The sequence below is a fragment of the Bactrocera tryoni genome, unplaced genomic scaffold, assembly GCF_016617805.1.
Source record: "Bactrocera tryoni isolate S06 unplaced genomic scaffold, CSIRO_BtryS06_freeze2 scaffold_7, whole genome shotgun sequence".
NCBI classification, from domain to species: domain Eukaryota; kingdom Metazoa; phylum Arthropoda; class Insecta; order Diptera; family Tephritidae; genus Bactrocera; species Bactrocera tryoni.
In genome coordinates, this window is record NW_024396366.1 from 3,838,298 (window position 1) to 3,910,386 (window position 72,089).

At 39.2% G+C, this 72,089-nt stretch overlaps 1 protein-coding gene across 1 annotated transcript; it reads right to left on the bottom strand.

The window, feature by feature from the left end:
- Nucleotides 1–17,095: 17,095 nt before the first annotated feature.
- Nucleotides 17,096–43,450, bottom strand: LOC120781615 (sphingolipid delta(4)-desaturase DES1). Its single transcript, XM_040113851.1, has 2 exons — nt 42,914–43,450; nt 17,096–18,110 (listed from the first exon to the last, which is right to left on the bottom strand). Exons 1-2 carry the CDS (start codon nt 43,309–43,311, stop codon nt 17,543–17,545), a joined length of 966 nt encoding a protein of 321 aa, XP_039969785.1. The 5' UTR covers nt 43,312–43,450; the 3' UTR covers nt 17,096–17,542.
- Nucleotides 43,451–72,089: the final 28,639 nt, after the last annotated feature.

Consider the following 72,089-nt stretch of genomic DNA (forward strand, 5'->3'; position numbering starts at 1 on the left):
CACTACTAAAGTCAACGTCCAGACAAAGTATGATTAACGTATCGTAACGTATAATACATAAATCGCTACCTTTGTCGATTAATTCCGACGCAGATTTTCCGTTGAAACGTACATCCTTAAAAATCAATACACTCGTCACTTCGTTCCGATTTGGGAGTTTTACTTCTTGCTTACAGTCAGCTGCACGATGATCTTTTTGACCACAATTAAAACAGACATCGTTTGCGTGGACAGCTTTTAGCGAAATGTGACGAATCCCCGCAGACAAAACATTGCTGAATGGAACTGCTTTCTGGAAAACCTTGATTGACGACGATGGCTTGACGATGTAACGAATCTTCACATACACCTTGATCTGCTTCTTCAATTCCTGTATAGTTTTCGCCTGGTATAGGAGCCATCACTAACAGTCAGGCCGAATTGCTCCAACGGTCGATCCTGTAGTCTCGTTTTCCGTCCACTTATAGATAGCCCTAAGTCACCCAATCTTTCCTTCAGACCGTCAACAGTCAACTCAAAAATTTTGTTGCGATTCATGATTTACAATGTTAAATAAAATGATTAAAAATGGATAATATTCTACAACTCTTAATTTTAATAATAATATTTCCCTTTAGCTTGCGCTACAATATTCACTTTTTTGCATAAAATTCTGATAACTTTCATGTTAATCAATTCGATCGCAATATATGCTTTATATTTTCGTAAAAAGTTTTAATAACTTTTATGTTAAACGAATTTTATTATTTTTGCCATACATTTTCACAAAAATTTTCAATACAACTTATTTTATGTTAATGAAGAAATATACAACTGCATTTGAAAAGACTTAGCAGTTTCTTTGATGAAATGTAATGCCACCTCTTACGCTGTACTGTATTTTATCGCACATACTGTATATGTCCTCCGTTATTGCTGCTACTCTGCTGCTGCTGATGCTACCGCTGCTACTGCTACTGTTGGTGCTGCTACTGCTACTGTGGTGGTCTACTGTGATCCGTGGTTGCCGGTAGCAGGGATAAAGGGATGTCCAACTTATTCTAGTATGAGAGCGCTTCAAAATTAGCATTTTTTATAACATTTTCCATTATGGCTAGATTGGATAAAATAATAAGTTTTGAGTATTTAAATTAAAACACCCAACATTTAGTACGAATAAAAATTACTATATAGACGTTATTTAGTATATATAAAAACTATTTAAATCTTTTTATGGTATGTTACAACAACTGACTTTTGACCATTCAATACCCAATAAAAGGATTTAAGCTTTTTAGCTTTCAGTCAATAAATGTTTTTTAATAATTTTCCATTGAAAATAGTACTATGATGCTTGACATTACAAAACGTTGCACCTAATACATGTAAATTTCACAAATTTATTTAATTTTCATTGTTTTACATTTTTTATAAGCGGCAACAAATCCCTCAGTTTACATATTTTTTGATAAGATTTTAATCTGGCCATCGCTCGTTTCCAATTGCTAAACATCGAAACCTCCTGAACTCGATCAGCTGTCAAAGTTCAGGAGGTTTTGACGTTTAGCAACTGCAACTTCCAATGAGAGATGAGTTGGGCATCTCTTTATCTCTGCCGTTGGTCTGTCTGTCTGCCTGTCCTTAATTCGTCTTCGTTCCTACTGTTCCCTGTTTATTTTAATTTTTATTTAAGTCTCATTGTCCGTTTACACATTCCTACATTTATTGAAAACAATTATTGGCGGCTCACGTACAAAGCGGTAATGAAAAAACTTCATCTTGGAGGACAAATATCAGACTCAGGGAAGAATAGTATCGGTATTCTACCGAAACCAACCCAATTTTCACCACGAATGTTTCGAGCGAGGTTCGAGAAGCATATCAGCGGTTAAACCTTTCCAAAGGAAATTTTTCACTTCCCTACATTATGACAAATTGGTTTAATTTCCGACCACTCTGTATGTTAAACTCCACTGGTAAAATTCTTGAGCGGATTATACTTATGGTGACTGTCAAGAGCAAAAAAGTTAGTATAACTACGCAAACAGCCATTAATCGTGAAAGATGTTAAGAAGCCTGAATGGAAATATCCGTAAAAATCACCAAAATTTTCAACATTAAGCTATGACTAAATAGAACATGTAGATTTTTACCTAACCCAACCTTGGTAAATGGAGTGCTCTCACTAGTTCACTATCCAAAATATATGCAATGAAGCCGATTTAAAAAAAAAATATGTTTCGTACAGATACATCTCCAGAAATCCTATTAGACTAGAAAAGTGGAAACCGGCCCACAAAATAGGTGCAACAGCGTATCGACTAAACGACTAGAGCATACGAAAAGAATTTGGCGACAAGCAGTCAGCACGGTGCTGAAAGTATTCGGACTATTACGTAAAAGCGTTGCTTAACCATCCTCCAAATATCGGTAATCGACAGTAGGTTTAGTTGGGATTACAGTTCCGCGCTGTACAGTTTCACTCCGTTATAGTAGCCAACCCAAGTATACCACCAACTATAATCTAAATAAGGTGGCCGTCCACCTTTGCAGTTTAAAATAAAAAAAACACAATTCTTTACTTTACTTAACTTACTTGCACCGACGAAGAGGTGGCTGCACTTCATGTTCAGGCTCTACCCATTTCGTCCGCTTAAGCTGATCTACCAGTTGTCGAATCTCTAAATTAAAATCTCTTATGCGAACCGTAGCAGTAAAAATCACTTTGCGAAATTGACGTTCGCCAACGATTAGATCCGTAGGATAGAGTAGTGCGGTAAAGGTATTCACCGAGATAGTATGAAAAAATTATGCCAAAAAAGATTTTTACAATTGAAAATCCGCAGAGGAGTGCGGTACTTATTTTACACAAAGATCTTTCGCGAACCCAATTGTTCATTAAAACATTTCTTTAATATTTTTAAAATGCCCACAATATCCATTCACTGCATTTTACACGCCCTGTCAGAGAAACGATACGAGGTTCTCAACTTTTTAACTAGAAACTTTTAGAAAGTTATCACTTTGAAATTTTGTGTTATTTTCCAATGTGCTAAATTAGCTTTAGTTGATAAGAGACCCATTTCCTGTTATAATATACATTTAAAAAACATTCTTGTTAATTCTAATTGTAGTCGATATAATAAATTCGTTTACTATATTTCAAACACTAGCACAATGTTTGCTTCGAGAAAGTGATTATTAAAAACAGCAATTATTTGGGAAAACTTTTCTGCCTATAGAATAGTAACTAAAGTAATTCCGATTCAACGACACATAGTATACCATGTATAACTACAAACCTATCAACATTTTCCGAGTCAGTTAACATCATAACTTTTTGCTGCCAATAAAATGGTAAATATTATTTTTTAAAACAGGTCAATAATGTTTTATGAATATTTGAAAGTATGTACCAGATACAACAAAATGGTTTTTGTTTATTCTGTAATTTTATACAATTAGGTACTATAATAACGACTTTGAACTCGAAATCTTAAAAAAAAAAACTATATCACTGAATAATAAACTGCTTTCAAAAGTCGTGTAAATAAAGTGATGATTTCACATGCTAAGTCGCGATGGTTGTTAACTAAAGATACAAAACGAGCCTCAAATTGTAATTTTAAAAAAGTATAGACAAATAATCTTTTCTGACTGGACATGCTGTTATAATAAAGGATGGTACCAATTTTGATGGAATTAGATAAATTCATTAAAAATACATGTTTTAAAGGTTATCTATCACAATGAGAAAGAAAGTGTAACGACCTATTTTCAAGTGGCAACATATTTCGTCAGCTCGATTGAAGTTAAAGCAATTTTTAAACGAAACATCAAAACAATTTAATTCTGTTATTGATTAGTTGTGTCCGTTTTGGTCACTCTGATGTCGGTGATATACTCACTTGCACTTGCACCTTGGATGCCTACTAAAATCACAATTCGAAAATTTTTTGAATATTTCCCTTTCAAACGAATGCCTTTTATTTTTATTTCTTTATTTTTTTCAAAGCTTATTTGGATTCTACAAAATGTTATTTTTCTTTACAAAAATTATACCACTTTGGTTTTCACTTAAACAATCTCAAAGTTATTTATTTCACTAATATTACGCAGCGTTGCTTCGACGGACGTACCGATGGCGGAACCTTCGAGGTCACGGGAAAAACGAAAAAGCGCCCATTCCGATCTGACCAATCCTTTTGTATCGGTTGTGGGTGGTGAAAAAAGCGAAGTGTTGGTGTGTAGTGTGGTTGGTATGATGTGTAGCGGTGGTTGTGTGGATGACATGTTGTGTCGATGAGTGCTGCGAGGAGGATGTGTGCGACTTAGCAAAATACCGCAATCGCCTAGAAGTCTTTGCAACCGTTGCAGAGTGCTCACTAGGGTGGGTCGATTCCGGACTTTTTTCGATTCGGGATTTCTAATAGTGTGGAAAAGTTGCCTTAGTACTTCCTGATTCCAATGCAACTTTTTGTTTTGAGTTCGGATTGCATCTTCAACCCCAACTCCGGCCTTGAAATTTCGGAAATTCGCCTAAAATCGTGAAATTGTCTACCTAGCGCCTGAAATACGCATCTCATGGCAAAATGTATAAAACAAAAGTTATTTGTCACGTCATTTGCTACCGAAATGGTATAAGTGATCATGGCCATAGGACGAACTGTTCCCGAGATACGAGCGAAAATGCGGAGCGCCATAGCGCAAGTTGAAAATCGGCTTGCGGCCACACTTCTTGACGTTGATTTCGCCAAGTGCTATCACTCACATTCATTCACCTATGCCAAAGGACACGTTCGAATAGGTCTCCACACAAATATTTTTTCATCGAGTTCCTTCACTCTTGTCGGTGATTTCGCCGAGTTCTATCACTTACATTCATTTCCCTGCGCCATACGACACGTTCGGACTGGTCTCCACATAAATATTTTTTCATCGAGTTCCTTCACTCTTGTCGTTGATTTCGCCTAGTGCTATCACTTATATTCTCTCAACAGAACACAGAACTCAAAATGTCTGTATCTAAATTTAAATTTAGACAGAAATGTCCTGTGTTTGGCATATATCCGTACAATCTCTCTGAGTCCCAGTTACCTACTGACCAGGATGTTCTTTTGTGTTATCAGTTTGAAAGATTTCGTATAGAGCGACTCCGAGGCGACAACTATGAACCTAGGAGTAAAGAGGTTACAGAAATAGTTGCAAAAAAGGTTGAGAATACTTTAATATATTAAATTGTCACGAAGTTTGTAACACCCAGAAGGAAGTTTCGGAGACCCTATAAAATATATATGTACTTAAATGATCAGTATGTTGAGCTGAGTCGATTTAGCCATTTCCGTCTGTCTGTATATATACGAACTAGTCCCTCAGCTTTTAAAACATCGTTTTGAAATTTTGCAAACGTCATTTGTCGGAACTGCCGATATCGGACCACTATAACATATAGCTGCCATACAAACTGAACTAGAAAACTTTCACATTTGACAATGTATCTTCTCCAAATTTGATAAAGGTTATTTTCTAGGGCAACAATGTAATCTCCGTCGAAATTGGTCAGATCGGTTAACTATAGCATATAGCTACCATATAAACTGTACGATCGGAATCAAGTTCTTGTATAGAAAACGTTCATATTTGACAATGTATATTCACCAAATTTGGTATCGATTATTTTCTAAAGCAACAATGTAATCTCCGAAGAAATTATTCAGATCGGCTCCCTACAGCATAAAGCTGCCATACAAACCGAACGATCGGAATCAAGTTCTTGTTTGGAAAGCTTTCGCATTTGACGTGGTATCTTCACGAAATTTGACATGGTTTACTGCTTAAGGTATCAATATAATCTCCGAAAAACTGTTCAGGTCGGATTACTATTGCATATAGCTTCCATACAAACTGGGCACATAGTTACTAAAAGAAATGCACCTGTGAAGGGTATATTAGCTTCGGTGCAGCCGAAGTTAACATTTTTTCTTGTTCTGCCTGCAAATGCGTCTCACTTCCCTCTTCAACACTCGGTATTTATCTCATCCTGCATCGTCGATGTTAGGACCTTGGAGCGATGGCACGTTTAAAACACTGAAGACGTGTCTTCCGTCTATCACACCTTAATCGATCCTGTTGGTGGTTTTTCGATCCGGAGACAGCCAGGTAGCTTGGTGAATTTTTCTATGCTGGAATATTGGATAACCATATTTCGGGCCCCAGCGAAGTCGATCAGCCTCAACCCATTTGGGGATGTTTCCTCGTGGAGGCTGACTGTTGCGCCAGAGATACTTTATTTGCCCATCCTACCGTTTAAGTCGCCAAGCATGATTTTCACTTGGTGGCGGGGGCAGCTTTCATAGGTGCGTTCCAAACGCTCATAGAAGGCATCTTTGGTCACATCGTCTTTCTTTTCCGTCAGGACGTGGGCGCAAATCAGCGATATATTGAAGAACTTCGCTATGATGCGGATTGTGGCTAGACGTTCATCCACGGGGATGAATGACACTACTCGGTGATGGAGTCTCTCTCCCATTGCGAATCCCACACCGAATTCGCGCTGCTTTATATGACCACTGTATCAAATGCCACAAGGACCTACTCGCCGCAGCTGTTGTCGCGTCCATCGCATTTCTTGGACGGCGATGATGTCAGCCATTTATCAATTTCTTTAAAAATTAAATCATGTCCAACTAAATTTATTTCTCTTTTGTGAGTTATAATTGATCCACCATGTAACGTGTTTGTTTCTATACGTTTATCTAATGCAATTCTCTTAGCGTATGGATAATCTCTTTTTATATAACTACTAGTTGCGCCTGAGTCTAAAAGTTTATACTCCGTGTATATACCATCTGGTGATGTGCGCTGTAAGGTTGGTAGGCCATGTCGCCTTATAAAAAATGCTTATGGTCGGTGTACTCGCTTGGTGACTCATTGTATAATGACTGGATATCTCGCATCCCATCATTTATTTGGTTGACTCTCTGTGCCTTAGTGTGAACGTTGGCGTCTCTGGTTCTCTCGACTTGATTAGTGATGACTTGTGCTGCTTTTCGAAACGGGTTTTAATGATGTTGAAGCGGTTGCTGAGCAACCGAAGAGCAGCCATCTCCACGCGGTGGGTTCTGGGTGACCAATACAGGTTAGCTAAGAGCTGCAACAATTTTCACCTTGCGCTGTGGCGCGCCGCCTTTTCGCTCGTATCTCAGGAACGGTTCGTCCTACGACCATGATCACTTGTACCATTTCGGTAGCAAATGACGTGACAAATAACTTTTGTTTTATACATTTTGCCATGAGATGCGTATTTCCGGCGCTAGGTAGACAATTTCACGATTTTAGGCGAATTTCCGAAATTTCAAGGCCGGAGTTGGGGTTGAAGATGCAATCCGATCTCAAAACAAAAACTTGCATTGGAATCAGGAAGTACTAAGGCAACTTTTCCGCACTATTAGAAATGCCGAATCGAAAAAAGTCCGGAATCGACCCACCCTAGTGCTCACTACGGCGTTCAGTCCAGTTGGTTTGCGCTGTTGATTACGATGACCGTAGTTTGGCGGAGGTGATCGTGAGCGCGCTTCCCTGGTGCGCCCGGAATGGTGCACTCTTCGACGCTGGACGGGATCCTCGTGTTGTCTGTGCCTGTTATTTGTGTGGATTGCTAGCGGATTGACTCGGCGAGGGAATCGATGAAACAGGGTATGATGAGGGCGTTGACAATATTGGCATGACCTGTCGGTTGGGCATTCGAATGTGGTGTGGGAGTCTGCCAAGCAATTCATGCAATGGCCGTGTGCGCGGGCGATCTGTTGGCGTTGAGCTGGCTTCATGCTTTTGAAGATGGTGCACCTCTTAAGAACATGAGGACGATGGCATAAGCTGCATAGTGGAAGCAAATTTTCTTCAAATGGATCTTCATTTGTATCCCTAAGTGTTGCAGCAGATGATTGCCTTGGCGGACTCAATAATGTCCTTGGTGCGGCGATGGGTGGAGCTGATGCTCTAGGCGCAGCAATCGCGGACTTCACAGTCTTGGGAGTAATTTGGATGTCTTCTATGTCCATTTCTATTGTAATAGAAATATACTATACTAAAACATTGTATGGTTCATGGATGAATTATGTAATTGGGTATTTGTTTTTAGAGATAGATACGTATATCACTAATTCAGTTCAGTTCAATTGTTATCGCTCATTGGTTTTAGGTTTGCATGTATCGTTTGTACAACAGTAGTACTTAGGATTAAACGAATTAATTGACGGTTTTGATATTATTTTATGCGTTTGATATCGCGAAGTTTGGGTAATCAGTTATTCGGTGGTCGGAAAGAAACACAATTTTACCAACGGTCGAGTTAGTATGTCAGTTTGTGTTCGTACATCTACCACTCTAATATGATCATCTCGTCCCCGATGTACCTTTTCAATGCGGCCTACTCGCCATTCGGTTGGGGGAAGGCATTCGTCCTGTATGATGACGCATTCGCCTGTACTGGGTTCCTTCTGGATCGTTTTCCATGGATATCTCTTTATAGAGATCTTTAAGATAGTCCTCCTTCCATCTGTGGCTGAATTCGTGATGGAGAATCTTGATTCTTTCCCATCGATTTATTAAAGTGCGTGAGTCTCCTGATGTCTCAGATGTGGTTGTGGGTTTAGTCGCGGTATATAAAATTCTTGTCGGACCATTTGCTGCATCAAGCGATGCTCACCATGTAATGTAAGCTGGTGAAGATATATTAAAAATAAATGAGTAAAACGGGATTTCTCAAGTATAATAATGGGATGCCGTTCGTTGTAACTGAGGCTGGAATTTGCTAATCTTCCATTTGCCCTTATTAATCCCTTAATGTCCAAGAATAGATTTAAGATGAGAAGAGAGCTTCCCTTTTCGAGTGGTCGTCTTTCGAGCAGCTTTGTTTTCTCTCGACTGAAATAGCGAGTTTGGGTGTATGTGATGAGACTAACTTTGGCAAGTACGCAAGGATAATTTGGTATCCCTTTAATTTTTTGTTTAAGTCTTTGGGTGAATTTGAGCATGTAAGCGACTACTCTTAGTGCTCTAGAAAATGAAGAAAATCGGTGGAAAATATCATCCTATTCTGGAGTGATATGAAAATTTTCAATTTTCCGGCGGTATTATATTCCGAGCGGGAGACTTTGGCCAGAATTCTTGTGATTCTGTTAGCCATGTTGGACCATTCCATCAGAGTGTAGTGCTGGTGAGGTGCTGTGGCTTGCAACCTCTTGTCCCAAGATCCGCTGGGTTATCTGCACTTGCAGCATGTTGTCATTTTGCTGGGCCAACTAAGTCTAAAATTTCAAATATTCGGTTAGATACATAGGTCTTCCAGCTATAGGGTGGTTTTTCTCACGCTAAAACTATTTCGGTGTCTGACCAAAGATTCGTTTTATGATCGGTTAATTTGAGATGGGTTTGAACTATTGAAATTAATTTTGCTAACAGAAGAACACCATTCAGTTTAAGCCGTGGCAGACTGAGTGTCTTCAAAAGTGCAACTTTGACTTTGGCTACCAAGAAGTGTGCAGATATTTTGTTATCATACTGAGTGCATATGTAGACTGTTGCACAATATGCCTTTTCCGAGGCATCACAGAAACCGTGTAATTCTGCGTTAATGTTAGGGGTGAAATTTACCCATCGAGGGATCCGAAATGACATCTGATATAGTATGTAAGTTGTTAGCAAATTGAACCCATTTTGTTAAACGTACAGGTTTTACCCGTTCATCTCATTCAGTGCCATCTTGCCACAATTCTTGAATGAGGATTTTTTGCTTGAATCATTATTGGCGAAAGCCATCTTGCGGGGTCGAAAAGTTTTGCCACCGAGGAAAGTTTTTGGCGTTTGGTTATAGCGGACATTGCAGATATTGACTCAATTGTATATGAGAATTGATCTGTTATCGTATTCCATTGAATAGGGTTTTTGTTGTACTGGCCGTTTAAAATTTAAGGAAATCTGTATCTAATAAGTCTTCCTTTTTTATGTTTTTTATTATTTCGCGATGATTTGATGTAATTTTCTTTAGGGGGAGTCCCGCTGAATTCAGTGCTTTGATCACTTGAGATAGTGATTCGCACGCTAATGACAGACTGTGGCTACCTGATAGAATATCATCAACGTATGTTTGTGTTTGTAACACAGAAGTTGCTAAGAGCAAATTTGTTTCACACGTTTTTGCCACTTCTTGCAGTGTCCTGATCTACAAATAGGGTGTGCAATTGATGCCAAAGGTGACGGTTTTAAGTTTGTAGTCGCTGATTGGACTATTACTTGATTTGCGGAAGACTATATGCTGGAAATCTTGGTCATCTTTGTGTAATAGAATTTGTCTGTACATTTTCTCTACATTCCCATTAAAAACATATTTAAACATGCGCCAATTTAGTATTAGCAGTATGAGATCTGGTTATAAGGTTGGACCAGTGTATAGTACGTCGTTGAATGATTTGCCCAGCGTTTGAAAAACTGCCGTAAGTGTCATTTTATATGATTTTGCTTCTGCTTCTGTTTTTGTAAAAATCAGAAGTCGCAGTCGAAGCATAGGCCAAAATCATGAAAGCAACGAAAAGCAAAAATCATCAGGAGGCCCCGCTTCTCGTTTTCTTGCTTCTGATTTGCTGTTGCTTTCAATCGTAGCCGAAAGTCGATGCTGTGGCAGGTGTCGGCTTTCGGAAGTCGTCAGCAGTCGAAGCCTCAAAAAACGTGGCATTCGACTTATTGTTGCTTTTGATTTTTGATTTTGACGCTGCTTTTATAAAAACTTTAATGATTAAACGTGTATGTACATATATTAAAAAAAAACATTATAATTTTAAATTATTCATCTTCATCTTCAAGCAGCAGCGTTAAAATCAAAAGCAACAATAAGTCGAATGCCTCGTTTTTTGAGGCTTCGACTGCTGACGACTTCCGAAAGCCGACACTTGCCACAGCATCAACTTTCGGTTACGATTGAAAGCAACAGCAAATCAGAAGCAAGAAAACGAGAAGCGGAGTCTGCTGATGATTTTTGCTTTTCGTTGCTTTCATGATTTTGGCCTATGCTTCGACTGCGACTTCTGACTTTTACAAAAGCAAAAGCAAAAGCAATTGCTTGTTTTAGAATGCTGCACACAGTCGAAGCACCGAATAGCTTCTATTTTGCGACTTCTGCTAATTCGACTGCAGTTTTTTAAACACTGGATTTGCCTGAGCTCGTATACTTTGAGGCATTGAAAAAACTCGTACTTTTGATATGATTTTATCAGGTCGTATTACCCCGTGATGTGGCAGGTAAAAAGACCAATATCTACCTTTAGATACTTTTTCATATGGTACAGCTTCTTCCATATGATTGAGGTCTAGATATTCGCCCATCACATTATCATATGCTGATTTAAGCTCACTTTTCTTTATCAGGCTCTTTTTCTAGGCTTGGAAATTGCTGGACTGCTGATAATCAAGAGTGGCCTAGATCTATGGTTTCAGGAAAAGTTGGTTTGAATGGTAGTCGCACAACATACCGACCATGTTCGTTTCTTGTTGTTGTGGACTTGTAGTAGGCTTCGCATGCCTGGTCTTCTTCTGAAAATTCAGTAGTTTGTAGTAGTACTTCCCAGAACTCGGCTATAATCGCGTAAGCGGTGTCTACGCCAATTAAGAAGAAGAAGAAGAAAGCAGGGAGTTTGAGCGCGTAGCTTCTGCACACGTGCTTTGTAATTTATCATTCTCAGCCATTTTTGGAATTTCCAATAATTGAGGTGTTCTTCGTTTAACCTTTTTTGATTTATCAGATTGCATTTATAAAATTAAATTGGAAGCTTTGAGCTTAAAAATGTTTCGTTTGAAATACAATTGCAAAATTGGTCATAATACCAACATATATAAAATGTGTTTTGTAAATATTTCGTTTGAAATAGAATTGCAAAAGTGGTGTTATGAAAAAATATGTGAAAAATGTTTGTAAATATTTCCTTCGAAATACAATTGTAAATTATACTATCTGTATCTTTTAAGAACGCGAAAAGACAGCCGTAATAAGCAAGAATGTATGTATATTTATTTGCATACGTTTCTATCACTTATTTCGTGCAATTGTTGTATATATATATATATTTGTATATATGTTTATAAAAGTGTGTACAGTATAGCAAAAATTGCTAAATGCACATAAATGTATTTATGTATCGGTAACCGTTCGATGAGAGCGCGGAAAATAATTACATACATATATATATGTATATAATATGTTATATATTTATAGAATATGAGTATTTGTTCCCAGGTAAATATGTATTAATTGTTTTATATGGATCTCTTTATTGATTGAGTACGGAAAATGTAAAGAGCAGAAAGGTGAGTGTGGTATAAATTTCGGCGGGGAAACATGCAAATGTAAAAGAAAATATGTGTACATACATAAGTTTCGCTTATTATCGTTTGTGGTTCTCTCTTTTGCCTTTGCTTATGTTTTAAGCGATCCTGCTTGTTTCTGTTTTTTTTTTTTTGTTTGTTTAGCCCAAGGGGTATCGCTGGAGATTCGCAAGTAGGAATACTTGATTTATATATATTTTTTTTTTTGGTATTTTATTTTGTGGTGTGTTTGGATACACGAATTAAGCGAAAAGGCAGGTCGTTGAACCTCGACGTTATTTAATTTATATACATATGTACCATTTGATTGTTTAATTATATAGGCATGTACACATATTTGTGTATTGGAATAAAAGACCCGGAAATATATGCACATATGTATTGTAATTATTGTTATATATATTATATATACATATATTAATAATATATGTATATTCAGTTGCGAGCATTGAAATAGTGGTGCCTATTGGCAAAGTGAATTTTGTTTCTTTTAGGATATTGCCGTCAATCATTATTCTAGTTATATTCTCTGAAATGTAACGGTCCTGTTATACACAGCAACAAGTGTGAAATACTTACCGTTACTTTTTTAGAACTAATTATATTGGGTTATCTGTTTTTATGAGCGAGCAATAGAATAGTACAGTGAGCTGGTTGCAAACAGATTATTTTTACTAAAAAATATTTAATTTTACCAAACAAAAATTAAATTTTCTGTTCTTTTATGCATTATTCAATGTAAAAAGTAAAAAATATATGACTGTGCACCTTTTAGAGGGCCGCGGGAAGCACTGTAGTAAAAAAAACGAGAATGGATTCAATCCGTCATAAACAACGGTAAAATCTACAAGGTAGTGGAAAGACTTGTAGGGTGTTCAACCTAAATAATTCGCAATGCAATTATTTATATAAAAACGAAAAAAAGAGCGCAAGGCGGATTCTTTCAGAGAATCTTATAGGAAAAGTTGTAGGATGTGCTCAGTCTCGACCTCGGATGTCAGCTGTGGAGACTCGGAACGAACTGAACCAGCCCTGAGGTGTTCATACAGTGAGAAGACTTCTACGTGAACATAATTTATATGTCCGCAGTCCTTGAAAAGTACCGTTATTAATAAAAAGTCATGAAGCACTTTCTCTGAAATTCGCCAGTATGTAAGGTGCTCCCCTAATACAAAGTATGACGAAGCATGGCGGTTCGAGTATCATGGTTTGGGGCTGTTTTTTTTACAGAGGTGTAGGCCAAATTCACAAGATTAGTGACATAATTGACCTATACACATACGTGGATATATTGCAGAATATTACGATACCATTTTCTGAAGAGGACATGCCGCTGATATGGATATTTCAGCAGGATAATGACCCGAAGCACACCAGTAGGGTGGCAAGAGAGTGGTTTCGGATCAATGGAATTGAGGTTATGGATTAGCCAGCTCAATCCCCTGACCTCAATCCTATTGAAAACTTTTGGGCAGACGTCAAGAAAGCCGTGTGAGTTGTAGGCCGTAGTGCAGCAATCATGGCAGAGCATACCACTGAAAAGATGCCAGAGTCTCGTAGATGCTATGAAGAAGCGTTGTATTGCTGTTATCAAAAATTATGGCCATCCTACCAAGTACTAAGAACTCGTATAGACAAAACTTGCAAAAATCCTTCAGTATTTTTTTTTTAATAAACATAGCCTGGAAAATATGATCCACTTTGGCATTTCAATTGATGTTAAAATTGTTTGGTATTTTACATAACTCACAGATGTGTAAAACTCTAACACCCACTACTATTTCACTGCTCGCAGCTGTATATACATATGTATTTTTCTTTTTTTTTGTTCGCCTTTGCTTGTTGGTTGTACACGATCTTGTTTGTTGCTTATTAGCCCAAGGGGTATCGCCGGATAGTTGCAAGTATGTATACCTGACTTTGTAAAATTTTAATTTCATTTTATTTTTTTAGTAATATTGCGGTGTGTTTGGAAACACAAAATAAGCTTATAGGCAGGTCGAACCTTATTTCAGTTATTTCGGTACATATGTACATACATATATACCGAACTGCCTTACTGTATATATGTATATATTGTATATATATATGTATATATATATATATATATTGTTAAGAACAGGTTTTTTTATAAGTAACTGTATGCCGAAATATTACTAACTGCTACTTAAAGAAAAATACATACATATGAACGTGCATGTGTGCATAAAAACTTCAATTTTAAAAAATATATTGGACTGGACTCACATTAATTTCCGCCAAGGATCTTTCAGAGGGTGAGATACTTATGTTTTATGAGAATATTTCTCTTCCTTCTCGCTCTCTGAGTTTAGTTTTTTCCTTTTTCCGGCGTTATTGCTATGTCTAGCATTCCTCCTCTCTGCTTTCCTGCTGGATTTCTCCCCCGTTCTTAATGTTTAGTTGATTTTTTTTTTTATTTTTTATTTTCATTAAATCGCGCCCGCTTTTAGTGAGTTTTGTGTTAGTTGTGTTTCAATTTGTTTCGCCCCCGTTTATTATAATTTATTTGCATTAATGTCTATGTATATGAGTATCTTGTACTCTGTATTTTTTCTTTTTTTTTGATTTAATTTTTTTTCTAGGTGTCTTTCAAAGAAGCTCGAAGGACTATTTGTTTAGTTGTGTTCGTTTTGGTCACCCTGATGTCGGTGATATACTCACTTCAACTTGCACCTTGGATGTTTACTAAAATCACAATTCGAAAATTTTTTGAATATTTCCTTTTCAAACGAATGCCTTTTATTTTTATTTTTCTTAATACAAAAATTATACCACTTTGGCTTTCACTTAAACAATCTCAAAGTTATTTATTTCACTAATATTATGCAGCGTTGCTTCGACGGACGTACCGATGGTGAAACCTTCGAGGTCACGGGAAAAACGAAAAAAGCGCCCATTCCGATCTGACCAATCCTTTTGTATCGGTTGTGGGTGGTGAAGTGTTGGTGTGTAGTGTGGATAGTATGATGTGTAGCTGTGGTTGTGTGGATGATATGTTGTGTTGTATTGGGTTGTGTGACCTTTTGGTATGTTGTATGTGGGTTTTGTGCGATGACTGCTGCGAGGAGGATGTGTGCGACTTAGCAAAATATCGCAAGACCAGTTGTCGCACAAACAGTTATTGCTCTCGAAAGTGTGAATAATTATTAAAATGGTCATTAATTTTGATTTATGCTATGACGATGAAAAAGTTGGAGACCACATCTGGGGCTCTATTCTGTATCTCGATTCGTAAATGTATTCTATTCGAAATTCGGATCTACTTTATAATTATGCGAAAGTAGGACCACCCTGTGCCAGAATAAATACGTACAATTCTCATTTTTGCTTTCTACAACTCAAAAGCAAACGAATATTTTATTCGAAAACTGGCTTGAAAATAGGCAAATCGGCTTGAAAATCCGAAAATCGAGTTACAGAATATAAAAAATCCGAATTCGAGTAAACTTTTTTTCGAATCGAGTTACAGAATAGGCCCCCTGATGTACTGCACCTACGAAAAAGTCAATTCATTGGAAATACCTAACACCAAGTAAGCCAAAGTTTTATTGACAATTAAATTAACTTCAAATGTTTGTTGCATTTTCGTTTAAGTAAGGAATTATTCTATTGTTGACGATAGTATCAAAAAGTAGTTGAAATGATTGTAATTTTGGTCTGAAGTAACTCACGCTTTTTATGGTTATTAAGGATATCTTAAATATTATGAAAACTTTATTTGTGCAAAGTGGATAAAAAAAAAAAAGAAGAGGGGCAAAACCTTATCCAGTTTCGCGATTTTACTTCCCGAGCTGAAAAATGTTTCACCTCTCTACATATTTATACAAAATAACTGGTGAAAACAGTTTAAAATTGTTTAGAAAATAGTTTATTTACCCGTCTTCCATTTTCTATTAATATTTTTCTAAGTAAACGCAGTAATGTTCAACTACAACTGCTTGGTAACTTGTGAAGTTTGACAACACTTATCTCTAATGCCGAATTACAAAACTTCAACCATAGTTGAGTTGAAACCTTCTGACTGCAGTTATACATACTTATAAGTAAAGTACAAACAACGCGAAGAAAAGTTTTTGTAAACATTACGAGCCCGTCTAAGTGTGAAATTTTCGAAAACAAAAATCGATTTTTACGATACACATAAACATTCTCTCAAATTTTGAACACGAAATTCAAATTATTCTGATCACTGCAGCGTTTCGTGAAGAAAAATAACGGAGTATGGAACGCTACAACTCCAATCTTTAAACACGTGTTTCTCAGAATGGTGTTTTTCAAAACGGTTTCCACTCTCAAAGAAAAGTTTTGAAGATTTGAAGACATCGTACAGGACCTTTTTCTTTTACGTGTATTTTCAACAATTTATTTAACTATTCTACATCCAATAAATAAACGTAAAAAACATTTTGTATTCCTCATGAATATATTTATTAAAAAAAACATCGACCGAGTAGTTAATTTCAACATCAAAAAAAAAAGTCGCGAAAATCAGTGATTTTTGGAGGGTTACACTGAGACGATGCCTTAAATAATAAATTCTAATCCTATTTAGAAAAGGTAAATACATAACAAAATAAATTTAAAAAAAGTTATACGCAACTTACATCATCCAAAAACATCCATAACTTTATTTATTTGGTTCATAGCATACAAATATGTACATATACATCATACATCATATATACATGTATAATACTTCATATTCAATAAAGATAATTAATTTATACATGCGTAGATATAAAAATTTTATTTTTAAACGGTTTTTAGAAATGGCCTCTTAGTTTATGCTTATAGAATTAATAGAGTTTGTGTCTTATTACATTTAAGTAGAGTCATTCTACGTTTAAACAGGATGCAAATATTTGGTTTTAGTTTAGATAAGCCTATATTTTAAAAAGGACAAGTTATTTGATGCAACAAAAATTTTTTTACAGCAATATTTGTTCTAAATTGCAATATTTTAAAATACTTAATGAAAATAATACATCAAAGACTAATACCATTTTACGAACTAGTTCAGTTTGCCTTGTTCTAAAAACACAAATATTATACCAACGAATGCACATAAAATAAATGACGTTGTTTTCATTATTTCATATAGAGGATTATTTTCAATATGTTGTGAATATATGCAAAATTTTTCTTTAAATTTTTATTAAATTAAGTTTTATGTTTTGAGTCCTCGCTGATGACGTTTGACACGAGCGTATGGACCAACAGCAGGATCGGTAACAAAATCATAAAGTACTCGTGACCAGCTCGTATGTTGGGGCATTGTATCGTAAAATTCGGGAGCGATGCGTTTTACATCAGGCAGCCTCGAGCCTGGAACAGCAGGAAAATCGTGATGTTCGTTATGATATCCCACGTTAAATGTTATCCAATTCAGAGGTCCATAATATGAGTATGTTTCGAAACCTTTTGCGAACATATAGTGCTCCGAAATAAAATGTCCGGCCACAGGATGTAAACCCATTGCCAGTATAGAACCGATCACTAAATAAGCTAGTGCTTTCCATCCGAAGAAATAAACGACAAATGTGTTAAAAATAAGCTGAATAATAGTGTTGATAATTTCAAGTCCGGTGGGTGGTTTTGGATTTATGACTAATGGTCGAAATATGTAGAAAAATGGTTGTAAACAAACCCAAACAAACTTTCCAAAAGTTGTATCAAACAGCTTAGCCTCTAATAAAGTAGGAATATCGGTATCTATACCCTCGTCTCCTTGGTATCTGTAAATAATAAAGATAATTAATTTATAATAAATGAAAGTGCCCTAACACAAGTTTCAGAAATTTTGTTTTTTGACCAAATATCATTCATTTTAAAAGCAAGATATATTATTGTTGTATAGTATCAACCGTATGCTGTCATTCTCGTGTTCATTGTTTTACTGTAAAAATGGCTACTTTAATGTAATTTGTCAGAGATTATTTTTCACAGCGTTAAATTCAACGGAAACATTTATTTGATTGAATGACAAATTTTATGTTATCATTTGATATATTATATCACTTATCTACTAGATTTCGCTTACAAAAATGTCACTTGCTAATGTCGTCACCGAGATATTTTTATGCTAATGTACTCGAAAACTCCCTGTGCGACTCTGATTAAGGCCATCTGCTTGTCAGTACGGAGTTATGCACATTATCACAGTTGATTTAGACAATAAGACAAAAATGTTAACAAATATATAATGCAAACATAGCAATGCATCTGAATTCACCTAGCAATCGACTTGCCGAATCAATCTAATTCGTCTATTATTTACATGAAATAGAAAATATTTATATTATTAGTCTAATCACTTTAAATTGTTGGTCAGAATACGTATTATGTATTTTATTACATGGCACAAGGTTAATTAATAAAACAAAAATGTATTTATCGAATTTAAATTTTAAAAAATAAGACAATAAAGTAAAAAAAATAGTTTGTCAACGTTTTATATATAATTTGTCTATTAATTCTTAGCACGGACAACATCATGAAAATTCTGTTTAGAACTTAGACTTCTAGTCTTTAAGTCTTTTAAAAACTTATTTATTTTTTCTATTAAACCATGATTTACATAAGGTGCTAAAAATTGTAAGTTTAAAGTTGTATTGTCGCGAGGAAAATTTTTTCAAACAACTTTAAGCGTATCTCATGAATCCACCCCCGGCTCAGCTATAGTTATATGAAAATTTAAATGGAGTTTTCTCAAAAGTACTTTTTTCAATTGGCGAGGCAATAACTTTGGCAATTTTTTGTGATTCTTTTTAGAATTGGATTGCGTAGAAGTACGGTAGAAAATTTCAATTGATTCGAAATTATTGCCTAAAAAAATTATTTTTCTGTTCAAATACCTCCAATATTAAAGGAATCAATATTTCCGAATTTCCCCACGCACTTCTATGAGTTTGCTCCAGGACGACAATTGGGAATGCTAAATGCCTCGCCGGGACATGCTTAAATAAAACCGATCCAGGAGACATCGTACAATTTGGTAATTATACTCAACAACATTAACCGAAAAAAGGATTTTTCATCAAACTTTATAAAGGTTTCATTAGTTCTGTGAATTAATGATTATGACACGCAAAAAATAATAATGAATTTGATCATAATTTTATGACACTCCTCGTCGTCCCAGCTGTTCTTTCGCATTTTCCGAAAACCAAAGGTTTCAGATGCAGCTGTTCGCTTATACCGAGTTGTTGCCGAGTACTCTCAGAGAGCAGGAGTGCAAGTCTAATAGAAAATCGTTCGGCTGTCTGTTGTGATTGCAGCTTCTTCCTTCCTTGTGTGTGTTGACGTGCGTTTTTTGCTGCACAGAGGCGGGTGCGAGTCTTGTCTGCAACAAAATAGTGTTCAATGTAAAGACCTCGGAGCGTACGCACATCTAAAACACTGATACTGACTAGCTTCGTGTATTTTGTTATGCTGGAATGTAGTACTAGAGATAACCATATTTCGGGCCCCGGCGAAGTCGATCAACCTCAAACCATTTGGGGATGTTTCATCGTGGAGGCTGAATGTACCGACCGTAGTGCCAAAGATACCTTCTTTGCCCACCCTGGCGTTAAAATCGCCAAGTACGATTTTGATATCGTGGTGCGGGCAGCTCTCATAGGTACGCTCCAAGAGGCATCTTTGGTCACATCGTCCTTCTCTTCCGTCGTATGTTGAGGAACTTCGCTTTGAGGCGGATTGTTGCTAGACGTTCATCCACCGAGGGGAATGACAGTACTGCAATTCTCACGACAGCCGGTTCTACGCACCGGAATTGACTCGGATTTTATCCGACCAAGGGCTGGTTTTTCGGCTATCTAATCCCGTTTGGATCGGTGAGTATTAAATTGTCGTCATTGGAGCAATGCCTTGCAGCAGGGTTTCTCCGTATCCTCCTAACTCGTGCTGGCATCGAGTCCAACCCGGGCCCGGAGAAATTTTTCTGCTGCGTATGCGCAAAACGGCTCCATCCAAACTCCACCTCGGTCAGGTGCAATACATGCACTGGATAGAGCCATCTTAAGACCTGCTCTGGCCTTAAGACTCATAGGGAGTGGAGCAGGCGTTACGTGGCCCCATATTGCGTGCGCAATACTGCGACACAAGCCTCTACGGCCGTGCAATCTGCACATAGTTCGCGCGCCGCGCCGCCATTAACCCGAGTGGCCAACAGAGGACCTACACGATCCCCAGGAGCTTAATCAGGCAACATAGCTCCCCCTCTAACTTGTCCCCCCCCAACCTTCATCCCGCTCCAATCCTCGTGCGAGAACCAACCAGCAGCTTTTGGTCCCTCGCACAGTCTGTTCCGTGTGTCAGACCGTCATACGTCGGAACGTTACATCAGTCAAGTGCAATTCCTCTACTGGCTGGTGTCACTTCCCGGCGTGTTCCGGCCTGCGCACCACACGTGAGTGGAGTGAATCGCACGTTGCCCCATGCTGCAGTTGTGCCGGTTTGGCTAAGCTTTCATATTGCACAACACCGTGCAGTATCGTCTAATCGATGAAGACATCGACCGCAGCGATACTACCCTAGAATGTCAGGGTATAGCTATCCGGTCAGGCGATGTCGAGCTCGAAATATTTAATATATACATCCCCCCAGTTACATGTATCACCCGAATATAGGTGCGCTACTTCGTGGTGAAAACCGTTTGGTACTAGGCGACTTTAACGCGCACCACGATTTTTGGCATTCCTGCCTGTCAAATGACCGTAGGGAGTTGGAGCTGGCGGAACAGATTGACGATTCCACATTCTGACAATGAATGACGAAGCCCCCACCAGAGTTATGGGCACCTGTAATAGCTCGCCCATATACATATTACCGTTGCTTGCGGTGGTCTGATAAACAGCATAAACTGACGACCTATGCTAACTCTCGCATCAGACCATCTGCCCATAATTATCTCGATGGAGAAGCCTCCTAATTTTGTTTCTGTGGACAACCGTACCTTCATTAACTTTAACAAAGCTAATTGGGTTGGCTTCCCAGAATTTACTGACAGCTTCTTCAACGCTTTACCTATTCCAACGGACGTATGCGTTTGCGAGCGTCAATTCCGCAAGGTGATCGCAGCTTCATCCCGGCTGGAAGAATAGCGGAAATCCGCCCCAATTTCCCAGCCGAAGCAGCCGTTTTAGCTAACGATCGTGACACCTTACGCCATGCCGATCCCGGGGATCCCCGAATAAGGGATCTCAATTTGGAAATTCGGCGTATGGTAAACCATCATAAGCGGACGAAATGGATAGAGCACCTGAAGTCCTGCAACCTTTCCACCGGTGTGAGTAAGCTTTGGGCTACTGTCAAAGCTTTGTCAAACCCGAAGAGATATGACGACCGAGTTGAAGTTCAATTTAATGGTCATGCCTCTTCGGACCCGAAGAAGTGCGCGAGCTATTTTAGCCGGCAGTTCGCACTACACCCTTCAAATACCCAATGTGTGGAAAGTCGCAAGAGTGGTCCCACTACTGAGACCTGGGAAACCCGCCAACAAAGGGGAATCTTATCGACCGATAACTCTCCTCTTCCTAGTAGTGAAGACACTTGAGGCCTTGCTACTCCCGACCTTCACTCACCACCTGAGCCTAGCCAGCCACCAGTATGGATTCCGAAAAGTGCACAGCACCCCCACAGCACTTAGCGTCATAAACGCTCAGATAGTTCGTGGCCTCAACCGGAAACCACCCTGCGAAAGAACGATCCTCGTAGCGTTGGACCTGTCAAAAGCTTTTGGCACGGTCAACCACACAACGCTACTGCAGGACATTGAAAAAACTACGCTCCCTCCAGGGCTAAAGAGGTGGACCATGAACTATCTGAACGTCGTCAGTCATCCGTACTATTTCGAGGTGAAACATCTAAACTGAGAAGAATTAAACAGGGGGTTCCGCAGGGTGGTGTCCTTTCCCCGCTACTGTTTAATTTCTACATCTCGAAACTCCCGCAACCACCAGAGGGGGTTTCCATAACGTCGTACGCTGATGACTGCACGATATTGGCGTCGGGCAATGGAATTGACGGCATGTGTCCGAAGGTAAACAACTACCTCACCGACCTTTCTCGTTTCCTCACTGCACGTAACCTCACACTTTCCCCCACCAAATCCACAGCGACCATATTTACAGACTGGAGAAGGAGTATAGACTTTAGCTTAATATTGCAGTCGACGGCGTCAAAATTCCGACTGTCAATAACCCTAAGATTTTAGGTGCAACTTTCGACAGTCAATGCTCCTTCTCTCCCCATACGACCGCGATTATCGCCAAGGTACAGAGCCGCAACAAAATCCTCAAGTCGCTAGCCGGCAGCACATGGGGAAAGGACAAAGAAACGTTGTTGGCAACATACAAGGCCATATGCCGGCCGGTCCTTAACTACGCAACACCTATATGGAAGCCTGGATGCAGTGACACGCAGATGAGGAAACTTCAGACCTGTCAGAACACTGCACTCCAGACCACGACGGGATGCCTTTTGATGTCTCCCATAGAACACCTCCACAGTGAGACGCTTGTGCTCCCAGTCAAGGAGCATAATGAACTCCTCTCCAAGCAGTTCCTGCTGGGATGTTTTTGTAGAAATCACCCCTGCAGCCATCTACTTGGAGCGGAACCGCCTCTTAGGAGCATCAAAAAGTCTTTCCTTGACTACGTCGACGACGTCGTACAGTACGCCGACCGGACTTCGGACGCAACTGACTTTGGACAGGTACTGACCGCCGTTCACAGTGGAGCCATCAACACCTTCACCGACTCCCTTCCCGTGAATGGCGTTCTTGGAGTCAAATCACCACCTATAGCAGACGAAGAGCTCCAGCTGCCGCGAGAAACGCGAGTAACTCTAGCGCAACTTTGTTCTGTATAGTGTAGCAGGTTAAACTCCTACTTATCCAGAATATACCCTGACAACCCGGAGTACTGAAAGGAGCCCGTATTTCCAAAAAAAAAGTTTAAGTGAATAGTTAAAAATTATAACGCTTTTGATCCTAATGAGAGACCCCTGTTTTAATGACGGCCCCTGCAAATGTGTTCAGGATTACGATATTGGTAGTGATATGAGCAGTAAATATAAATGAGAGCAAAATCACATCCAACATAAAAATAATTATGCAATTCTTTCATCCTGAATTTGGTAGGAGTGGACACGGCTGAAAGCTGTCTCGAGCAATGACGTTTTTTTTTTGGTGTCGTTCAAAAATGTTTCCATATTTTCTATAGCAGCACACAACGTTGGGAAATTCGGAAATACAAAATAGCCCAATTCATTTCATTGTCTTTCTAATAAAAGGTGGTCTGCCAAAATCCGTCGTAGTCCATAAAACTTATTGAATGCCATGAATGCTCGAAAATTAGTCAGACTTTTCCCCAAACATTTGCATTACTTTCAGAATATTTTTCAGATTCAAATAGTGAACGTTCGTTTAGAACGTTAGCAAAGGATTTTCATGAATCATGCTCGTCACACAGGGCGGGATTTCAAGTCTAGCTGCCTCTGCCTAGAGGCAGAATCCGGCAAAAAAGTTGGATTTCTGGACGATTATCGATGTCTTCGTAGCCGCCAAAGCTCAAAAAGCTAGGTTCCGAATAATTGAAGAAGGATTTTAAACTGCATGTTCAAAAACTTAATAACGAAAATAAACTGATCTCAAAAAAAAATAGTTTTTTCATTAATTAGATAGATAAATAAGTGTTTAAATGAGATACTTCGTTCTTCTTCAGTGTCAAGAGTCAAGTATCCCTATATTCATATATTCCGGTATAACATGAAAAATATTTTTACTGTAAGACTATGTACTACCATGAGCCCAAAATAGTAAGACTTTGTTGATAATTTTAAAATTCTTAATTCCTCAAAATCTATGTTGTAATTGTCAAAGTAATCCTCCTTGGCTCCAATACATGTGCCAACGTTCCGGAATAGCCATCAATGCGAGTAACGATTCACGTTTAATGGCTTCAACTGACTTTCCCCGAAACACGCGTTTGTGATTGCCAATACCTAGAATTGTGCGAATAGCTTCGCGCAAACGACACATAACTTTCAAATAGTATTCTTGGTTTGCAGTCTGGCCGGTAGGAAGGAATTCGGAGAGCACCACACCTTGATAATCGAAGAAAACTGTCCACATAACCTTGATTTTTGACTTGGTTTTTTCGGCTTCGGCTACTGTTTTCGGGTCGCAAGCATACAAGGTATTTTCCAAAGTAAACAAAACTTAAAAAAAAAAAAAACAGAACAAATGGGTTTTCGGCAAAATCAATTAATTTTATTCAAAACAGTCTCCTTCTACTTCAATACAGCTTTTTGCACGGTCCAAAAGCATGTCGAATGAGTGTTTTAGCTCGTTGGCCGGTATGGCCGCCTTTTGAATGGCCTCTACGGCTGCATAACACTTTTCTTTCATGGGCAAATTTAATTTTCCGAAAAGGAAGAAGTCGCACGGTGCCATATCAAGTGAATTCGGGGAGTGGTTAATGGTTAAAATGTGATTTTTGGTCAAATAATCGGTCACAAGCGTCGATCGATGAGACGGCGCATTATCGTGCAACAAACGCCAACTTTCATCTTCGCGTTATTCGGGCCGAATACGTCGGACGTTCGGTCAAAATGTGATAAATCGATCTTTTGGAGATGTTCAATATGGTGGGTCGATTCCGGACTTTTTTCGATTCGGGATTTCTAATAGTGCGGAAAAGTTGCCTTAGTACTTCCTGATTCCAATGCAACTTTTTGTTTTGAGATCGGATTGCATCTTCAACCCCAACTCCGGCCTTGAAATTTCGGAAATTCGCCTAAAATCGTGAAATTGTCTACCTAGCGCCTGAAATACGCATCTCATGGCAAAATGTATAAAACAAAAGTTATTTGTCACGTCATTTGCTACCGAAATGGTATATGTGATCATGGCCGTAGGACGAACCGTTCCGCAAGGTGAAAATTGTTGCAGCTCTTAGCTAACCTGTATTGGTCACCCAGAACCCACCGCGTGGAGGTGGCTGCTCTTCGGGTTTCTCCCAATAACAGCTTCTGATATTTTATTTAACCTCAGAAGGTAATTGGCAGGATGGAAAACTTTCAAATTTGACAACAGGCAACTTCTCACAATCAGGGAGCAGTATACCAATGTCGCCAGAGAATGTATTTGGACTCTTTGAGACACCATCTATGTGTTCGAAAAGAGCACGAAATGGAAGTTCGTTGAAATGTAAAAGACAAACAAGCCACTGTAATGGCCTACCTATTCTTTCTTCTAGTTTCCGAACGATTCCACCTTTCCAACCTGTGTTCGTGTTGGTGCCATCAGCACCGACAACTTCTAGATGTTCCACATCAACTGAATTGTCTTGTAAATGTTGCCACATAGCTTGCGTCTCATCCTCAGCTGACCCTGAAGGAGAGGTGACGTGGCCAAAGTAATGAAAACCAGGTTCCGCTATAAGAGAAATATGTTCCTCTTTGACAGTGTCGCGGTAGTACTTTTCACCTTCGCTGACTTGTGTAAGTGTATTGTCTTTGCGGCCGTCAAAATACAGCCCATATACAGAGTCAATACTTTCGGTGTTTTCCAGCTTAACTCCAACACTTTTTTTGCCCGACTAATCTTGCATCTTGGAGGATGGAGTCATGTGTAGAAGTTCACGCAAGTGAGGAAAGTTCTCTGATCGCCATTCACTTGGGAGTGGCCAGAAACGATTCTTTTACACATGGCTCAAGCAGCTCACTACTTCCGGTCTTTGACCAAGTATCCTCTGGGTAGCCTAAGGACATCCGTTCAAAGGCGAGCTAATGTGAGAAGGCGAAACATCCCCTACATAGGGTTGTGCGCTGGGTTTGGGACCCGCCACGTAAAAAAACACCCCCAATGAAAGGAAGCAACAAGCCTCGGATGAGAGACCCCCCTTTTGATGCCGACCATGGCAAACGAAATAAGGACTACGATTTGAGGGCATGCACCTGGAATGTCCGGACCCTTAATTGGGAAGGTGCCGCTGCCCTGCTGGTTGATGTCCTCGTGAAAATAAAGGCTGACATCACCGCCGTCCAAGAAATGCGATGGACGGGACAAGGACAGAGACGAATAGGTCCTTGTGACATTTATTACAGTGGCCATATAAAGGAGCGCAAGTTTGGTGTTGGATTCGTGGTGGGAGAGACTCCGGCGCCGAGTACTATCATTCACTCCGGTGAATGAACGTCTAGCCACAATCCGCATCAAAGCGAGGTTCTTCAACATATCACTGATTTGCGCCCACGCCCCGACGAAAGAGAAGGACGAGGTGACCAAAGATGCCTTCTATGAGCGCTTGGAACGCCCTTATGAGAGCTGCCCCCGCCACGATGTCAAAATCGTGCTTGGCGACTTTAACGCCAAGGTGGGCAAAGAAGGTATCTTTGGCACTACAGTCGGTAAATTCAGCCTCCACGACGAAACTTCCCCAAATGGGTTGAGGCTGATTGACTTCGCCGGGGCCCGAAATATGGTTATCTGTAGTACTAGATTCCAACATAAAAAGATTCATCAAGCTACCTGGCTGTCTCCGGATCGAAAAACTACCAACCAGATCGATCATGTTGTGATAGACGGAAGACACGTCTCCAGTGTTTTAGATGTGCGTGCCCTCCGAGGTCCTAACATCGACTCGGACCACTATCTTGTTGCAGCCAAGATTCGCACCCGCCTCTGTGCAGCAAAAAACGCACGCCAACAAACACAAGGAAGGTTCGACGTCGAGAAGCTGCAATCACAACAGACAGCCGAACGATTTTCTACTCGGCTTGCACTACTGCTCTCTGAGAGCACTCGTCAACAACTCGGTATAAGGGAACTGTGGGACGGCATTTCAAATTCCTTACGAACAGCTGCAACCGAAGCCATTGGTTTTCGGAAAGTGCAAAAGAACAGCTGGTACGACGAGGAGTGCCGTGTCGCAGCGGAGAGAAAACAGGCTGCCTACCTCGCAACGTTACGATCGACCACAAGACGTGCGGGATGGGATAGATACCGAGAGTTTAAAAGGGAAGCGAGACGCATTTGTAGACAGAAAAAGAAAGAGGCTGAAATGCGTGAGTTCGAAGAGCTTGATGAGCTGGCCGACAGGGGTAATGCTCGAAAATTCTACGAAAAAATGCGGCGGCTTACAGAAGGTTTCAAGACCGGAGCATACTCTTGTAGAACCCCCAAAGGTGATCTAGTGACCGATGCCCAGAGCATACTTAAATTATGGAGGGAACACTTCTCCAGCCTGCTGAAAGGCAGTGAACGCACAACACCAGGAGAAGGCGAACCCGATTCCCCAATCGATGACGATGGAGCAGACGTTCCATTGCCCGACCATGAAGAAGTTCGAATAGCAATTGCCCGCCTGAAGAACAACAAAGCGGCAGGGGCCGACGGATTGCCGGCCGAGCTATTCAAACACGGCGGCGAAGAACTGATAAGGAGCATGCATCAGCTTCTTTGTAAAATATGGTCGGACGAAAGCATGCCCAACGATTGGAATTTAAGTGTGCTATACCCAATCCATAAAAAAGGAGACCCCACAATCTGTGCAAACTACCGTGGGATTAGCCTACTCAACATCGCATATAAGGTTCTATCGAGCATATTGTGTGAAAGATAAAGCCCACCGTCAACAAACTGATTGGACCTTATCAGTGTGGCTTCAGACCTGGAAAATCAACAACCGACCAGAGTACCGAGTATCACCAAATCTTGGAAAAGACCCGTGAAAGAAGAATCGACACACACCACCTCTTCGTCGATTTCAAAGCTGCTTTCGACAGCACGAAAAGGAGCTGCCCTTATGCCGCGATGTCTGAATTTGGTATCCCCGCAAAACTAAAACGGCTGTGTAAACTGACGTTGAGTAACACCAAAAGCTCCGTCCGGATCGGGAAGGACCTTTCCGAGTCGTTCGATACCAAACGAGGTTTCAGACAAGGCGACTCCCTATCGTGCGACTTCTTCAACCTGCTTCTGGAAAATAGTTCGAGCTGCAGAACTAAATAGAGAAGGTACCATCTTCTATAAGAGTGTACAGCTGCTGGCGTATGCCGATGATATTGATATCATCGGCCTCAACACCCGCGCCGTTAGTCCTGCTTTCTCCAGGCTGGACAAGGAAGCACAGAAAATGGGTCTGGCAGTGAACGAGGGCAAAACGAAATATCTCCTGTCGTCAAACAAACAGTCGTCGCACTCGCGACTTGGCTTTCACGTCACTGTTGACAGTCATAACTTTGAAGTTGTAATTAATTTCGTCTATTTAGGAACCAGCATTAACACCACCAACAATGTCAGCCTGGAAATCCAACGCAGGATTGCTCTTGCCAACAGGTGCTACTTCGGACTGAGTAGGCAATTGAAAAGTAAAGTCCCCTCTCGACGAACAAAAGCTAAACTCTATAAGTCGCTCATAATTCCCGTCCTGCTGTATGGTGCAGAGGCCTGGACGATGACAACAACCGATGAGTCTACGTTACGAGTTTTCGAGAGAAAAATTCTGTGCGCTGTTGTTAACTCGGCTATAATCGCGTAAGCGGTGTCTACGCCAAATAAGAAGAAGAAGAATCTTGCATTTGTCAGTGACAAAGCTAGCCTGATCCTCTGTTATCAAACCTGCTTTTTTGGCATCCAGAAAAGCAGATGAAACAATCAAGGCCGCTACTCTATCACTTACTCCAAATCTTTGGGCAGCTAAAGCAGTGTGTTCTAATACTAGTGTGTTTTGTTTGGTTTTAGAGGATGGAAGATAAAATTCATCATCAGCATCGTTTTTGGAAGAATCCATGTGAGAGTCTGGCTGATCTGAATGGTCACGTGTTCTACTTCTACTTTTTGTTAAGTGTTGATGTTGAATGACGTTTTGAAAGCTTTTCTTTACATTCATTTTTCTTTGTAATCTTTTTAGATTCAGGTAGATCCAACACTTCTAATGCGACCAATTCTTCTGGTTCTCTGGTCCAAGAGAAATGGTTGTTCATTGATATGAACTTTCCTTTCCTTTGGACAAGTGCAAGAAGAAAAATAAATTCATTTACAAGCAGCGATGTCAAATAATTTTCCGCCAGAAGAGACAAAGTCGTCTCTTTTAGAGCTCAAACCTATTGGGTTCCTTAAAAACATTTGTTTAAGAGTCAGAAATTTCTTATGGTATATGGTGAGCATTTGTATAACTCTGGTGTGCGAAACTATCGGAATAAATGACTTTTTGAAAGTATTTTCAACCTTTTTTGCAATTATTTCTGTAACCTCTTTACCCCTAGGTTCATAGTTGTCGCCTCGGAGTCGCCCTATACGAAATCTTTCAAACTGATAACACAAAAGAACATCCTGATAAGTAGGTAACTGGGACTCAGAGAGATTGTACGGATATGTATATGCCAAACACAGGACATTTTTGTCTAAATTTAAATTTAGATACAGACATTTTGAGTTCTGTGTTCTCTTGAGAGAATATAAGTGATAATACTCGGCGAAATCAACGACAAGAGTGAAGGAACTTGATGAAAAAATATTTATGTGGAGACCAGTCCGAACGTGTCGTATGGCGCAGTCGTATGGCGCAGGAAGGCGAAATCACCGACAAGAATGAATTAACTCGATGAAAAAATATTTGTGTGGAGACCTATCCGAACGTGTCCTTTAGCGTAGGTGAATGAATGTGAGTGATACCACTTGGCGAAATCAACGTCAAGAAGTGTGGCCGCAAGCCGATTTTCACCTTGCGCTGTGGCGCGCCGCATTTTCGCTCGTATCTCGGGAACGGTTCGTCCTACGGCCATGATCACATATACCATTTCGGTAGCAAATGACGTGACAAATAACTTTTGTTTTATACATTTTGCCATGAGATGCGTATTTCAGGCGCTAGGTAGACAATTTCACGATTTTAGGCGAATTTCCGAAATTTCAAGGCCCGAGTTGGGGTTGAAGATGCAATCCGATCTCAAAACAAAAAGTTGCATTGGAATCAGGAAGTACTAAGGCAACTTTTCCGCACTATTAGAAATCTCGAATCGAAAACAATCCGGAATCGACCCACCCTATTGAATATGGCCCTACAGAAAATATGATTGCTGATGAAAATATACAGAAAATATGATTGTGAAGTAAATATTTCAATTCCATTTCCATGAATTTTAATGATGATTTCGGCTGATTTTTGATGAATTCACGCATAGAGTCGATGGCACACATGTTGATCGTCATTTATGTATAGGCAATCATCGCCATAAACTTGTTTCATCAATTGAAACGTTTCGGTAAAAGTTTTACCAATTTTTAAACAAAATTTAACGCCAATCGACATATAGATGGCGCCACTAGGGGGCGCTAAATTTAAACAGTACTTGTTTACTTTGGATTGCACCTTGTAGAGCAAAAAATTTATCGCCAGTAATAATAAGTTTCATCACATCTTGGTAGTCGGAAAGCATTGTTTCACAGACGTAAAAGCGACGCTGTATTTTGAAAACAATTCAGTGATTTTAGAACCAATGGTATTTTCACTTTTTTTAAGTTTAAATGGTTTTCACTTATCCTTCCGATATTCCAACTATGCCAGTAAGATCTCTGACTGTTAATCGTCAATTCTCAATCCCCAATTCCTTTATTTTATTGACATGTTGATCACCAGGTGCTGATCAACGCGCTTTCAACCTCTTTGAACAATTTACAACAATCAAGAACCCTTACTCGCGACAAGCAATTACCACCGAAGACCATTTCAAACATTCTGAATATTTCAGCACCAGAAATTTAACAACACAAATTTAATGGAACTGCTTTGTTGAATAATTTCAGTCATCGTAAAAATCCCAAAGTGCACTTTATGTACTTCAGAAAGGCAAGCGTAAACACTATTGATTATATTGACGTGACATTTGACACCAGTATGGTCTGATGAAAGCATGCCCAACGATTGGAACAAACTGATTGGACGAACAACTGACCAGATATTCACCATGCGCCAAATCTTGGAAAAAAACCCGGGAAAAGAGAATCGACTCACACCACCTCTTCGTCGATTTCAAAGCTGCCTTTGAAAGCACGAAAAGGAGCTGCCTTTATGCCGCGATGTCTGAATTTGATATCCCGCAAAATTAATACGGCTGTGTAAACTGACGTTGAGCAGCACTAAAAGCTCCGTCCGGATCGGGAAGGACCTATTCTAGCCGTTCGATACCAAACGAGGTTTCAGACAAGGCGACTCTCTTTTGTGTGACTTCTTCAACCTTCTTCTGGAGAAAATAATTCAAACTGCAGAACTAAACCGAAATGGTACAATCTTCTATAAGAGTTTACAGCTGCTGGCGTATGCTGATGATATTGATATCATTGGCCTTAACAACCGCGCCGTTAGTTCAGCATTCTCCTGAATTGATAAGGCAGCGAAGCAAATGGGTCTGGTGGTGAACGAGGCCAAGACGAACAAACAGTCGTCACATTGCACACTGTTGACAACGTCCGGTGTGTTTTACGTGGGTACCTGCTGACGACAGCCTTACTCCACGGCGCTCAAAAGCACAGCGGATCAAATCAATGCGTTGATCAGCGCCCTGAGAATGCTAAGCATTTTCAGTACCAATTGGCAGTGTGGAATGGACACACTAACCACCTTGGACGGGTTAGAGTCCCATCTAAAACCTCTGCCGTACTTTGGGTCCGGCACCCGGTTGCAATGCACTGTTGACAGTCATAACTTCGAAGTTGTAGATAATTTCGTCTATTTAGGAACCAGCATCAACACAAACAACAACGTCAGACTCGAAATGCAACGCAGGATATCTCTTGCCAACAGGTGCTACTTCGGACTAAGTAGGCAATTGAGAAGTAAAGTCCTCCCTCGACGAACAAAAGCCAAACTCTATAAATCACTTTTTATTCCAGTCCTGCTTTATGGTGCAAAGGCATGGACGATGACAACAACTGATGAGTCGACGTTGCGAGTTTTTGAGAGAAAAGGTTCTGCGAAAGATTTATGGTCCTTTGCGCGATGGCCATTAGCGTTGCTTAAGGCGCATTAATTTTGCTCGTCTGTCAGGGCTATTAGTCAACATATACACTAGGCATCAAATGAAAGTATAAATGTAATATATACTGGCAAACCTCAGAATTATTCATTTACTTCCTACATTTTCGCTTAAGAATAAAGTCATAAAACATTTTATGTATATGCACCGTTATGTAAGTAAACAGTTGGAGTAATATTTGTACTTATTATTTAGATACAAAAAATGTTTACTCCATCGAGAGTGATTAGGCTGAGCCCACACCGGATTAGTCAAAAACGTCTTTGACTAATAAAACACAAAAACATCTTGTGCTCTAACCCACACCAAGCGGAGCACAATGCGACATTTTGTCTTTTTGTCTCGCTAGATGTGCATTGAAATAAAACGAAAAAAAGAAGAAAGCGAATCAGTTCTTGCAAAGATGTTGTAATTATATATTAGGCTCCTTGCCACGATCAAAATCACTAATTTCTCCACGTCAATGTTCATTTTAACACATTGCCATCTGGCGATTTTTGCTCAAACTTGTCTATAAATCGGGGTGTTTTTAATGAAATCAAACTAATTCGGTGTGTGAATTAAAACTCCGGTTATTATTTGTATATACTATTATTTGTCTATACTTTCATCTTCTTCTGTTTCAGAACTACTGTCAGATAAAATAATACGTTTAAACTTTTTTTTAATTGGGACAATATCACTATCTGGATCGTCTTCAAATTCGTTATCTGTACTTCCACAATCACTGGGTATGTCTGATAAATCATTATACATTTCACTTTCAAATATATCATCCATATCCATTATGGTAAAAAATAGAACTAAAATAAATGCTTAAAAATTACCAGCAAAGTACACAAATGAAATTTTTTCGTTTCCCGATGTCTAATTTATTTAAATACGAGAAATCTCGTTTCCCGATTGCAATGTGTGAACAACTTGTATGCAGAATAAAAGCACAAAGAAAATGCGTAATTTTGACTTTAAAAACCAACGGTTCAGCTATAAGAATCGAAACGTGTTTTTCTGTCGTGACTTGTCTGTTCCATTCGGTGTGGGCATGTATGGATCAACAACAAAGACGGTTTTGTCGCATTTGGTGTGCGTTGGCTATAGAAAATAAATAAGAAGTTCGACAACAGCCCTTGACTTGTTTGAAGTCAAAGCACGAACATGCGTTTTTGTTTCGTCTTGTTCGGTGTGGGTTGTCACATATGAAGCTATAGGCAGTTGCGTATGAGACAAGAAAAACTGTTTTGACTAACCCTGTGTGGGTTCAGCCTTAGTCTTCGCTGGTGAGCCTATGAGTGCGCTTCAAATGAAAGTATGATTTCAGTTTTGGTTCATTTCTTTCAAGGTAGAACTGAATTTTACTACAGATTTAATACGTTTGTATTTATTAAGGGAATTTCTGTTATGGTGAAAGTTTTTTTTTTTTGTTCTCAGTAAAAAATACTAAAAAATTTAAGAGAATCGGATCTTAATTGTAGAAGATGGGAAGAGGGGTGAAGCGTATCAAAAAATATATGAAAAATATTCCATTTCGATCGGAGAGGCAAGAAAGATTTTTGAATACTCCAGAAGAAGGAAGATATGCAAGACTCAATACGGTGGAGGTCCAAAGTCCAAAATTTCTATACACGCTGAGCGACTGTACGAAAAAAGCTCCTGAAAACCTTGAAATTTTATCGCGGGAGTTGATCAAAAGTTTTGGTTTGGATGTTTCCATTAGTACAATGCAAAGGAAACTTCGAACATATGGTTTTAAGAACTATGTCGAAAAAAACGACCTATGTTTTAAATTTCGAGTAGGAAAAAAAGGACTAGAGTTTGCAAAACAATATCTAAATGTGCCAACCATATTTTGAGATAAAGTAGTTTGGTCCGATGAATTCAAATTCGAGCTAAGAAGTTAAAAAAACAAGTAAGAGAGTCTTGTAAACCTTCGGTTAGCATACAATCATCAGTGAAGCATGGAGGATGTTCTCTCATGGTTAGGGTCTGCTTCTCAAAATTTGGTGTAGGTAGTGTATTTAAAATCGATGGACAAATGACGGTTGCTTTATATATTGACATTCTTATCGAAAATTTGAAAAAGTGAACTCGGGGTCGTTTCTCTTTTAATAAGATAACGAGCCCCAACGCACATCTCGCCTGACTACTCGCTTTTTTGAAGAAGGCTTGAAGAAAAACTGACCTGGCCAGCTCAGTAACCGGATTTAAATCCAATTTAGCGTTTGTGGTTAATTTTTGATTCCAAAATAACAAAAAGCAGCCGTACAAACGTGGAATAATTTTTCTTAGAGACGAAGCGTCAATTTGACATTATTCCAATGAAAATATTAAAAAATTGGGTTCGAAGCATGCCAAAACGTCTTCGTGCATTAATTCAGAATAAAGAAGGCACTATTAATCACTAAATTTAGGTTTAAACCAAACGTTTTGTATTTTTTTGCAAATTTTATACTTTCATTTGACCACTTTTGTTTAAGAGTCGTTTTTTTAAAGTGGAACAAATTTTTTTCTTTCTATTCCGGGGAAAAAATAGATTAATTTATAATTTGTTACTTAAATACTTACGTAAATGTAATATTAATGTATGAATTATTAATTGTTTATTTTAATAAAACTGCATTGAAATAACGTCTGTGAAATTTATACTTTCATTTGATGCCTAGTGTATTTTTAAGTTTAGAATTTTGTTAGAAATAAAAAAGATAATTTAAAAATGATTTATATCTGCAACACAGCTATCACACAGCTATCGCTATCAGGAAAAACCCTTTGTATATGTATAATTGTCACCGCTATAAAAGCTGAGTCGCGCGGTCGTTCCACCACACAGCAGTCCGCACACGATTAAATAAATCTTGCTAGAATATATTGTCTACACTGGATGTATATATATTATACATATATATTCTTTAAATTTGTATAGCAGGTAATTCAGCCCAAAATAATGACTAAGTCCTTTTTTTTTACTTTTTAAGTAAATAATATATTGCAACTTTTAACTATCCAAACAGCTTAGCGACTTAAATAGTTCTTATAATTTTTCAATTACATTTTTGCAGATTTTAGGCAAATAATTTGGTACAGTTTAACTTTTTTAATTTTAAAATATCCCTGAAATCGTGGGATGGTATACTAAAGTTTCCCACAAAAAAATAAGCCTGGTCAGTCCAACACCGGGGTTTGTCAAGTTTTTTTCGCGTAAATTTTTTTTTTTTAATCTTCATTTCTATTGTATTTTTGTTAGTTTGTTAAAATATATTAGAATGGTAACACTGATTATTTGACAATTTGTAGTTTTTTTGTTATTGTTATGTAAATAGATTTGAACAATAAGTTAAATATTGAATTAAAACTATTTTTGCACTACATAATGCAAAAAAAATGTGTGCAAACAAATTTGTGAGGTGCTAGTTGATATAAAAGTGTAAAATACATATAAGTGTATTTTACATTTTAAATCAAAAAATACGTAATTCACATAATGGTATTTTTCAACTTTAAAGACAGATATCTCGAAAACTATTGGTTTCCGTAGGCTACATATTCTTGATCTGAGGAGCCTCCTCTCTCCGACCATACCCATTTTATTCCCGAATTCCTGGGACGGTATTCTAAAGCCGACCCCAAATCAGGAAACAGTTAATTTAACGGGATAAAAGTTGTAAATTTTAGAATAGCATCCCCCGATTTCGGGGTTAAAATGGGTTTGTACGGATAGAGGAGGTGGTCTAGATCACGAAAAAATATACATATGGACTTGTATATATAGTTGCCGCTGACTTTTGGTTTTTGAGATATTCGCAATCAAAGTTCAAAAATAAAATGCGTACTTCTCCCATTTATAATGAATTCTATAGTTATATATTTAACTTTTATATGCACTAACACATCACTAATTCGTTTCTAACCATTCATTTTTTATTAAATAGTGCAAAATAACATTTATTCAACATTTAACATTTGTGCAATTATTTTGGTTCACAAAATAACAAAAGGGTTGCATTCTAACTAATAATCAGTGCTACCTTACGTTCAAGTTTTACAGAAGAACCAAAAGAAAACAAATAATACCCCAATGACACTGTTTGTCAGTTATTCATTCTCTGTACATTCTTGGAATTTCAGTTTCAACTGAATTCCTAATTCTTAGTTTTTAGTTTTAAGAAGCGTCACTCATTATACTGACGCCAACAAGAATACAAGTGTTCTTCCATAAATAATTTGTAATATTTTTATAATTGTGGTGTTTCATTCGCCACATAATTGGTGACCCCTACAATTGAACAGCACACGTTAAATGGACTAACAACAAAATTGTGCAACGAAATCGGGCGATGGGTGCCCAGATTCGCAAGACGAGAACCCCACCGAGGAATTTTTTTAAACAAACCCACTTTCCCAGCTCCCACCACTACAAGCTATGCACATCGACCGATTTGAACGAATTGAACTACCGCCGTTTTGGAACCAGCAGGCTCAATTGTGGTTTGCTGCCGTCGAAGCACAGTTCCAGCTCAGAAAAATAACAATGGACGCAACGAAATATTATGCAGTAATAGCTCGCCTGGATCAAGAAACACTCATCGTGGTTGAAAACATTATTTCTAATCCGCCTGAAACAGATAAGAAGCACTGCTTAATCAATATGCCATTCCTCAGGAACGCCGATTCAAAATGTTGCTATCCGGCGTCGAACTACGTGATCAACGGCCGTCTGAACTGCTGGCAGAAATCCACCGCCTGGGAGGAAATGATTTAGATGCAGCATTTGTGCGCACCATTTGGTTTGACCGTCTTCCTCTACAAATACAACTAACACTTGCTGCCACTGGTGAAGAAAACAACACTATTCTCGCGCGAAAAGCAGTTCGCCAGATGGAAGTTCAGCGAGGACATGAAGATCCCGGTATAATGGCTGTGACCCACAAATTTGCTGTTGGTAGTGACATAAAAAAGCAACTTAACGAGTTGGCACGGCAAGTCGAAAAGCTGGCTCAGAGGCTCGACAAAGCATCATTCAACGAAAACAATCGCAAAAAAAATACACAAAGTGCATCACAGGACAATGCTACAAGCTCACCATGTTATTATCATCGAAAATTTGGTCAACGTGCCAAAAAGTGCAAACGTCCCTGCACGTTTCAGGGAAACACAAACGGCCCCCAGTAGACACGGCGTATGCTGGTGGCAACATAACACATCGCCGACTATTCGTATACGACCGCATATCGACCGCTATGTCCTGAACGCCTCAAAGTGGCCAAAAAGGAGTTTGAGCTCCTAATCGATTTGGGTCATGCCAGACCGTCAAATAGCCCCTGGGCTAGTCCCTTACACATGGCCAAGAAGAAAAATGGAGACTGGCGACCATGCGGAGACTACCGTAGACTCAACGAAAGAACTATTCCTGACCGGTACCCAATCTCGCTTCTTCATGATTATGCCACAATATTAGCAGGAAAGAACATATTTTCTACAATCGACCTCAGGCGTGCGTTTCATCACATTCCGGTGGCCGAGGAAGACATACCGAAAACAGCCATAATAACCCCGTTCGGGTTATTCGAGTTCATCAGCATGCCATTCGGCACAGTCTTTTCAGCGCATTATCAACGAAGCACTCACGGGCCTCGATTGCCTTTATTCTTACATCGACGACCTGCTGATAGCATCATCCAGTGAACAACAACACATACAACACCTCCGGTTAGTATTCCAGCGGCTTAGCCAATACGGCCTGTGCATTAATGCGGAAAAATGTGTTTTGGGTGCTTCTGAAGTCGATTTCTTGGGATATAGAATTTCGAAACTCGGTTCCGCACCACTTCCAAGCCGAGTCCAGGCGCTACGGAATTTCCCAAAACCTAAAACAATTTTAGAGCTAAGAAGATTCCTCGGCGCAATAAACTTCTACCGACGACACATCAGAAACGCTGCCGCTGCCCAGGCACCTCTCAACGAGTTCTTAAAAGGCTCGAAGAAGAAAAACGATAGCAAACCAGCACCTTGGACAGCAGAATCAGAACAAGCTTTCACCTACATCAAGGAACTAGCAGCCGCAACTATCATAGCTCATCCATCACCAGCCGCCGAACTTCGGATTACGTGTGACGCATCTTGTACTGCGCTGGGAGCGGTGCTAGAGCGGAAACATAAAAACGTTTGGAGGCCAATTGGATTTTTCTCGAAAAGTTGTCACCCGCACAGATTAACTACAGCACATATGATAGAGAATTGACAGCTGTATACGAAGCCATCAAGTACTTTATGCACTGGGTTGAAGGTCGTGAGTTTGTTGTCATGACAGATCATAAGCCATTGACTTTTGCGTTCCATCAACAATCGGATAAATCCTCACCTCGCCAGATCAGACAGCTAGGATTCATCAGCCAATTCACGACTAACATTGAATACATCTCCGGTTCAGACAACAACGTCGCTGATACCTTTTCACGCGTTGAAACGATGCATCGACCAGCAGTTATTGACTACAATGAGCTGTCTCGAGCGCAAGCCTCGGACGAAGAGCTGCAGCAACTTCTTGCAAATAACGAAACATCATTAAGGTTCCAAACGCTTACCTTTGATCCCAACGGGCAGACTATTTATTGTGACGTTTCAACAAATAACATCAGACCATTCGTGCCAGCACCGCTACGTAAGAAAATTTTCCATACTTTACACAACCTCGCACATCCCAGCGGCAGAGTGAGAGTGAAACTTATCACTCAAAGATACGTGTGGCCATCAATGAACAAAGATGTTACGCAATGGGCTCGAGAATGTGTCCCATGTCAACGTTCCAAAATAGGTGGCCATGTACACGCAGCACCCGCCACATTCCCTATTCCAGACGAGAGATTCGATCATGTCTATTTGGATCTAGTCGGACCTATACCGGACTCTCACAGATTCAAGTACTGCATGACTATGGTCGACCGATTTACGAAATGGCCAGAAGCGGTACCCATTAAAGACATAACGGCAAGCACGGTTGCCAACACGTTCTACTCCCATTGGATCGCCCGCTACTCACTACCGATCAAGGTACCCAATTCGAAAGTGCCCTTTTTGCAGCTCTAGCACGGTTACTCGGCGGCACACGTATTCGCACCACGGCATATTACCCAGCAGCCAACGGTCTGGTAGAAAGGTGGCACCGCACGCTCAAAGCCGCCATCATATGTCATCAAATCTCTCAGTGGACTCAGGTTCTACCAACAGTATTATTGGGATTGAGAACTTGCTACAAGGTAGTCTTAAAGGCATCACCAGCAGAATATCTATATGGGACAACACTCCGGGTTCCTGGCGAATTTTTCTCAGATGGAGACCCACCGGGAGATTCCCAATTTTTCCTTGAAGATTTTCGTTCATATATGGGGAAAATCAGACCAGTTCCTTCAACCCACCATTGCCGTCAGAAAACGTTCTGTTTCAAAGAACTGTCAATATGCACACACGTATTCCTGAGGATCGACGCAACTAAACGTCAAAAGACTTGATGAACGTGTTTTTGCCATCGAGGTTAACGCAAGGTTATAAATGTAAGCATCGAGCGCCTAAAACCAGCTCTTTTGGCCAATGATGAAGTATTCGACAGCACGCCACATAGTCGTATTTTCACCGAGCCAATGAATTCGCCACGTACATCAACCAGCCTACCTATGCACCGAAGTACCTGCAACATTTGCACCCGCGCTAGGATCTGATATTGAAACTCAACAAAGTCCAGCAAGTCTTTATTTGGGGGGAGTACTGTGGGCACTCACATATGGCAACACTGTTTGTCAGTTATTCATTCTCTGTACATTCTTGAAATTTCAGTTTCAACTGAATTCTTAATTCTTAGTTTTTAGTTTTAAGAAGCGTCACTCATTATACAGACGCCAACAAGAATACAAGTGTTCTTCAATAAATAATTTGTAATTCTTTTATAATTCTGGTGTTTCATTCGCCACAACACATTAGTTTTCCGCATAGAATTCTTGGCTGCGATTTAGAATAGCATCCCCGGATTTCGGGGGTAAAATGGGTATCATTGGAAAGGTGACGTTCTCCAGATCCCGAAAATATATATACATTATATAGCCAACGCGCCATATATATTCGTAAATTGGAATCAAAAACACGAATTTTAAGACATTTCCCGTGAAAATTGGTGCACGTTTTCGGAAAAGCCGCTCTCCTGAACATTTACCCCACTTGTAACCCTGAAATCGTGGGATGGTATACTAAAGTTTCCCTTTATTTCGTATGGGCACAATTCCGATTTCTTTGGCGCCGCGATTTGAAAGTATCGTTGGAAAGAGGAAGTCCTCATGATTAAACAAGTAAAGAAGGGCTGGGTCCGGGTGTCACCGAACATTTTTTACTCTCGCATGATAAAGTGATAATCAAGATTTCATTATCAGTCATTTACATATTTTTCAAATACCGTATTTGGGTAAAGTTTTACTCCGCTATCATCATTGATTCCTAATGTATATATTATACAGAGAAGGCATCAGATGGAATTCAAAATAGCGTTATATTGGAAGAAGGCATGGTTGTGAACCGATTTCACCCATATTTCGTACATGTCATCAGGGTGTTAAGAAAATATTATATTACGAATTTCATTAAAATCGGTGTAGTTTGTGAGATATGGTTTTTGGTCCATAAGTGGGCGACGCCACGCCCGTTTTTAATTTTTGAAAAAAGGCTAGGTGCAGTTTCCTTCTGCCATTTCTTCCGGAAAATTTAGTGTTTCTGTCGTTTTTTGTTAGTCGGTTAACGGACTTTTAGTGATTTTCAATTTGTATGGGAGGTGGGCGTGGTTATTATCCGATTTCTTCCATTTTTGAACTATATATGGAAATGCCTGCAGGAAACGATTTATAGAGTTTGGTTGACATAGCTATAGCAGTTTCCGAGATATGCACAAAAAACTCAGTAGAAAAACTTAGTTTTCCTAAAAAATTACGTCCAAATATGCCCCTCCCTAGTGCGATCCTTTGTGCCAAATTTCACTTTAATATCTTTATTTATGGCTTAGTTGACACTTTATAACCATATATATTCGTGATCTGGAGAATCTCCTCTATCCGACCATACCCATTTTATTCCCGAAATCCTGAGATGGTATACTAAAGCCAACCCAACTTTGCTGCGAGAGTATAAAAATATATATGGTTATAGGTATCGAAAAGGCTTAGTTTACGAGATATTCGACCTTAAAGTTCAAAAATTCTCAAAATTCGAACATTTCAACAAGCTATTTTACCACATTAAACACACTTTACTCACATGTTTCACTTCAAATTAATTAAATTAAACTATAAACTTTTAAATAAATCCACATTTTACACTTTTAACAGTTTTTTTTACCGAAGAAATCTTTATTTTAAAAATTACATTTTACACTCGTAGTGAACACCATGTGTGTGCTAAAAATTACTACGAAATGGAGCGCTGCCATGTGATAATAAGGAAATTCGCTGAAATGCCATTTTTCCGAAAAATTCCTCTATCCATTCATGTGGATATGTTCTTTATTTAATTTAATAAAAAATAAGTAATATTATATAAAAATATTATTAATATTATTATTGTCACCTAATATACAAAACAATGTATTATTAAAAATAAATGTAAAGCGCTGACAGATATAATAACCAAAAATTTAACCATTTTATAACGAAAACTCAAATTTTGTTTCAAAATCAGTGCAAGATAACCAAAAAATATAACCACTTTTTAAGGAAACTCAATATATTTTTTATTTTAACGCCGGGTATTCGCTCGACCAGGGTTATTTCTTTAAAGCGCGGGCGAAGGCCGCCAACGCAGAAAGGAGTACTTCGCGAAAGTACTTCAGTCACATAATTCACATATACATATGTAGAAAGTATTTTTTTTATAGTTAATATAGAAAAAAGAATCACGCGATAAACCAAAAAAAAAATTTTTTTAAATCCTACATATTTGCTGTTTAAGATGTGGCAAGGCTCGTTTTCCTCATAAATGTAAACAATCTAACCTTCTCAACGATGAGTGTGCTAAGTGATTTTTAAATTAATAAATTTAGGTAAAATATAGCAAAATAAAAGTGAAATGTGAACTTATTTCAATGCTTAGAGTGTATATTTAAATATACAGAGTGAAAAACGTGAAAAAAATTAGTGAAACATAGAGAAATACCATGTGTTATTAGTGCAAATTTTTGAACTTTTAATCGTGAATATTTTAAAAAATAAAAGTTATTTTATATTATTTTTGGATATTTCTTCTCTGGAGAAGCTCCCCTATCCGCACATACTTTATTTATACGGAAATTCGGTTTTTACCCCTCCGCCAAAGTAATCGGAATCGTGCCTTCGTATGAAATAAGTATTTTACAGAAAGCAAATCAACCAATCGGAATATTATTTCATTTTGAAATGAATAAATTTTTCAAAATTATGTTTGATGTTATTAAATGACATATTTGAATTATATCTTTAAAGCTATAACTCACCTATGGTGCTCCAGGTGATATTTACGAAAAGATATTGACATGGGTAATCCTATGGGAAGGTTGCATATAAAGCCCAAAATGCGGTTATGCATAGGACGGCTGTGTCCAAAAGCCAAATTATGTGAAATTTCATGTACCGCCAGCATAAGCGAATGGTTTAATATACCTCCGAAACAATAAGCTGCTATTAATAATAAAAGCCAAGAAAAATCCTTTACAAAAAACAATGCCAAGATTTGTAACATTACCATGCTACTGGCAACCCATTTGAATTTTGGATCATATCCAAATAGTTTTTTTATTTGAGGATACTTTTCCAAAATTATTTTGCGACGAGACGCGTGGGGTTCTTCTGTGTAAACCCATTCAAAATCAGTTCGTGAAACCTTTTGACCCATATTTACTCATCAAAATGCACAGCCCCACTTAAGGCATATTACAAAAGAACGATACAATGTAAAAACCCGCATAAAAATGACTAATTTTTTCTTAACTAACCCCACTCTAAAGATAAAGTTCTTCACTATACATATATGTAGAACTTCACCAATTGTTAAATTTTCTTACGGCCGCCTGCCACACGTTCAATGTTTATTGTGATATTTGGATCATGATCCGTATTATTGCATGAGGGATCGCGAGTTCAATATATATCAACTCTGTACTTATTAAATAAACCGAATGAATGGAATGTCTTAATAAAAATTTAAAAAAAAAGTTATTTATATGAACAAAATTTTTGTATTTTAGTTGACAATAAAAATAAAATTATTTACAAGGTTAAGGGCATATAAATTTTTGAATTTAGTTTATTAAAGAATACTTTATTTGATCTCTTATCGTTTGGTCGATTGCGGTGAAGCGGTTGGCTACCCCGGTGTCCATTTCTTGTGTGTGATCAAGAATGATAGAATACAAGATTACGACACTAGTTTACAGTTAGTTTTTTTCGGTTTAGCTCTTGACAATTCTTACAAAAACAAATACATTGTGCAACAATTTCGTGACGTCACACTTACGCGGTGAGACGAACAAGCATAGAAATGCATACAAATTGTAAACAGAAAAGTAAACACTTTTTGAAATTCTCAAAATAATATTAATTCATTCGTATTTGCAGGAAAAATTTCAGTGGAATGTTTAGAATATTGTTGCGAGAAAATATGTATATAATTAGTTTTAGGCACATCCACAATAAATAGAGTAGCATGTGTGGAAATTGTTCAAATGAAGAAAACCAGTGTAAGTGTACTGTTGTATTTATTTAAATTTCTAAGCATAAATATATTAATTTTTTAAAATGAAATGTGCAGTGGCTTGTTGTAATAATTATTATGCAATTAAAGGATCGAAAACGAGTTTTTTCAATTTTCCGGCCGATTTAAAAGTTGCCAAAAAATTGGTGTTATTTTGCAAAAGAAATGATATATTTAATACTAAATTAATAATTTCACAATTCTTTTATCATAATTTCATACATCTGATACATCTGCACTTATAATATATGCATATATTTATATACAACACAAGAAACGTCTTCTCCATTTGAATCACAACTTAATAGACAATTTTATTATCAATAGGCCGATATATTTCTTTAGAAATGATTCAAATCTTTTCACTCAACAATATTCAATCGCTTCACTAAAACGTTTTATTAAAATCGAAAGAATTAATAATATTTTGCGAATTTACAAAAGTGTTTACTTTTCTGTTTACAATTTGCAAGCCATTTGACAGTTTTTCACTCTTCTTCTTCTCAACACGTAACTATGACGTTTCATAATGGCGGTTGTCGTAATCTTGTATTCTATCATTCTTGGTGTGTGATAAGAATCGCAATTTTGAGGGTCGTAACTTATTGTAAATTTTATGCAGATGTTATGTAATGCCTCACAAACGTTAGCAAATCTTCCACTTTCGTGGGGTGATACCTTCCTCTCATGCCATATCCTAAAATTCTTCACCGTCTTTTTAAGAATCCAATGCTTTGTTCAACGATACATTTACAGAGAAAATTTTGTTAAAAAGGATTCAGAATTTTTTTTTATACCTACGCTATTGCTACGATCTCTTAGCTATGCTCATCACTTTCACTAGAACTCAAATAAAGAAACAAAGTTGGATGAATTTTGATATTTAATTAGCTTTTGTTAGTTTATTGAAAATTTCCCAACAGTTTTGACAGTTCTACATCTATTGTGACCTAAAAATACGATCCAAAGCAATGTGGAATTTAAAAACTATTGTAAATTGAAAATACATTACGATCCGTTTGCTATCGTATGCCATAATGCCAATCACCGCATACGATTGACGTGTCACGTAATTTTCTTTCGTATGTTTGCCGATCCGTATACGGATGTAACGATTCGACCCCAGTTGTTCCCACCAAAACATGTTTTCGATGTCGGGTCCTAACATAGCATTAATTTATTGTTCTAAAATTTATAACATTAAGAATATTCTTTGGCCATAAAGATTATTTATTGTATCAAAATATTGTTACGAATTTACTTTTCTAAGGTTCGTATCAAGGATTGACAAATAAAACTAAAACAACCGTTTAATTCAAATAATATCTCTTCATTCACTATACTAGTAGCAGTTTACTTTTAGCACTGGATCGTTACGTTGGCGCTGCTACGGCTTATATAGCCACGCACTCCTCGCTGATGCCGACGTGTCCTTTTCGAATATTGCATCTGGCAATTAGTAGTAGACAACGAGACAATCGTGGCGCCAAATGCCTACAATGAGGAATGCATATAGCAAGACAAACACATATAATGATGCTATGCATTCCATATACATGCAGCTGTTGTTCATGTTATGAGTGGACAAACAGATAACCGCGGCGCCCAATGTTTACAATAAGAAATGCATTTAGCAATACAAACACACGTGGTACAAAACTTAATACTACTTTTGTAACACTGCCCTCCACTTAAGCCTAATCGTCCCGATGCAAAGTTTGCATTCCAGTGGACAAGGGCGACGTGATAATGCATCCGCATTTTTGTGGTGAATCCCCTCTCGGTGTTCTGTTTCGAAGTCGTAATTCTGTAATTCTTAAACTGTAATAACCATTTTAATGCTGCATGATCAGTCCTTAGCAAGAATCGTTGCCCATACAAATACTTGTGGAAATGTTTTACACATTCCACCACAGCTAGTAGTTCTTTTCGCGTCACACAGTAGTTTTTCTCTGGTTTCCCGAGCACTCTGCTGTAATACCCAATTACTCTTTCTTGCCCGTCGATGAGCTGAGACAGGACACCTCCAATTCCATAAGCGCTCGCATCTGTATCCAGGATGAATTTCTTTCCAGGTATTGGATAAGCTAACATCGGCGCCGTACAAAGTAGTTCTTTAAGCTGCTCAAACGCTTTTTCTTGTTCCAACTGCCGTACAAACGGGCGATTCTTCTTTGTTAAATCATGTAAACTTCTAGCCACGTTCGCAAATCCATGTACAAAACGGCGGTAATACGTGCATAAGCCGAGGAAGCTGCGGAGTTCATGTATGTTGGTGGGTCGAGGCCAATCTTTAACTGCTTTTATTTTTCCCTCCTCGGTGTGAATCCCCTCAGTTGACACTTTATGTCCGAGATATGTGACCTGCTTCTTCCATAATGAACACTTTTTGGGATTCAAGCGTAATCCGGCTGATGCTATTCGCTGAAAGACTTCCTCTAGATTTTTCAGATGATCATCAAAACTTTTTCCCATGATGATAATGTCATCAAGATACACCGAACATGTCTTCCAGTTGAGTCCTTTTAACACATGTTCCATCAGTCGCTCGAACGTTGCAGGCGCATTACATAACCCAAATGGCATCACAGAGAATTCCCATAACCCGTCGCCCATACTGAAAGCGGTCTTTTCACGGTCACATTCATCAATCTCGACTTGCCAATATTCACTTTGTAGATCTAATGTAGAAAACCATTTCGCTCCAGACAAGGTGTCTAATGTATCGTCGATTCTCGGTAGAGGATAACTGTCTTTCTTTGTGACATCATTCAACTTCCTATAATCGACGCAGAAACGGGTGCTACCATCTTTCTTTTTAACTAAGACGATAGGTGAGCTCCATGGACTTATTGAAGGTTCGATTACACCGTTTTTGTGCATGTCTTCAATAATTTTGTTGGCATCCTCACGTTTTGCTAGTGGAACCCTACGCGGAGCTTGTCGGATTGGTTTAGCGTCTCCGGTATTTATGTGATGTTTGACAATGCCGGTTCTTCCTTTGTTGTTTCCTTCGTTTGCAAATATGGATGCGTATTTTTCTAATAGTTTTTCTGCATTTAATTTTTCATTTCCATGCACCTCGTTCAGCAAATTGTTTAGGAGTGTAGGACTTATCTGCTGTGGCTCAATAGTAGGCTTCTGTTGTGACGATTCGCATCGTGCTATTGCACTTATATTCTGGCACTGTCCAATTACTGCTCCTTTCTTCAGACTTATAGGCGTGTTGAATTCATTCACTACTCTGACCGGAATGGTAGCGTCTTCTCTAGTTTTCACCAGTGTTCTTCCTACCAATATGGGTGTATCTATTTTTGCTGGTTCCACAATCCATAATTCCTCAGTCCCACCTCCTCCATTCACTTTAGCCCATACAATCGCCTCAGATTTTGGTGGAATACTCTGATTATCATCAACAATCACCCTCTTACTTTCAACGTTGGTCACATATCCGGTGTTTATAGTCATCTCCATGTTCTGACAAAACAGCAGTTGCTTGTTTAAATCCAAGGTAACCCCGTGATCAATCATGAAATCTACTCCCATTATAATTTCATCCGTGATTTCTGCTACGATGAAGGTGTGATTAACTACCAGGGTACCAACCATCACTTCGCAAAACACTTTTCCCGCAACAGCTGCTTCCTCCCCGGTGGCCGTTCGAAGCCTGCAACCGACTAATGGTTCAACCGTTCCTCTTATCACATCCGGTCGGATAATTGAATGTGTGGCACCAGTATCCAAAGTAAGCGTTGACAGTCGTCCATGTACGATACCGTTGATAGTAAGATTGTTGACATGGCGACCTATTTGTGATATCGAGATGGCGGGGCAAATAGTTGTGGGAACCAGTTCACGCCCCTTTGAACTGTTCCGTTTTAGTTTAACGACTTGTGAGAAGTGGATACTCTTTCCTCGTTATCTGTTGGTTGTTTCCGTTTTGATGGGTTTACTTTTATATTGCAATTTCGAGCAAAGTGACCCGCTTTTCCACAGTTGAAACATCTGCCTGTTGTATTTACTCGCGGTGTAGCAATTGTCTTCAGAGTATTCAATATTTCTTCCATCAGCGCCGGTTGTTCCATTTCAACTCTTTGTACTTTGTGTGCTGGTTTACTTAGTAGAGAAGCTGTTTCCTGTGTGAGGGCGTGCGAAACCGTTTCAGCAAACGTTCTTTTTGGCAATGCATATGTGGCGCGTTTGGTGTCCACATCACGAATTCTATTTATGAAACTTTGAATTTTCACCCTCTCAATGTAATCCACAGGTGCATCTGCATTTGCCAAATGAGCCAGTCGTTCTATTTCAGTTGCGAACTCTTGTAATGACTCGTTCGTCTTCTGACCCCTATTTTGCAGTTCGATCTGGTAAATTTGTTTCCGGTGCTCACTACCATATCGTCTTTCTACCGCACTCATCAATGCCTCATAGTTGTCCCGTTCACAATCTGGAATAGTCTGAAGGATTTCTGCCGCAGGTCCTTTTAATGATACAAGCAAGGACGCCACTTTGTCCGCTGCATTCCAGTTATTGGCCATTGCTGTCTTTTCAAACTGAAGTTTGAAAATTTGAAATGAAATACTTCCATCGAATATGGGTGCCTTCAATCTTGGATTATTTGTTGATGGTGCAGGGCCATGCAGTTGCAGTTCTCGCATACGATTACTCAATTGAAGAACTTCTGATTTTAAATTTTCTTCGTCATTTTTTAACGTGCTTAATTCGTCTTCAAATTTTGAAAATTTCTCTTACACTTGTTTTTGTACTTGTGTAGTATTTTCTGCAATCTGTTGTACCAAACGATTTTCTAGCTGCGTATTATTTTCAGTCATTTGTTGTGTAAGGCGAGACTCTAACTGCGATGTATTTTCAGCTATTTGTGTCATTTGCTGTGTCAGACGATTTTCTGTTTGCACTGCATTTTCTGCCATTTGCTTAATAGCCACTAACAGCATGTTCATGTCTACACTTGATGATGTTCGTTCTTCTTCTACTTTTTCTTCTAACTTTGTAGAAGTTCCTGGGCCATCAAATTCGAATTCGTCCACATTAATTCCATCCGCTTCCATTGCTTCACGTAATCGTGCCTGCAGATCCGCCTTTTGTCCACTTATCGGCAAATTACGCTGCTCCAGTTCCTTTTTAAACTGCTGAATTCTCAATTCCCCGAATTTAACCATTTTGAATTTGGATTATTTGACAATCCCACTTCTGACACCAATTGTTACGAATTTACTTTTCTAAGGTTCGTAGCAAGGATTGACAAATAAAACTAAAACAACCGTTTAATTCAAACAATATCTCTTTATTCGCTATACGAGTAGCAGTTTACTTTTAGCACTGGATCGTTACGTTGGCGCTGCCATGGCTTATATAGCCACGTACTCCTCGATGATGCCGACGTGTCCTTTTCGAATATTGCATCTGGCAATTAGTAGTAGACAACGAGACAATCGTGGCGCCAAATGCCTACAATGAGGAATGCATATGGCAAGACAAACACACGTAATGCTATGCATTCCATATACATCAGCTATTGTTTATGTAGACAAACAGACAACAGCGGCGCCCAATGTTTACAATAAGAAATGCATTTAGCAATACAAACACACGTGGTACCAAACTTAATACTACTTTTGTAACAATATTATTAAATGTTTCCGAACTTAGCAATTTGAGAAAAGCAATGCAGTATTGGCAAAATAGTAAAACACCCCCTGAATATATAGATTCAAAAATCGTGGATATTTGTATACAACATTTTAAGTCTTCTTGGCCTAAGATGGGGTTTTCTCAAATATAATTTGAAACAAGTTAGGAAAGTTCGATTTGTTTACAACTATATACTCAAATCCAGAAAACCGTAGGATGTTGTGTAACACTTTTTCCCTTACTTTCATGGTCATTATGGGGTCGTGTTAGTATTTAAGCAACATTAAAAATTTTCAAGTTTAAAGGTTGGTACGCAGCTCTCAAGTAATTGCTCAAGAAAAAAAATACATTATTTCTTAAGTAATTTTGACAGCTGGTTACGCATTGTGAATGATCTACATTAGAAGAGAGAAGAATAAACAAAGAAAACAAACTTTGTGCGTAATATGTATGTGTGTATGTGTATGGTAACATAAATATTTTCATTGAGACTTAAGAAGTGTTGTTGATGATTGGTAGGTTTTATACAACATTTCAAAATGGAATATACTTCATAATAATGATTTCAACTAATTTAGGATGAATTTGAATTTCCTTCAAGAAACAATTGTTGATTTGATGTTTCTTCGCAAAACCAGGTTTGCCATTTTCACATTTTACTGAAAAAAAGTATCAAAAATTAGTACTAGATTTCTTGAGAGCTGCGTACTAGCAGAAATAAATTTATCGCAAGAAAATTTCTTAACCGTTTCTTAAGCGTTTTTTTATATGAAGTTTTTACGTTTCTTGAGAGCTGCGTACTAAGCTTAAATGAAGAACTCTTAAATAGATATTACATAATCGAAATATTTACATCATTAAAGTGATTATTTTGAATTACTTTGCATGTTTCTTAAATTTTACTGGGACGTTACTGGTTATAAAAGTTGTTTTTTTTTTAAGTGTTGAACACGTTTCAAGAATTTCTTAACTTTTGCATGCTTTTGTAGGACTGTCCTAGGAGATAAGCTTTCGTTTGACATATACATACAAATTGGTTAGCCATTACAACAGAAAATTGGGAGGAATTCGCATTTAGATATATGAATATAATTTTACAAATAATTTATTTAAATAAAATAAGCGGATTTGAAGTTAAAAAACAAGATTGGCTTAGGAAATGAGAACTTTTTAGGTTTTCGTATTAGTTTTGTATGCCGTAGAAAAGTCCCCACCGAGAAATCTAACACCAGGGACACATTTTATACATAGTCACTCACTAACAAAATATCTCAATATCAGTAAATTAATGTTTCAAGGACGAAATATGGCACATTATAACGTTTAAATCATCCATTAATAAAATATATATCATGAATAAATAATTTTTGATTTATATTACATAACAATATTTAATGTTTACCTCAATATATACAGTACGGCGTTGCTCTACTGAAAATCCAATATTATCGCCATTCACCAGAAAGCTATCACGAAAAGATTTACTACTGCTTCTACTGTGGTATCCGTGCAACGATCAAAGGCGGCTAAATACTATCAGATGTTGACGAAAACCAAACTCTATAAGTCACTCATAATGACCGTCCTGCTATATGGTGCAGAGGCCTGGACGATGACAACAACTGATGAGTCGACGTTGCGAGTTTTCGAGAGAAAAGTTCTGCGAAAGATTTATGGTCCTTTGCGCGTTGGCCATTTCGAATACCACATTCGATTGAACGATGAGCTGTAAGAGATATACGACGACATTGACATAGTTCAGCGAATTAAAAGACGGCGGCTACGCTGGCTAGGTCATGTTGTCCGGATGGATGAAAACGCTCCAGCTCTGAAAGTATTCGACGCAGTACCCGCCGGGGGAAACAGAGGAAGAGGAAGACATCCACTCCGTTTGAAGGACCAAGTGGAGAAGGACCTGGCTTCGCTTGGAATATCCAATTGGCGCTACGTACCTAGCTATAATCGCGTAAGGGGTGCCTACGCCAATTAAGAAGAAGTTTGCTACCTTTAATATAGAAACGTGTTGGCAGTAACTAGCATATCTGTTACCTCGATATGCCATTCTATTTGTTACCCATTTGTTACTTCTAACGAATTCAATTCTTTTAAATAAAATTCAGCATCTTTTATATCATTTTGTTTTAATTATTTTGCAATATTTACTTAACTAATTGTTAAAATTACTAATACTATATATGTATAGTTGGCGTGTGAATATTTTTTTTATAAATAAATTGTTTGTTTGGTTATTGTTATGGTCACCCATGTTTTATAGAAAACTGGTCGATAGGTCATTTGTTTCGCTATTCATTGGTCATAGAAAACTGGTGCACCGGTCATCGCGACACTTTGTTTGTTTGGGTCGTTTGTTTGGTTATTCATTGACCACCACTCATCGTCAGTCAACTTTTTCCTTATAAATAAAACAATTGAAATTTTTATTTCATATCATTTTATTTAATAAATTTTTAAAGTTTGCATGTTCATACACAACAGTTATACTTTTCCTTTCTAGAAAGTATCGGGAATTCTTTATTTCCAATTTTTCCCTTCTCATCTCCCGCTTACAAAGAAGACAGGTAAATTTTTTCCTAGGTTGGTACAACCATCCTTAATTATGACGCCAAAAAGTAGCGCGATCTGTCAACCAGTGTGTTTACAGCAGCTGCTTATGTCAGTCGACCTCAGTAGTGTTTGTCGAATTTTACAAGCAATTTTTACGTATTTGTGTTAAAACACTCAACAAATATCATTGAGCAAGCACTGTAATTCCCCCTTTGACTTTTTCTTATTCGCTTCACGCTTCGACTCAATTGAAGACATCAACACAAATTCGACGCGAGAGCTGAAGGCCTTCCCGGAAAGTGCCTATCAAAAATGGATTGGAAGAAGCGTTGGCACTTGTTCATCGCTTCAAATGGATGTTACTTTGAAGACGATAAAAAAATTTGGATGATGATTGAACAATTTTCGTTTCATTTATAAATTCCCGATACTTTCTTCACATGGTATTAACACTCGTGGCCACGCAAACCTTACCAGTCAATTTTCAAGTATTCTGCATATTTGACAAAATTTTGTAGCGGTACTTTTTGCGATATATAAATTTTTTATTTAGAAATAAATGAATGATATGTTATTAATTAAAAATATTATAAATTAAAAACAAAACACATTTAGCTACAGATAAATCAATTGAAAGATAGTGAACTTTACAAAATGAACTTGATATGTGAGAGACTGACATGCGATGAAAAAAATATATTTTTTAATTTAATTTCATTTACTCTATTTTTGAAATTGAAATTTTATTTTATTTTTTTATTGAAACACGAAGTTTAATAGGTGTATCACATCAAAAACAATAAAATCAGCCGCTTTTGTATAAGCACAGAAAAGCTAATTTATGTTTTACTCATTAAACGTAAAAAATTAAAAACTAAAATTATATTTAGACAATATAATTGAGATTACTTATGCTTACTAAAAACATAAAAAAAAAAATTGAAAAAAATCCCGAACGAACGAAAAGTCCGAAAAAAATTTAATAAAGTATATTGGTAAGGTTTGTGTCGTCACGAGTGTATAAATACAAACTAAAGTTTCTTTCACAACCAATTTTTGGTAACAGTTATATGTATATGGTATTTACTTTATTAACATTATTTTTTTGGTGAAAGGCTTATATATGGTTTATATTGTTATACTTCGTATAATTTACAATACTAAATACATTAATTTACTAAATCTTAATATTCACACAGCTTGACAAGCCGGTCGACAGGGGTAATGCTCGAAAATTCCACAAAAAAATTCGGCAGCTAACAGAAGGTTTCAAGACCGGAGCATATTCTTGTAGAACCCCAAAAGGTGATCTAGTGACCGATGCCCAGAGCATACTAGAATTATGGAGGGAACACTTCTCCAGCCTAATGAATGGCAGCCGCCTCGCTGGTGAAAGTACAACGCCAGGAGAAGCGGAACCCGATTCCCCAATCGATGACGATGGAGCAGACGTTCCATTGCTCGACCATGAAGAAGTTCGAATATCAATTACTTGTCAAAGGAAAACAAAGCAGCGAGGGCCAAATGATTGCCGACGAGCTATTCAAACTGTCGAACGAAAGCATGCCCAACGATTGGAATTTAAGTGTGCTATGCCCAATCCATAAAAAAAGAGACCCCACAATCTGCGCCAAATACCGTGGGATAAGCCTCCTCAACATCGCGTATAAGGTTCTATCGAGCGTATTGTGTGAACGATTAAAGGCCACCGTCAACAAACTGATTGGACCTTATCAGCGTGGCTTTAGACCTGGCAAATCAACAACCGACCAGATATTCACCATGCGCCAAATCTTGGAGAAGACCCGTTAAAGGAGAATCGACTCACACCACCTCTTTGTCGATTGTAAACAGCATGAAAAGAGCTGCCTTTATACCTCGATGTCTGAATTTGATATCCCCGCAAAACTAATACGGCTGTGTAAACTGACGTTGAGCAACACCATAAGCTCCGTCAGTATCGGGAATGACCTCTCCGAGCCGTTCGATACCAAACAAGGTTTCAGACAAGGCGACTCTCTATCGTGCGACTTCTTCAGCGTGGAAATCGAACGCAGGATTACTCTTGCCAACAGATTCTACTTCGGACTGAGTAGGCAATTGAGAAGTAAAGACCTCTCTCGACGAACAAAAGCCAAACTCTGTAAGTCACTCATAATTCCCGTCCTGCTATATGGACCTGAGAAGGACCTGATTTCGCTTGGAATATCCAATTGGCGCCACGTAGCGAAAAGAAGAAACGACTAGCGCGCTGTTGTTAACTTGGCTATAATCGCGTAAACGGTGTATATGCCAATTAAGAAGAAGAAGTATTATTCACACAATTTGTACATATCTAAGCTAAATCAACGGCACGATTCCGATTACTTTGGCGGAGGGGTAAAAAATCCGATTTTCCGTATAAGTGGGGTACGTGCGGATATGGGAACTTCTCCAGAGAAGGAATATCAAAAAATTATATAAAAATAACTTATATTTTTTTAAAATATTCACGATTAAAAGTTCAAAAATTTTCACTAATAACACATAGTATTTCTCTATGTTTCACTAAATGTTTTCACGTTTTTCACTCTGTATATTTAAATATATAAAGGGTATTCTCTTGCTCTTGCAAGATTGCAGATTGCAAAAATACTATACCGAAATATACAAGAGCACGAGAGCACCCATTGCAGAATCTAGTGATATATGTATGAATGGCTAATTCGGTCAATTTGTTGTTAATGACTATTAAGCATGGCTATTGTGAATTGGCGCACCTTTTGCATACATTTTTAAGAAACAAAACTGTAACAAATCTTTAAAATTTAAATAGAAATAATAAAATCCATTTAAAACTTTTTTTCCTCAACAATTAAACGACGTAATATGTCTTTATGTAAAATGGCAACTACAACAGGGTTGCAATTATATTTTTGCGTGACAGTGCACGCAAATATACATAGGTTTTGGTCTGACATATTTTACAGCCCTTGCAAATATTTTTCTGCGTGTGTTTGTTGTTGTGCCGTTGTAAATCTGCAATTCTTGCACCGTGCACCGGGTTTTGCAAGAGCAAGAGAATACCCCTATACTCTAAACATTGAAATAAGTTCACATTTTACTTTTATTTTGTTATATTTTACCTAAATTTATTAATTTAGAAATCACTTAGCACAGGTTAGATTGTTTACAATTATGAGGAAAGCTAGTGTTGCCACATCTTAAACAGCAAATATGTAGGATTTTTAACGTTTTTTTTTGTTTGTTTTCGCGTGATTCAGCCGCGCTCTAAAACAATAACCCTAGTCGAGCGATTTCCCGGGGGGACTGAAGTACTTTCGCATAGTACTCCTGCGTTAAAAAAAAATTGAGTTTTCGTTATAAAGTGGTTGTATTTTTTGGTTATCATGCACTCATGTTGAAACAAAATTTGAGGTTTCTTTTTAAAATGGTTAAATTTTGGTTATTATATCTGTCAGCGATTTCCATTTATTTTTGATAATACGTGGTTTTGTGTTTTAGGTGACAATAAATATAATATTATTATATAATATTACTAATACATGTTTGTTTAATAAATTTAAAAAAGAAAATATCTATATGCATGGATAGAGGATTTTTTGCGAAAAAGAGGAATTTCAGCGAATTGTCTTATCATCACATGGCAGCGCAAATGATGTTCACTACTAGTGTAAAATGTAATTTTTAAAATAAAGATTTCTTAGGTAAAAAACCTGCTGAAAGTGTAAAATGTGGATTTATTTAAAAGTTTATAGTTTAATTTAATTAATTTGAATTGAAAAATGTGAGTAAAGTGTGTTTAATGTGGTGAAATAGCTTCTGGAAATGTTCGAATTTCGGTAATTTTTGAACTTTAAGGTTGAATATCTCGTAAACTAAGCGTTTGCGGTATTTTTTAATCAGGAGAACTTCCTCTTTGCAACGGTAGCTTCAGATCGCGGCGCCAAAGAAATCGGAATTGTGCCAGTTTCGGCTTCACATGGGTATTAAACCATCATTTCAAAAGTTAAAATTTTTGTACACTCTCCCACACATACTTTCTCGTTTTTACGTGGGGTCATTAAGAATTAGTTAAATGAAGGAAATTCGAACATGAAAGTATAGTTTTTTATATTATATTTTAATTTTTGTAAAAAGGCCCTTACTATATATTTTACTATCTCTGTTCCTGAAAAATAATTTAAGGGAAGATCTGACACATCCCTGTAAACGATATTTGATGTTAATTTATTTTGTGGTAGCCACATGAATTGATTTTTAGGATCTCTAATCCACGATAGACCAAAATACCGTTGGCAATGAGTTAAACATTCTTTTCGTAGGTCAATCTCTACAAATTCGTAAGTTTGGCCTTATGACTTGTTTGTAGTTAGAGCGAAAGATCATAATGGACTGCGTCTTCGATATTAGTCACGGTGTCTTTCGATTTGTAATTTTTTTATCTCTCCGGGAACTTTTTTGAATAATTCGATCGTTGACACTATCAGTCCTGGGTGACACCATTGCCCTAGAACACAACCAATGAAATTCCTTTTCGTGCAAATTCTCGATGTCAGGGTATACTGCACCTATTAAAATTTTTAAACTATGGACTATTTGGCCTAGAGACTCATCAAGAAGAATATTACAATCCTTCTTCTTTACTGGCGTAGAAAACAGTTACGTGGTTATAGCCGAGTTAAAAACAGCGCGCCAGTCGTTTCTTCTTTTCTCTGCGCGGCACCAATTGAAGATTACAAGCAAAGCCAGGTCCTTCTCCATCTGGTTTCTCCAATGGAGTGGAGGTCTTCCTCCAATACTTTCAGAGCTGGAGTGTTTCAACCAATCGGACGACATGACCTAGCCAGCGTAGCTGCAGTCTTTAGATTCGTTGAACCATGTCAGTGGTGCTGAATATCTCGTACAACTCATCGTTCCATCGAATGCGATATTCGCCATGGCCAATTCGCAAAGGACCATAAATCTTTCGCAGAACCTTTTTCTCGAAAACTCGCAACGTCGACTCATCAGTTGTTGTCATCGTCCATGCCTTTGCATCATATAGCAGGACGGGAAGAATGAGTGACTTATAGAGTTTGGTTTTTGTTCGTCGAGAGAGGACTTTACCTCTCAATTGCCCACTCAGTCCGAAGTAGTGCGTTGGATTTCCAGGCTGACATTGTTGGTGGTGTTAATACTGGTTCCTAAATAGACGAAATTATCTACAACTTCAAAGTTATGACTATCAACAGTGACGTATTGGGGGTATAAGGAAATGTTAATTAAAATTAAAGAGGAAGATTGGAGGAGCTTTATTAGGGAAAATAGGAACGATCCCTGTGGTCAGGTCTATAGGATCTGCCGGGGTTGTAGGAGGGAGGATGACACCTCTCTTTGCGTCGGTGACACTCTGTTATCGTCGTGGAGAGAGTGTGCGGGGTTCTGTTAGATGCGTTCTTTCCTAGGTCGGAGGTGCAGGTACCTTAAGCACAAGAGGTGCCTGTCCCAGCGTGCTGTTGCATTCAGGTGCCCTTAAGCACAAGAGGTGCCTGTCCCTCCATTAGATGATGGGGAGTTGGCCTGGTTAGGTCTAACCGGTCCCCAGGTTTTGATGGTTTGAACGGAGAGATGTGTAGAAGCTTATGGAAGTTCATTCCGGAATACCTGGAGGCCATTTTTAATAAGTGCGTCAGTTTGGGTTCAGGAAAGGACGCAGCATAGAGGATGCGTGGTTTTATGTTCAGAATGTCGTTAGGGAGAATGTCAACATGTATGCCCTTGGCATTTGACTTCCTAAGCTGGGAGTGGTACAACGGCTGGAGGAGCTTGGCTGTTCGCAAATTACTCTTTGGCGGAGCTACTTTTCGGACAGAAAGGCCTTTCTTGTCGACATGAATGGGAGTGTGGAGATTGGAGTGGTTCGTGTTTGCACGCAAGGTTCCATCTGTGGTCCATATATTTGGAACCGTATGATGGACACTCTGCTTGGGCAGCTCGAGCTACTCTGTCATCTTATGGTCGAAGGTCGCTCGCGGTCTGAACTAGAGTGAGCGGGAGGAGATCTCTTAGAGATCGTGAAAACTTGGGGAGTAGGTGTGGGGGTGGACATATCGAGGGAAAAACGGTGACAATGTTCCTTAAGGGCAGATTGTCACCGGTTCGTCTACCGATTGTACGTGTGAATGGGGTCAGCATCAGATATGTGACGCAAGTCAAAATACGCCGCATTTTGAGGAGCGATTGGGGTCTCGGACGTCGTGCTGTCCGCACCATATATCGTGGCTTGTTTGTGGCCTGTGCCACATATGGAGCCCCTGTATGGTGGGAGGCAGCCTCGGCTGTCTAGGGGTCTCAAAAACTTCTCTCTATTCAGCGTTGTATGTTGCTTACTTGTTTGCCTGTATGTCGCACCGTTTCAACGGATGCGTTGCAGGTTTTGTTGGGTGCGCCCCCTCTTGACCTGATTGTCATACAGCGTGCTGTTTCATTCAGGTTAAGAAGGGGCTTGAGATTATCATTGCTGCGGAATGACAGGATTTCCGACGATGATGTGGAGAGGGAGGGATATCTTGGAAGCAAGAGGCTTCTAGATGATAGGGTTAGGTGTAGGTGCCAAGAACGTTGGGACAATAGTCCTAACGGCCGAGTGGCGTACGAGTACATGTGGGACGTTGGGTTCGTTGAGGATAACCCAGACTTCAGATTCTGTCTGGGTCTTTGTTTTCTGCTTATGGGGCATGGGCCTTTGAATGCATTTTTGCATCAGAGACACCTATCGGATACGTCGGGGTGATTTTGTGGAGCGGGTTTCGAAAATTGGTCGCATTTAATTGCAGAGTGCCCGATGTGCTCGGACATTATAGATCTGGGTGTTATAGGAATTGGCTGGACTGATGGACGATTAGATGTTAGTGGTGTGATCTCCACTAGTCGGAATACCGAACAGTTAGCGCGTGAATTATTTAAGCGGCGAAGGCGGTTAGCTGGAAATTAGGGTTAGTTTTTGTACGATTGGTGTTTGTATGTGATATATGTATGAGGTCCAACCCCTGGCCACCAGTCCAGAGCCGTATGTCTGCTCAACTGGTAGTAGCTTCGGCTACGAAGTCTGACAGGAGACTTGATACCAAGGGGAGCAGGAGCCCTTGGAAGTAACGCCAACCTGCTCATACGGACTGGCCCCTCGGGGAGTATCGTGGTGGTTGGGGTTAAAACCCAAATGCGGGAAGAACTGACTTTGTGAGTTGAATGTGGAGTTGCATTGCAACCGGGTGCCGGACCCAAAGCATGGCAGAGGTTTTAGATGGGCCTCGAATCCGACCAAGGTGGTTAGTGTGTCCATTCCACACTGTCAATTGGTACTGAAAATGCTTAGCACTCTCAGGGAGCTGATCAATGCATTAATTTGATCCGCTGTGCTTTTGAGCGCCGTGGAGTAAGTCTGTCGTCCGCAGGTAAACACGTTAAACACACCGGACGTTGTCAACAGTGACGTGAGAGCCAAGTCGCGAGTGCGACGGCTGCTTGTTTGATCACATGAGATATTTCGTCTTGCCCTCGTTCACTGCAAGACCCATTTGTTTTGCTTCCTTGTCCAGTCTAGAGAAAGTAGAACTAACGGCGCGGGTATTGGGGCCGATGATATTAATATCGGCATACGCCAGCAGCTGTACACTCTTATAAAAGATTGTAGCTTCTCGGTTTAGTTCTGCAGCTCGAATTATTTTCTCCAGAAGTAGGCTGAAGAAGTCATACGAGTGAGAGTCTCTTTATCTGGAACCTCGATTGGTATTGAACGGCTCGGAGAGGCCTTCCCGACACTGACGGAGCTTTTGGTGTTGCTCAACGTCAGTTTACACAGCCGTATTAGTTTTGTGGGGATATCAAATTCAGACACGGAGTTATAAAGGCAGCTCCTTTTCATGCTGTTTGCAATCGACGAAGAGGTGGTGGAAATTGCTATTCGAACTTCTCATGGTCGGGCAATGGAACGTCTGCTCCATCGTCATCGATTGGGGAATCGGGTTCCGCTTCTCCTGGCGTTGTACTTTCACCAGCCAGGCGGCTGCCATTCAGCAGGCTGGAGAAGTGTTTCCTCCATAATTTTAATATGCTCTGGGCATCGGTCGCTAGATCACCTCTGGGGGGTTCTACAAGAGTATGCTTCGCTCTTGAAACCTTCTGTTAGCCGCTGCATCTTTGCATAGAATTTTCGAGCATGACCCTTGTCGGCCAGCTTATCAAGCTCTTCATACTCACGCATTTCGGCCTCGTTCTTTTTCTTTCTGCAAATGCGTTTCGCTTCCTTCTTCAACTCTCGGTATCTATCCAATCCCGCACGTCTTGTGGTCGATCGTAACGTTGCGAGGTAGGCAGTCTGTTTTCTCTCCGCTGCGACACGGCACTCCTCGTCGTACCAGCTGTTCTTTTGCATTTTCCGAAAACCAATGGTTTCGATTGCCACTCACGTTTCCTTATACCAATTTTTTGACGAATGCTCTCAGAGAGCAGGAGTGCAAGTCGAGTAGCAAATCGTTCGGCTGTCTGTTGTGATTGCAGCTTCTCGACATCGAACCTTCCTTGTGTTTGTTGGCGTGCGTTTTTTGCTGCACAGAGGCGGGTGCGAATCTTGGCTGCAACAAGATAGTGGTCCGAGTCGATGTTAGGACCTCGGAGCGTACGCACGTCTATAACACTGCAGACGTGTCTTCCGCCTATCACAACATGATGGATCTTGTTGGTGCCTTTTCGATCCGGAGACAGCCAGGTAGCTTGATATACAGATAACCATATTTCGGGCCTCGGCGAAGTTGATCAGCCTCAACCCATTTGGGAATGTTTCGTCGTGGAGGCTGAATTTACCGACCGTATTGCCAAGGATACCCTCTTTGCCCACCCTGTAGTTAAAGTCGCCAAGCACGAGTTTGACATCGTGGCGGGGCAGCTCTCATGGGTGCGCTCCAAGCGCTCATAGAAGGCATCTTTGATCACATCGTCCTTCTCTTCTGTCGGGGCGTGGGCGCAAATCAGCGATATGTTGAAGAACCTCGCTGTGATGCGGATTGTGGCTAGACGAACTTGCGGTCCTTTATATGGCCACTATTGTAAATCCCACAAGACCTACTCGTCTCAGTCCTTGCCCCGTCCATCACATTTCTTAGACGGCGGTGATATCAGTCTTTTTTTTCACGAGGACATCAACCAGCTGGGCAGCGGCACCTTCCCAATTAAGGGACCGGACATTCCAGGTGCATGCCCCTAAATGGTAGTCCTTATTTCGTTTGCCATGGTCGTCAACAAAAGGGATCTCTCATCCGAGGCTGGCTGCTAGTTTCCATTGGCGGTGTTTTTTTACGTGGCGGATCCTAAACCCAGCGTACAACCTTATGTAGGGGATGTTTCGCCTTCCCACTTTGGCTCGCCTTCAAACGGATGTTCTTAGGCTACCCAGAGGATATTTGGTCAACGACCGGAAGTCTTGAGCTGCTTGAGTCATATGTAAAGAATACTTTCTGGCCACTCCCAAGTGAATGGCGAACAGAGAACTTTCCTCACTTGCGTGAACTTCTACACATGACTCCATCCTGCCTGGATACTGTTTAGCTTTTAAGTTCTTTGGTGTTGTACTTTTTTTTAAGAGTTGATATAAAAACTATCTAAAAAGTAAAATTAGCAATTTCTCAGTTTTGCGAATTTAGAAATATGCGTGTTTTACACTTTCCACTCGGTTGAAAGTTGCCTTTCTAACCATTCAAAATGAGCAAGCATTCCCACGACTGCCGGTTCTACGCACCGGAATTGACTCGGATTTCATCCGACCAAGGGCTGTTTTTTGGCGATCTAACCCCGTTTGAATCGGTAAGTGTTACTTTGTGTTTGTCGAAATTGGAGCAATGCCTTGTAGCAAGGTTGCTCCGTATCCTCCTGACTCGTGGTGGTATTGAGTTCAACCCGGGCCCAGAGGAATTTTTCTACTACGTTTGCGTAAAAAGGCTCCATCCAAACCACGAGTTACGTGGCCTCATGTGCTTACGTAATACTGCGACACTAGCAATCTGCACATAGTTCGCGCTCTGCGCTGCCGCTCACCCCGAGTGGCCAACAGAAGCCACCAGTTTGTTGACGGTGGGCTTTAATCTTTCACACAATACGCTCGATAAAACCTTATACGCGATGTTGAGTAGGCTTATCACAGGGTAGTTGGCGCAGATTGTGGGGTCTTTCTTTTTGTGGATTGGGCAGAGCACACTTAAATTCCAATCTTTGGGCATGCTTTCGTTCGATCATATTTTACAAAGAAGCTGATGCATGCTCCTTATCAGTTGTTCTTCAGGCGGGTAATTGCTATTCGAACTTCTTCATGGTCGGGTAATGGAACGTCTGCTTCATCGTCATCGATTGGAGAATCGGGTTCTCATTCTCCTGACGTTGTACATTTACTGCAAACAGAGAATCTCCACCGTCCCCAGGAGCTCAAAGAGAGTGTGCAGGTTTCTACGTAATACGTAAAGATCGCGAACGAGATAATGGTGGTGGCCTAGCCTACATATTGCACAATACCGTGCAGTATCGTCTAATCGGTGAAGACATCGACCGCATGGATACTACCGTAGAATGTCAGGGTATAGCTATCCGGTCTGGCGAAATATTAAATATATACATCCCCCCAGTTACATGTTGCCCTACAGGATATCACCCGAATGTAGACGCGCTATTTCGTGGTGAAAACCGTTTGGTACTAGGCAACTTCAACGCGCACCATGATCTTTGGCATTCCTGCCTGTCAACTGAACGTAGGGGGATGGAGCTGGCGGAACAGATTGACGATTCGACATTCTGCACAATGAATGACGAAGCCCCCACCAGAGTTATGAGCACCTGTAATAGCTCGCCCGATATTACCATTGCTAGTGGTGGTCTGATAAATAGCATAACCTGGCGACCTATGCCAACTATCGCATCAGGCCAACTGCCCACAATTTTCTCGATCGAGAAATCTCCCGGTTTCGTTTCTGTGGACAACCGTACCTTCATTAACTTTAATAAAGCTAACTGGGTTGGCTTCACAGAATTTACGAAGAGCACCTTCAACGCTTTACCCGTTCCTACGGACATATGCGTTGGTGAACGTCGATTTCGCAAGGAGCTCGCAGCTTCATCCCGGCTGGAAGAATAGCGGAAATCCGCCCCAATTTCCCAGCCGAAGCAGCTGTTTTAGCCGGCGGTTTATTTTAGCCGGCAGTTTACACAGCACCCTTCGGTAGACAAAGCCAAGAGATGTGTTAACCGACGATTGCGCAAAATGCCAAACGACTGCGCGCCACTTACTTTCACCCATGAGAAGCTTCAGAATGTCATCAACAAAGCAAAATTATCTAAATCCATTGGCATTGATGGAATTAACATGCTAATGCTAAAGCATCTAGGATCGACGGGAGTAAGTTATCTCACCAAGGTCCTCAACCTGTCGCTGACCACTCTTCAAATACCCGATGTGTGGAAAGGCAGAAGAGTGGTCCCACTACTGAAACCTGGGAAACCCGCCAACAAAGGGGAATCTTATCGTTCGATAACTCTCCTCTCCCCAGTAGTGAAGACACTTGAGGCTATGCTACTCCCCATTTTCACTCACCAGCATGGATTCCGAAAAGTGCACAGCACCACCACAGCACTTAGCGTCATAAACGCTCAGATAGTTCGTGGCCTCAACCAGATACCAGAAAATGAATGAACCAGAGAAATGGAATCGATGGCATGTGTTCGAAGGTAAACAACTACCTCACCGACCTTTCTCGTTTCCTCACTGCACTCCGGATGCCTCCTATCGAACACTTTCACAGTGAGACGCTTATGCTCCCAGTTAAGGAGCATAATGAACTCCTGCTGGGATGTTTTCGTAGAAATCACCCTTGGAGCCATTTGCTTTGAGCGGAATCGCCTCCTAGGAGCATCAAAAGGTCTTTTCTTGACTACGTCGACGACGTCCTACAGTACGCCGACCGGACTTCGGACGCAACTGACTTTCGACAGGTACTGACTGCCATTCACAGCGGAGCCATTTACATCTTAACCGACTCCCTTCCCGTGAATGGCGTTCTTGGAATCAAAGCACTACCTATCGCAGACGAAAAGCTCGAGTTCCCGCGAGAAACGCGAGTGACCCTTGCGGAACTTCGTTCTGGATATTGTAGCAGGTTAAACTCCTTCTTATCCAGAATAGACCCTGACATACCCAATGTATGTCCTGAATGCAACGAGTCTCCAAATGACACTGACCACCTCTTTGCATGTCCTACCAACCCCACCCATCTAACTCCCTTTTCACTTTGGTCCGACCCCGTCGAAACAGCACTTTTCCTGAGATACCATCCTAACGGGGACTGATATCCGTTAAAACAACAAACAACAACAGACTTTGCTAAAGTACATTTAAAATCAAGTTTAAAAAAAGAGTACTTTGGAGCAATGAGAGAAAGGTGAAACGTATTGCTTCCGATGGCAAACAATTTATCCATCGCGTCAGGTGTCAGGCATATAACTCCAGACACACCGCAAATAGTTGCCAGATGTCTGTCTGTGTATGTAAATATATTCCTTTGTTGTAAGCACACTTCTTGTCAGAACAAGAGGGCTTTCTTTGATTGCTGTAATCTCCACTTGAAAGACGCTGCAATGGCCGGATAGGGGAAATAGCTTAGAGCTATCCGTATAGATTATTGCCATTTTCCACCTCGTCGTTTTTCGCACTATTCTCTAGACTGAATTTAGATTAAACTCTATAGGATTTCGTAAACCCCTGGTATTTATAAGAAACGGAAACTTTTTAATTGTCATAGAATGCTTCTTGTTACTGTCGACTAATAGGAATGATTCAATTAGTCTAAAAGCTAACTTCGCTGCCATTTGTTTATAAAATAAGTCCGTTGACAGTGAGTTTAGTTATGTTTAGCGCCTGGCTTGGCGTTGTTCTGAGAGCTCCACTGATGCAAATACTGGCTGCTCTTTGATTGTTTTTCATGCGTCTAAGAGCGTAATCTGCCACATCGCCAGCGCAGGCCACAACATGTACCCCCCTCTTTTCCATATAAACCAACCTTTTGTTCATTGTAAGATTCCAGTAAGGTGGAGATAATATGCATCCTTTGGTGAACCCCTTCGGACAGATCTGCAAATAGGTATCTCTTACCCTTCGGTACCCGGTGAGAGTTGAGGTATTTTCGCAGTATAAAATGTGAAGAATCAGTTATTCTTCACGGATATTAAACAATCATTTCAAAAGTTATAATTGTCTACACACTCTCCCTCATATATTTTCTCGTTTTTATGTGGGGTCATTAAAAATGAGTAAAATGAAGGAAATTCGAACCAGAAAGTATATTTTTTTGTATTATTTTTTAATTTTTATAAAAAGGCCTTTACTATTTGTTTTATTTTCTCTGCTCCTAAAAAATAATTTAAGGGAAGATCTGACTCATCCCTATCCCCATCCATTGCCCTAGATCACAACCAATGAAATTCCTTTTCGTGCAAATTCTCGATGTCAGGGTATACTGCACCTATTAAAATTTTTAAAGTATGGACTGTTTGGTTTAGAGACTCATCCAGAAGAATATTACAATTCTTCTTCTTTACTGGCGTAGAAAACAGTTACGTGGTTATAGCCGAGTTAAAAACAGCGCGCCAGTCGTTTCTTCTTTTCTCTACGTGGCACCAATTGAAGATTCCAAGCGAAGCCAGGCCCTTCCCCGTCTGGTTTCTCCAATGAAGTGAAGGTATTTTTAGAGCTGGAGTGTTTTCAACCAAGCGGACGACATGACCTTGCCAGCGTAGCTGCTGTATTTTGATTCGTTGAAAAATGTCAATGTCGCCGTATATCTCATACATCGTGCAAAGGACCATAAATCTTTCGCAGAACCTTGCTTCCGAAAACTCGTAACGTCGTTTCTTCAGATGTTGTCATCGTCCATGCCTCTGCATCATATAGCAGGACGGGAATAACGGGGGACTAATAGAGTTTGGTTTTTGTTCGTCGAGAGCGGTCTTTACTTCTCAATCGCGAGTGCAATGACTGTTTGTTGGATGACCATTGTTTTGCTTCCTTGTCTAGTCTGGAGAAAGCAGAACTAACGGCGCGGGTGTTAAGGCCGATGATATCAATATCATCGGCATACGCCAGCAGCTGTACACTCTTATAGAAGATGGTACCTTCTCTATTTAGTTCTGCGGCTCGAACTATTTTCTCCAGAAGCAGGTTGAAAAAGTCGCACGATAGGGAATCGCCTTGTCTGAAACCTCGTTTGGTATCGAACGGCTCGGAGAGGTCCTTCCGGATTCTGACGGAGCTTTTGGTGTTGCTCAACGTCAGCTTACACAGCCGTATTAGTTTTGCGGGGACACCAAATTCAGACATCGCGGCATAAAGGCAGCTCCTTTTCGTGCTATCGAAAGCAGCTTTGAAATCGACGAAGAGGTGGTGTGTGTCGATTCTCCTTTCACGCATGGTGAATATCTGGTCGGTTGTTGATTTTCCAGGTCTGAAGCCACACTGATAAGGTCCAATCAGTTTGTTGACGGTGGGCTTTAGTCTTTCACACAATACGCTCGATAGAACCTTATATGCGATGTTGAGGAGGCTAATCCCACGGTAGTTGGCGCAGATTATGGGGTCTCCTTTTTTATGGATTGGGCATAGCACACTTAAATTCCAATCGTTGGGCATGCTTTGGTCCGACCATATTTTACAAAGAAGCTGATGTATGCTCCTTATCAGTTCTTCGCCGCCGTGTTTGAATAGCTCCGCCGGCAATCCGTCCGCCCCTGCCGCTTTGTTGTTCTTCAGGCGGGCAATTGCTATTCGAACTTCTTCATGGTCGGGCAATGGAACGTTGCCAGCTGCTGTACACTCTTATAGAAGATGGTACCTTCTCTGTTTAGTTCTGTAGTTCGAATTAATTTCTCCAGCAGCAGATTGAAAAAGTCATACGAAAGAGAGTCACCCTGTCTGAATCCTCGTTTGTTATCGAACGGGACGGAGAGGAGCTTCCCTATCCTGACGGAGCTTTCGGTGTTGCTCACTGTTAGTTTACAAAGCCGTATTAGTTTTATGGGGATTCCAAATTCAGACATCTTGACATAAAGCCAGCTGCTTTTCGTGCTGTAAAAAGCAGCTTGGGAATCGACGAAGGGGTGGTGCTTGTCGATTCTCTTTTCACGTGTATTTTTTCATATTTTTGCCATTCAGCAAGCAGGAACACTTCGTTCCCTTGATAATTTTAGTATGCTCTGGGCATTGGTCACTAGATCACCTTTGGGGGTTTTACAAGAGTTTGTTCCGATTTTGAAATCGTCTGCTAGTCGCCGCATCTTTTCGTAGAATTTTCGAGCATAACCCCTGTAGGCCAGCTTGTCTAGCTCTTCATACTCACGCATTTCGGCCTCTCTCTTCCAATTATCATCCATACAATTACGGTTTACATTTTGACTGGGAAAAATTCCGTCTCCAAGATTAAGCAGTTGCTGTGGAAAATCACCATCAATGATTTCATGAAGATTCTATCTTATATTCGTCCGGGCGACGGAGTTAATGACGGGAAGAGTCTGTCGCAATTGTCCAGGAATACATAAGTTATCCCACCTATGAGATCAAAGGACTTTCTACCATCTTTTAATGTTCTGGTCACGGCTTCCATATGAGCTTAATGGCTTATAGTGCATTCACTGCTAACGCGATCTTCCCTGATTTTCTTGTGCCTAAGATTTCCCAGATTTCTTTGGCGCTGCGATTTGAAGGTACCGTTGGAAAGAGGAAGTCCTCCTGATTAAAAAATATACAGCGTTATGGCTACCGCAAACGCTTAGTTTACGAGATATTCGACCTTAAAGTTCAAAAATTCCCAAAATTCGAACATTTCAACAAGCTATTTTACAACATTAAACACACTTTATTCACATTTTTCACTTCAAATTAAATTAAACTATAAACTTTTAAATAAATCTACATTTTACACTTCTAACAGTTTTTATTCGGATGCAATAATAACAATGTTAAAAATAGTTCGACGAAATGGAGATTTTTCCCTTTCCCTTAGGATAAAACAGTATTAAAATAGTGGATTCATTTTTGTGCACTTCGCGCCAGAAGCCTTCGAAAGAAATTTGCAGTTTGAAATAATTATTTACTTTTATAACCAAACACTCTTGCAGGTTTAAGTTCGCGGAGTCTAACGAAGTTGCTACCTAGCGCTTTTCTCGCGTTAACCAGATTAACTCCTGCAGAGGCTAATGAACGGCAGAAAAGGATGAAGTCGCGTTTAAACCAGGACGTTTTAGAAAACTTGTTTGGCGTAATCAGGTTAAAAGGCGGTCTTCACGATCACCCTGACAGGAAGGAGTTCCATCAAGACAGATGGAGGAAATGTTGAAGTCGACAACACCCCAGATATGGAAGGGAATTACTTATCTCTAACCGGTAATTATCAAAATATTAAACGTACGTAGTATTATTAACCTAAAACCAGCGTTTGAAAAACTACGCTACTCTCGTAGCATTTCATTTTACTCTTGCTACCGCTCTCACTTTGTCGGGAGCCACAGCGTAGCCTTAGCATAACAAAGTAAAGTATGTGCTCTACTCTGCTCCGAGTTTTGTTAGGTAAAAAACTATAGCTGGAGCGGGAGCAAAAAATTAAGTTCTGCGCTATGCTCTGGCGTAGCGGTAGCAAAAAATTGGGAGCGGTAGCGCAGCAGAGCAAATGAAAATTTTCATGTGCTACAGCTCCCGCATGTGTTTGTTGTTTTTTTCTTTTTGCTATTTTCTGGCATAATATTTGAATTAATTGAATAATTCAAAGAAAACAATGTTATGCAAATAATTTTGGCACTTGTTGCGTCAAGTGCCTTTATAAATCTAAAATCAAATATTTTAAGAAATATATTAATAAGAAGAATTAGATAATAATTGAATAAATTATAAATTTTTTTTTATTATGTAAACTATTTACCATTTTTATATTACCAAGAACATCATCTATTCCAAATATATTACAATACTCAATTACTATGAATTTACGAAATTAATTTTAACTACATATACTTTCCCCCTTTTTATATACATTAGGGTGTTTTTATTTTTTTGAATTATTAATTTTGTTCGGTCCCGTCACGAAATTTCCTTGGAAATACCCCAAAAAAAAATTCCCTGAAAATTTTAGCCCTACATATTAACATTAAGAACTGGACCGAGGCATGTAAAAGTTTTCCATAGAAAATACACTACAATCTTGGTTTTTTATTTTTAAATTCCTACAGATCAGAGGTATTTTATGGCATCGCTTTGACTTTAGACGCTGCAGCTCTTGTCAGTTATACAAAAAAATGCGAATTTCGTGGAAAAATCAGGTTTAGATACCTCGCCTTTATCTTTTGGAATACACGTGGTTAATATTCATCTACTGATTACCAGTACCAGTTTTAATCCATTGCACTGCGTATTTGCAGTTCTATTCTATCATTCCCAATATTTAGTAATTTTATAATTTTTTAGGAAGAATCAGTTTGAAATTGTACGCATATACATACTTCAATGTATATTGCAAAGAATCGAAAAGATTTCTGTATATCTAAAATTATAATAAACTTTTTTATCAACACTCCAATTATTCCGTTATATCTTTATGTTAGATATCGCGTTTGGTTTGTTATGAATGCATTTGCGTCCTTGACCAATAATCTAGCAAAGTATCCGCAGTGCCTTGACGATGAAAATTCCAATGCCATTTTTTGTTGTGATATTAAATTTATCAGACGGTCTCGTCTTAAAAAAAAACTACCTGGTTAAGAAGCAAAATCAGTATAACCCATATACTAAGCATGTTTGGAAATGAAAATTTTTACTTATTTCTTTCTATTTTTGAATTACTAAAATTTTTAAATGATTCTTACATAAATTTTGAACAAATGCTTATGATTTGAAATATAATTTTTGTATTTATGAGCTGTATTGAAATTTAGAATAAAGAGATAAAATGTATCCTATGTCCTTACCCTGCTTCTAAACTACCTCCCCACCAATTTTAAGCCAAATCGGTTCAGCCGTTCTTGAGTTATAAACGACTTTCTTTTATATACCAACTTGTACCATACTTGTAAATGCCAGAAAATAGCAAAAAAGAAAAAAAAAACAACAAACACATGCGGGAGCTGTAGCACATGAAAATTTTCATTTGCTCTGCTGTGCTACCGCTCCCAATATTTTGCTACCGCTACGCCAGAGCATAGCGCAGAACTTAATTTTTTGCTCCCGCTCCAGCTATAGTTTTTTACCTAACAAAACTCGGAGCAGAGTAGAGCACATACTTTACATTGTTATGCTAAAGCTACGCTGTGGCTCCCGAAAAAGTGAGAGCGGTAGCGATAGCATAGCAATAATTTTAGAAATTTTGCTGCTACGGGGTAGTAAATGAGAACCCTGCCTAAAACTACAGAAAACATTCTTATATAAAAATGTTTTGATGTTAACAAATGCAAATATGTACTTACATACAAACTAAGTTTTTGCAGAAAGAACAAAATTTGAACTCGTCATTGCGCAATCTTGTTTCTATCATTCTTGATATATATATATATATATTCAGTATAGACAATATATTCTAGCAAGATTTATTTAATCGTATGCGGACTGCGGCGTGGTGGAACGACCGCGCGACTCAGCTTTTAAAGCGGTGGCATTTATACATATACAAGGGGTTTTTCCTGATAGCGAGGCTGCGTTGCAGGTATAAATCATTTTTAAATTATCTTGTTTATTTCTAACAAAATTCTAAACTTAAAAATATTTTTTGTCTCAAATTATTTCTGCACTCCATTTTTCAGTTGGTACAATTTGGTAACAAAATGTTTTGTTTCACAGGAGCCTCAACCTCATTTTACTACATTTTAGGGTTCTATTGAGCTTCATTTTTGTGAAATCGCCACATTTAATTCGTATTTCCAGTGCGCGTCATATTGAAATTTACGTAAATTATCTCATTATCCGCGCGTTTATCACAAATGTACTGGGAAATCCAAACCTGGGGTCGAATCGTTACATCCGTGCACGGATCGGCAAACATACGAAAGAAAATTACGTGATACGGCATTATGACATACGATAGCAAACTGATCGTAATGTGTTTTCAATTCACAATAGTTTTTAAATTTCACATTGCTTTGGATCGTAATTTTAGGTCACAATAGATGTAGAACTGTCAAAACTGTCGGAAAATTTTCAATAAACTAACAAAAGCTAATTAAATATCAAAATTCATCCAACTTTGTTTCTTTATTTGGGTTTTAGTGAGAGTGATGGGGATGAAAAAATAGTGCGGAGACAACTAAGAGATCGGAGCAATCCTTTGGCACTGCCGAATACAGCGTAGGTATATAAAAAATAAATCATGAAACCTCATTAACGAAGTTTTCTTTGCAGATTTTTAAAAAGATTTCGTCTAACTAAATAGGCTTTTGAATATGTCCTAAATAATATATGTGTTACCGCCGCCCGCCCAATTTCTTTTGCCACGTCTGTATCGGCAGAGCAATCTTTTCTTTTCTTCCTTTTCGAAGTTTTAATTCGAACGCAACTAAGCACTAACTAAAAAAAGTTGCGCGCGCTCTCTCCTTTTACGACCGCTCAGCTATACAGACGTGGTAAGTGTGTTTCCAATTTGTTATTTTCAAATATA

Bases quoted from the DNA above. Each gene is read 5' to 3' on its own strand.
- LOC120781615 (XM_040113851.1), bottom strand. From the start codon at position 43,311: ATGGGTCAAAAGGTTTCACGAACTGATTTTGAATGGGTTTACACAGAA. The intron at 18,111-42,913 runs GTGAGTTATAGC...TATTATTTACAG, and splicing joins TATCACCTGGAGCACCATAG to ATACCAAGGAGACGAGGGTA.